This window comes from Malus sylvestris, chromosome 3 (genome assembly GCF_916048215.2).
Source record: "Malus sylvestris chromosome 3, drMalSylv7.2, whole genome shotgun sequence".
NCBI classification, from domain to species: domain Eukaryota; kingdom Viridiplantae; phylum Streptophyta; class Magnoliopsida; order Rosales; family Rosaceae; genus Malus; species Malus sylvestris.
Window position 1 is genome coordinate 25,830,796 of NC_062262.1, and position 67,490 is coordinate 25,898,285.

General features: G+C 38.0%; 6 protein-coding genes across 7 annotated transcripts; 2 read left to right on the forward strand and 4 right to left on the reverse strand.

Annotated features, from left to right (window-relative positions):
* Positions 1-14,333: 14,333 nt before the first annotated feature.
* On the reverse strand, positions 14,334-14,894 carry LOC126614945 (uncharacterized). The gene has a single exon (XM_050282653.1). The coding sequence runs from the start codon at positions 14,892-14,894 to the stop codon at positions 14,334-14,336; it is 561 nt and encodes a 186-aa protein (XP_050138610.1).
* A 7,280-nt stretch (positions 14,895-22,174) lies between these two features.
* Positions 22,175-24,055, forward strand: LOC126614533 (alpha-1,3-arabinosyltransferase XAT3-like). Of its 2 annotated transcripts, none has more exons than XM_050282196.1 (3): positions 22,175-22,348; positions 22,480-22,557; positions 22,694-24,055. In XM_050282196.1, exons 1-3 carry the CDS (start codon positions 22,231-22,233, stop codon positions 23,857-23,859), a joined length of 1,362 nt encoding a protein of 453 aa, XP_050138153.1. In that variant the 5' UTR covers positions 22,175-22,230; the 3' UTR covers positions 23,860-24,055. The 2 variants fall into 2 exon arrangements, with proteins under 2 accessions (XP_050138153.1, XP_050138154.1); XM_050282197.1 differs by lacking the exon at positions 22,175-22,348 and adding an exon at positions 22,387-22,403.
* Positions 24,056-27,762: 3,707 nt separating this feature from the next.
* Positions 27,763-31,902, reverse strand: LOC126616227 (ribonuclease 3-like protein 2). Its single transcript, XM_050284242.1, has 4 exons — positions 31,314-31,902; positions 28,932-29,090; positions 28,442-28,794; positions 27,763-28,339 (listed from the first exon to the last, which is right to left on the reverse strand). Exons 1-4 carry the CDS (start codon positions 31,683-31,685, stop codon positions 27,979-27,981), a joined length of 1,245 nt encoding a protein of 414 aa, XP_050140199.1. The 5' UTR covers positions 31,686-31,902; the 3' UTR covers positions 27,763-27,978.
* Positions 31,903-34,892: 2,990 nt separating this feature from the next.
* LOC126616228 (ribonuclease 3-like protein 2) lies at positions 34,893-36,869 on the reverse strand. Its single transcript, XM_050284243.1, has 4 exons — positions 36,390-36,869; positions 35,926-36,081; positions 35,454-35,830; positions 34,893-35,335 (listed from the first exon to the last, which is right to left on the reverse strand). Exons 1-4 carry the CDS (start codon positions 36,729-36,731, stop codon positions 35,161-35,163), a joined length of 1,050 nt encoding a protein of 349 aa, XP_050140200.1. The 5' UTR covers positions 36,732-36,869; the 3' UTR covers positions 34,893-35,160.
* Positions 36,870-50,691: 13,822 nt separating this feature from the next.
* On the reverse strand, positions 50,692-55,347 carry LOC126616684 (uncharacterized). Its single transcript, XM_050284769.1, has 9 exons — positions 55,063-55,347; positions 53,640-53,711; positions 53,263-53,352; positions 53,060-53,102; positions 52,802-52,908; positions 52,099-52,194; positions 51,771-51,961; positions 51,543-51,612; positions 50,692-51,064 (listed from the first exon to the last, which is right to left on the reverse strand). Exons 1-9 carry the CDS (start codon positions 55,213-55,215, stop codon positions 50,954-50,956), a joined length of 933 nt encoding a protein of 310 aa, XP_050140726.1. The 5' UTR covers positions 55,216-55,347; the 3' UTR covers positions 50,692-50,953.
* Positions 55,348-57,080: 1,733 nt separating this feature from the next.
* On the forward strand, positions 57,081-59,304 carry LOC126617097 (uncharacterized). The gene is made up of 3 exons (XM_050285156.1): positions 57,081-57,111; positions 58,665-58,948; positions 59,095-59,304. The coding sequence occupies exons 1-3, from the start codon at positions 57,081-57,083 to the stop codon at positions 59,302-59,304; spliced, it is 525 nt and encodes a 174-aa protein (XP_050141113.1).
* The last annotated feature ends 8,186 nt before the right edge of the window (positions 59,305-67,490 follow it).

Sequence of the window (67,490 nt, forward strand, 5' to 3'; positions counted from 1 at the left end):
ATGGGTGAGTCTCGACATGGCTCCACGTAGGCCAAAGAAGCCACGTGATTGGGTGGGTCCCTGTTTGGCCCTGCGCGATGGGTGAGCCCCGACATGGCTCCACGTGGTTACTGATGTGTGGATCTCCACGTGACCCATAAAATGGGGTCTCACGTAAGCAATTTATATAGAATTACCCCACTCTAAATAACACCGAGACATTTTGTAATAAAATCCCACACTTGACGGATTGGGCAGGTGGTAAAGTGGGGATAGTATCGGTGTTGTTGAAGTGGACCCACGGCTCGTCGACCTGAAAATTCTACAAAAATAAAATGCCCAATACCCTAAACCCACCACCACTATTTTATTTTGTGGATGATCTTGAGCATATACAAGTTCTAATTGTTTTTAAAATCTTTTTATTTATTTCAGGCCACATTTGGATTTTTTTTAAATAATTTTTTAAATTGGATGTAAAGATAAGATAAATGAGTTATTGCAATTAATTTTATTTACCATTGAATTATGACCTGCTTAATCTTTTTCATTTGTTAATTATTTTTAATTAATTTCCCATACAGTAGTTTGAAATATAACTATCTATTCATTATTCATTTCATATTTGGGATGATATTGAATTAGACATAATGATAGAAGTTGTATTCATTTAATTTAGCCTCATAAAGAATTATGAATTGTTTTTATAAGAGGACATTAATTTTTATTCCTTTTTTCTTTTTGTTTAATTTTAGTTTGTGTATCAGATTTCAATTTTTCTACCCATTCTAGGTTCAGAGTGTGATACATTCTCTCGAGAGGACTTTTTCTCCTATATACAAGCACTGTTCTAAAAATCCCCGCCTAGCGCCGCCTAGGCCCCGCCTAGGCGCTAGGCCCCAGCCCACCGCCCCGATTAATGCCTAGGCCCCAGCCCACCGCCTAGACCACCTAGGCACCCGCCTAGCCCGCCTAGCCCGCCTAGGCACCCGCCTAGACCCGCCTAGGTTGCAACTCACTTAGACAGAAAATACATAACTTTCATTTTGCATTTTGTTTTTTTCCAATAAATTGTAAGAGACTTGTTGCATACTTGAATGAACAAACATTATATCCTTATTTCACATGTTTTTATTATGTTCCAATACTTCATGATATATATGCATTCTATTTTGTAGTTTATGATGAAATTATATATATTTCAAGTAGAAGCAGACACTTATTTACCTTAAATATGATAGATTTACTTAAATCCGCCTAGTCCGCCTAGGCTCCCGCCTAGGCCCCGCCTAGCCGCCTAGGCGCTAGGCCCCAGCCCGCCGCCCGACTAGTGCCTAGCGATTTTTAGAACCTTGTATACAAGTCAGGATCTCTTCGTTCTCCTTAGTTCGGTTTTTCTGATACTTTATTTTAAATTTAAGGTTCCATCACAATAGCCCATTAACCACAGGTTGAGAAGATCACTCAAATGAAAATAGTTCAGACGAGATGACCAAGTGTTTACCAAGGGCAAGGATGAATGTTGCATAAGTTCGATAGGAATGATGGTTCCATCCACATAAGTTGGGAGAGGGAGATTGACCCCTCCTTATTTGATGAAGAGAAACAATGACGTTAAAAGAATGAGTAAAGGATAATAAAAGAAAGAGAATTAAGGTGGCTAATGCATGGCTATTGGTGATGAAGAGTAAAGTAAGGAAAGCTCATGTCATGTACCATGACATCTGAGTACTCAGTGATGGATTAGATGTATTTGGTAAATGTTTCTTGCAAATAACCCATAGCAAGAGTGATATAACCTCTAAATGAACCTTAGTCCAGTTTAGGTATGAAGACAGTTACTTTCTATATAATACACGCTTCATATGGCCAAAATACCACTTTAGATTCAATTAATTTTATGTGGCTGCATATTGCTTCCATAAATATACTCTTAAAAAATCAACAAAAAAAAAAGGTGAAAATCATTATCTTAAATAGTTAACTATTTAATGTTTCCTATTATAAGTATCTTCATGCTTAAATAAGGTTTTTTTCAAGAAATTAGTCTAACTTGGAAGTCAGGCTTGTCTAGTTGGTTAAAACTTGCCTCAAGTTTCCCTTATTAGATATCCTAGTGCATCACTGAATATCATTGAAGTAATACATATATCTTCTTACAAGTTTTTTAAAGCATGACTTTCTTGTTTTTAGCTGCTTTGTTGAGATCATAGATGTTGAATAATATATGTCTTGTAATATACCCCAGTAGCTTGTTAGTTGACACAAAATAAATAATAACCATGATACCATTCCTTTTGTTATCATCATTGTTATGTTACAAGAAAATCTACTCATAAGATATCGTTCATTTTGGACTATGTGTACTTGTTGTTTGGTCTACCAATACAAATCAACCACGTACACAGATGGTGGGGTCCTGTGATCACCAAGTTCTCGTACATGGCAGCCAATTTGAGGAATGACAGTAGGATAATATTATTGTGTAACATATGCTTTCGTATAAGCACTCTAGATGTACATTAAAAATTTATCAATCAATAAAGTATTATTTCTTAACAACTGTGTATTGTATTTTGATATGTTTATGTAGTTGTTGAGCATTAAAGTAATTATTAATTTTTTTTTATAAATTAAATGTCCTTCCCGACGAAACCAGTTTTGTCAAGACAGAGAAGACTATGCCGACGAAATATCCATGGTGACAAACATATTTTGTTGGCTTAAAAGTACTATTGGTCGGCTAAAATGCCTTTTAACGACGAAAATATTTGTTGGGACACATGGAAATGCCGACAAAAAACTATTTGTCGGTAAAATTTGAACCTTAGCCGACAAAAATACCAAAATTTGTCGGGAAAACTCTTAGGTGACATGCTTTGCGAGACAAAATGGCCGACAAATTTTTTCGTCGGAAAAGACTCTTTGCCGACAAATTTTGGCCTTTGCCGACAAAGTAGTTTTGTAGGTAAAGTCAAAATTTGTAGTAGTGTATTCTCCTTCGTTCTTGTCTATTTTCTTTCGTTCTAGTTTGTGTGTGTAACCAAAACTCAGCCAAAAACAAATATAACGACCTCACAATCTAGCCACGGAGAAGGATCATCCAAGGGGAATCAAAAGGCTAACAGAACAGGTAATTACTTGGATGATCGTTGTAACAACCCCTTCCTAATTTTACAATTTTATTAATTTTAAAACAATGAATTGACGAAAATGCCCTAGAGGCGAGATTGTTAACTTCGTTGATTGCCATTTCGTGACACGTATGAGCTATTAATTTACCGTATACTCAAACGTGTAGACGCATGCAGAATCGAAATCTGAATTACGATGGAGATTTTACGGAACTACGAATCTGAAAGGTTATTTTTGAAAAAGGACAATTACTATTTTAGTTATTAATATATTATTTTATATTATTTTAAGTAGGATTTTTATGTTGTGGGGGCCCACACCCACCACTCATCTCTGCCACATGTCACTCCTCCTAACTTTCTCGATCTCTTTTCCCTCTCTCTCTCTCTCTCTCTCTCTTTCTCTCTCTCTCTCTCGATCTCTCTCTCGATCTCTTTTCCCTCACTCCACCTCTCTCTCTCTCTCTCTCTCTCTCTCTCTCTCTCTCCAGTAAGACTCCCTTTCTTTCTCCCTTGATGAAACCCAACGACACTGGGAACCACCACCACCTTGTCGCTGCGACTCCGGTGAACTGCACCAACCAACCCAGGCTAGCGCACCATCATCCTTTTTTTTCCTCATCTTGAACCCATACATCGACGTCCACTTCTCCGGTGAGGATCGTCATTTTCCAGTGAAGGTGAGTTGAAAATGCATCGAGATAAATATCTCTCGTCGTTTAGTGTAAATCTAAATGTGATAAGTGGTTTTGGACTGGTTTTATGACAAAAAAATAGCTTAAGGTAACTATTTCCTAGATTTCGGCGAAGTCTGTCAGTTTTAGATCTTTTTCTTGCCAACTTCGACCATGACAAGAGACCACGACGGTATAATCTTACTCTTTATCTCCCTAGCTTCAATTTGACTACTTATATGCTGATAATGGTTGAGTTTTGACCCTGATTGGAGTTGGGAATTTCTGACTTTCTCTTTCGTTAATTTCGGCGACCGAACCCGCAATTGGGACCGGGTCGACTCGACCAAAAGAAAAGAAATAAAGAGGGCCCAAGCCCAAACCCGGCCCAAACTTTTGGACCATTGACCCAATCTGGCCCATTTTTGAAAATATTCCTAGAATATTCTCTAGAATATTCTTTGGATATTCTTAAATATTACTTGTGTTGACTTTTATGAAATTTTCTCGGAAACCTTCCTATACTAATTTCGATGCCCTGAGTTCTTTTTTTCATCCATTTAGTGAAATTCTAAAGTTTTAATGTAGTTGCGTCTCGGTTGACTTTTTTAGGGTTGACCGTTGACTTTTTACGAAAAATTGGCTAGGACATTTCTTAGCATATTTCGACGCCCTGATTCCAAATCTATTCTCCCAAATTTAGTCGTTTTAGTTGGGTTTTACTAATGGGTCCCAATATTATGCTTAGGTGCAATTACTATTGGAGACTCCGACTTCCTTCGTTCGAACGGCTACGACATCGCAAGTATCTGTGAGTAGGTCTTTTCTTTTATATAGTGTGTGTGTGTGTGTATATATATATTTGTTTAGTTTCCTTAATTAAATTAGCTTTTAATTAGAGTTTATAAGAAATGTCGTAATAATGAAATTAGGAAATTGTTATCATCTTACGGGATGCATAGGTAAGCATACTATACGAGGATTCCTTAATTATATTTACAGCCATGAATAATATTATATTGACTAGAATTATTGAATTATTGTGGCATGATCATATTTACGTTATCTGCTCATTGTGTGCTACACTAGTGTTAGTACTCACCAGGGTCAGGGCTAGACCAGGCTTCACGTGTATGTTCACATCACACCGCACGATCACTTTGGATCCATTGTAGGGGCTAGTCTTGTCCTAGATTTCAATAGGCAATTAGGACTCGTATATGATGCGCATAGTGTCATTCTTCACGTGATTGTAGTACTAAAGCATAAATCATTATTGCACCTAGTTCTATTCATGTTAGAATACCTTTGTATGAACTCGTGTGTCAGTATATGTTGATGAGCACTTGATACAATATGTTGTTATGTGAGATTATGTGCTTATCGGACGTTAGGTGTTTATTCACGAAATATTGTGACGTATTGAATTCTTGAGATATTGCAGGTTACAGTAAGTATTTTCATACTATGCGTAGTATGTATATTTTGAAAACTATACTTGTTTTACGACAGGGGTTATTATATTTTCGAAAAGGTTTTTACAAAGCTTTAGTTTTAGGCCTACTTACCCTTGTTTTTCGCCCCTCTAGGTTTTAGTGGCAGAGCTTTCGTGTCGACGAGAACTTTCGAGAAAAACGTTGTTATGGGGATACTCCCGATGGTATAATACTTCTTTTACATTTACTGTACTTTACTTATGCTTTGCATCACGTGTGAATTGGGTTCAATCCCGCTCACATGCGCACTTTTATATTTAGGCACTTTTAGGTTTACATTTATTCACATTTTCCATGTCACTGCACTTTATATCTTCGTCACCTTCCTAATGTCCGTCATCATAGCTCGATTCGGAGGCTAGGTGGACATCCAAGTCCGGGTGTGTCAATCGTGTCCAGAAAAATTTGCGATTCTAGACTCAATGTCTTTGGCAATCATCGCCCTGCACCTACAAAAATTAAAGGTCATGTGATGTGATGTGATGTATAACAAATGGTGCAATTGTACATTTTGCTCATATCATGTATCATACAATTCTCTCTTAAGCCAGGACATACAAGTCCAGTTGGACTGTCAAACTTCCCTGGTTCACAAACTTTGTCTACATCAGGACATTCATTCCGACTTAAATGACACATCTGTCCAAAATTTCCTCCTGTCAAAAGAAAACATGTGCATGACTCTTTAGAAGCAATTGAAAAATGAGTGATAAATGTGAAGGAGAAATTTGTAAAGTATGTTGCGTACCATGCAAAGTTTATCATCCTGTCTCTTTCTTTGAGGAAGGTGAATCCACTAGAAGCGACCTTGGTTTTGATGATGGTGTCTCATCCGATGATGGAGATATTCAAAAGTTGGAGGATGAAGGTGATAGTGATGAAGATGAATACTTCCAGGGAATGACAGAGGACGAATGAAGGGTGCATGATTGGAGGAGGAATTAAGCTTTACAAGATCTAAACAATTAAGTGGTGGTTGTTGTTGATGAGGCTTTTTATGTTGGTCGATGGAGTTTAAGTTTTTTTTTAAAGTTATTTTATTTAGTTCTATTAATCCTCGAACATCAAATTCAAGTATCATGGGATACTTGTTTTTCTTTTTAAATCATCAATTGTTTTGTTGAACATATTACTAACTAGTTTTCAATTGGGGGAGTTTCCACTTCTTTTAAGTTGAATAAGTATAAAATAGATCAACTTAAGGGGGAGTCTCCATTTCTTCTACTAATTGTCATGTGTATTTAATTGTTTTCATTTCACTGCATGTTGGCTGGTTTACTTTGCTTACTCTCTTGACATTTTGATTGTGTTTAGACTTGTCAGATATGTATGCATGATACATATTGTTTGATTTGTTTGTATTGTTTGTTATGAGTATTGACTTGTATATTATGTTGATCTATTCGCAACGTGTATGTTATTATCTATATGAGTGTTGCGTCATTCCTAGCAGCTATGTCTTACTTTTCATCTCTTTGCCTTTCCATGGCAAAATGGTGGAGAAACAATGTCCAAACAAGTCAAACAATGTCCATACTACTGTAACATTATTAACCTTGTTCATTTCTACCGTAATAGATACTGTCCTTTAAGTTTTGAGAAATATGAATTGAAATTGAACAAGGTTAACAATGTTATAGTAACATTGACATTGTTTGACTTGTTTTGACATTATTTCCACCCAATTTGGCCATGGAAAGGCAAATAGAGAAAAAGTAAGACAAAGTTGCTAGAAGGGAGGCAACACTCTTATAGATAATAGCATGAATGTGCGAACAGATTAACATAATATACAAGTCAACAATCATAATAAATAGTACAAACAAATCAAACAACATGTATGATGCACACATATCTGACAAGTATAAACACAACAAAATGTCAATAAAGTAAGCAAAGTATACTCGCCAATAAGCAGTTAAATGAACATAATTAAATACACACTGCAATCAGTAGAACAAGAGGAGACTCTCCATAACTTTATACTTATTCTACTTAAAAGAAGTGGAGACTCCTCCAAAATTAAAAGGCCGTTAGTAATATGTTCAACAAAATAATAAACGATTTAAAAAGAAAATCAAGTATCCCATAGTACATGGATAAGATGTTATAGAATTAATAGAACTAAATAAAATGACTTGAAAAACCTAAACACCACCAACAAACATAAAAAGTCTCATTAGTAATGATCACCACTTGATTGTTTGGATCTTGTAAAGCTTAATTCCTCTTCCAGTCCTGCACCCTTCTCTCGTCCTCTGTCATTCCCTAAAAGTATTCATCTTTGCCATTATCACTATTAGCCTTCAACTTTTCAGTATCTTCATCCTCAGATGACACACCATCATCAGAAATAGAGTCACTTCCAATGGATTCACCTTCCACAAAGATAAAGACCATGCTCATAAACTTTACATGGTTTGTTGCATACTCTGCAAATCTCTCCTTCAAATTTCTCCTTTTTTTTCAGTTGCTTCTAGAGAATAATGCACATGCTTTCTTTTGAGAGGATGAGGAGTTTGGGCAGATACGTCATTCAAGTCAGAATAGATGTCCTAATTTAGACAAATTTTGTGAACACGACAGAGAAGTTTGATAGTCCCACTGGACCTGTATATCCTGACTTGAGAGAGAATCATATGATACATGATATGAGCAAAAGGTAAATGTGCACCATTCATGATACACAAAATCACTTGACCTTCAATTTTTGTAGGTGTGGGCAAGGGTTGTTGAAGACATTGAGTGTAAGAAAGTTCTAGGTACAACTAGGAATAGATTTCTCACTTGTTCTCACAAAAATCCAGACTAAAATATTTGGCCAACTTTAAAAAGACTGTATAATCTTCATAAGATGTGTATAGAAGTTTCAGTATCTAACTAATAATTTGGGGAGAGAACTTGATGAACTTTCCTTTGATATACACCACATGGTCGTTTTTCAAAAACGTATGTGGAAAATTGCTATAGACTCCTTGGACGATAAACAAGTTGAAGTTCTTTGGAGGAGTATTCACTGCATGTTGGAGATATTTGTGGGAACATGATTTCTACCCCATGACACATAGCACCTTAGGGGGTGAAAAGGGCTAAAGTGCTAATAACCCATAAGGCGTAGTTTGACAGTCTTAGTCCAACATGCTAGACTTAAGCCTATTGAAAATGTTACTTCTCTTACTGGACCTGTATATCCTGGTTTGAAAGATAATCATATGATACATGATGTGAGCAAAATATACATGTGCACCATTCATGATACAAAAAATCACTTGAACATGGTGCGGGGCGATGATTCTTGAAAACATTGAGTGTAAGAAAGTTCCAGGTACATCTATGAACAAGTTTCTCACAAAAATCCAAACTGAAATGTTTGGCCGACTTCAGAAAGATTGTATAATCATCATCAGATATGTAGGGAAGCTTTGGTACCTAACTAATATTTGGGTAGAGAACTTGATGAACTTTCCTCTAACATATACCACATGATCGTTTTTCAAAAATGCATGTGGAAAGTTGCTATAGAATCCTTGGACAATAAACATGTTGGAAGTTATTTGGAGGAGTATACACTGCATGTTGGAGATATTTGTTGGACCATGATTTTCTGGCCCATGACACGTGGCACCTTGGGGTGAAAAGGGCCATAATGCCAATAGCTTAGGTGTAGTCCGACAATCTTAGTCCGACATTCTAGGCTTAAGCCCATTGAAGATGTTACTTGTCTTCTAAGTAAGGAAACCCTAGTTCAAGTCAAATTAGGATATCATGGGGATTAGGCAACGTAATCATAACACTAAGAGAATTGGATTCTCTCCTAAATATCTCTCAAATTAATTGGGATTACTTTTCCTACAAGGACTCTCAAGATGTCTATAAATACCCCTCCATCTACGCTTAGACACGTCCATGGAAACCTTATCTCTTAATGCCCTTCTAAAGGTTATTCATCATCCAAGAATGCACTGGCACTCATACCTTCTCGCAACTCTAGATTGTTAGTGAAGTCTACTTTCCTTTTTGGAGCCATCATCCACTTACAAACCTTCTGATACAAGTCTGTATTTGACAGAGTCTGGAATCGCAAACTTCCCTGGACACGATCATCAATTACCTGTCCAATTAGCCTTTTGGTTGCCCTTAGATGATCTTTTCCCATGGTGTGATGGTGAGGCCATTTGGTTTGTTTTTTTGGTTACACACACAAACTAGACCAAAGGAAAATAGGAAACATGAAAGAGGAAGCTGCAACCGATTGAGAAAGCTTCATGATGGACAACCCTAATCGTTTCTTGTCAAAATGTCCAAGAATCTGTAGGAGAACTTAATGAACAGAACCCCACCGTCTTTGAAAATGGTTGATTAGTATTGGTAGATCAAATAACATATACACGGAGTCTAGAATAAACTATATCTTATGAGTATATTTTCTTGTAACCAAACAATGATGATAAAATGTCTATCCACCTCAACATGTTTCGTACGATCATGCTGAACTGGATTATTAGCTATTTCTCTCGCAACTTGATTATCATAATACAACAGCATAGCTCCATGTGGTTTGAACCCAATCTCAGTCAGGAGGATTCTTAGCCACAACAATTCACAAATCCCATGTGCCATACCACGGTATTTGGCCTCTGCAGTGGATCTAGCAACCACATTTTGCTTCTTGCTCCTCCAAGTTACAAGATTACCTCCAATAAATGTAAAGTACCCTGATGTAGAGCGTTTATCAGTAATGTTTCCAGCCCAACCAGCATCTGTGTATCCTTTTACCTCCAAATGCCCATGTTTCCTGAGAATCAACCCTTTTCCAGGTACACCTTTCAAATTACTCAAAATCCGCATTACTGCAGCCATGTGATCTTCACGAGGGGAATGAATGAATTGACTTACCACACTTACAGCATACGCAATATATGGCCTTGTGAGAGACAAGTAAATCAATCTTCCTACTAGCCTCTAGTACCTTTCTCTATTTGCTGGGACTTAGTCAGGATAAATTGCTAGATGATGATTCTGAACTATAGGCGTTTCTGCTGGTTTACACGCCAACATCCCTGTCTCAGACAAAATATCCAAAACATACTTCTGTTGTCATAAGTAAATACCCTCACAAGAATGAGCAACTTCAATTCCCAAGAAGTACTTCAAGCCTCCTAAGTCTTTCATCTCAGACTCCGAAGAGAGATACCCCTGTAGTCTCTTTATCTCTTCAACATCATCACCAGTAACTACCATATCATCCACATAAATTATTAACAAGGTAACCTTACCTTCTCTACGTTTAATAAACAAAGTGTGATTCGTATTTCCTTGTCAGTAACCATATTTCTTCATTGCGATCGTGAATTTCCCAAACCACGCCTTAGGTGACTGTTTGAGTCTATAAAGAGCTTTTCGCAACCTACACACTTTGCCCACTCTGTTCGGCACTTCATACTCTAGTAGAAGCTCCATGTAAACTTCTTCTTCTAGGTCTTCATCCATCACAACAACCTTTTCTCTTCTTTTGTTTGATTTCATAGCTTTGAAGTTTACAAAGACTGCGGTTTGTTTTTTCTGTTTCTAACGCAGTCTATGGTTTAGACTGTGAGGGGGTGTTTGTTTGACCTTCTTAGATGGGACTAGACTGGACTACACTAATTGGTAGTGTAGTCTGATGTTTGGTATGGATAAGGATTAAGTTTAATGGGATTAGATCCGACTCGCACAGATTAAAGCCCTCGCTAGGAGTTCTTAGCGGAGCACCCAAAAAACGCCCGGATTCGTAAGACCGCATGCGCTCCTGCGAGGGAGAACCTCGCTCATCCTGCGAGATAGTGTCATCGATGGCCTCCTCCCTCATCGTCGTCCTTCTCATCCTCATCTCTGCGTCCTGCTCGCCCTTATCTGCTCCTCTTGTCTGGTAAACTTCGAATCTGAATTATTTCTTTGATTTGTTTTGCAAATTGTGATATTACTAAGCTTTATTTGATTTAGGTGTTTTGGGTTTGAGAAATTTTCAATAATAGACCTCTGCACTGAACAAGTTAAGGTTTTGATTTTTAGGGTCAAATTGAGATTAGAATTTGGGGTTTTCTGATTTTATGCCATTTTCAATCCCAAAATGATGATAATCATCATGAAATTGATGTTGTAAGGGCGGATGCAAAACCTTCTATTTGTAATTTAGGTCTAATTTCAACAGATTTTTGGCATCAGGTTTAACTAAAGTTTTTGGATTTTGGTATTGGGTTTGAGAAATGAGTTGAGTTGAATCCTATACATTATATAGTTTTCATTCTTTCTTTGATAGTGAGAGGAATCGCATCCTACATGGTCATGCACCAGTGTTTTCACTTTATGGCAAACTAAGTATACAACAAGCCAACGGTTGTGCAAACATTGACTGCTTCTTATAATACTTATTCATGATTTGAATAATCAGCTGCCAAATCTAGCCAAAACTTACTGCAACGGTGTGTATGTATATTTTTTTTAATATATACGTATTCATGTTTTTGAACACCACAAACAGCTACTTTCAATTCACCCAACCCCAACTTTCTTCTTTATCTCCATGTTATATTTTAGGTTTTTAAAATGGTTTATCAGCGATGGCCTACTCATAATGTTTGATATGCCTAATTCTGTTCTCTACATAAGGTAACTTGTTGCCTTACATGATGTGTGATGTCTTCTTCCTTTTGCCTTCTGAGTTCTAGTCATAATGTTTGAGATGCCTAATTTTGTGGTGCACTTGTACACAATGCATGAGTTTTATGGGAATTAGATTTTCATATGTTGGCTAGGAAGGCATACATGGTAGTTTGAAAGGTAATGTACCAAACAATATATAAGCAAGGATGAAGATGTCAGGATTGGTTGAAATCAGTTTTGACCATTAAATATAGGTTGGACAGCTCGGAATCAACATTTGAAGGTTGAGTTGGTTGAATCTGAACATTTGACAGCCTTGCACTTGTAATTATTATGAGTAATGATAACATAGAGTGAGACGTATGTGATTAATGAAAGATAAGATTCTGAACCTTGCATGCAGTGGTAATTACTTCTTCCATGGCTTTAGAATAGAGAGTACGATGATCAATGCAATAATCATGAGCAAGATTATGGAAATCATCATGCATTTTCTTGACTTCTTTTGCAAGCTCTTTGCATCTTGTAGGGCAACATTCTATAAGAGGAATCCCATTTAGTAATTACTTATTCCTAACTTTTGTTCTTGTGTAATGTCTCATAAACTTTTGTTCTTATGTAATGTAGGGCAACATTCTGATATCTTGAGTGATTCAACACTCCCTTTGGAGCGCCGTTCCTTCGTGCATAGCGATTCAACACACACTTTCCGACGTCGTTTTATCCTCTTCTCCAAGCTCTTTCTTTTGCATATTGTTAATAGAGGATGTTGTATAATTACTAGTATATATATGTATAAATGCACATAATTAGACAAAACAAAATTTCCATACACATGATTATTGTTATTACTAGCCTAGGAATGCATAAATTGTTCATGATCTCTTCCTTTTGTATATTGTTACTAGTTTTCTTCAAACTAGGTGGAGCAAGCCAATTTACGTGCTAGGAATCCAAATGTATCAATGATCAATGCGCAGCTATCCATTTGTCATTGTGCCTCGTATCATTGTGGTCTTGGGATTGAGTGCAATTGTCATGGTATGGACTGAAATTGGCTTATACATATAAGAGCAATTCCAAGTAATTATTTCACAATTGAGTAAAAAACTGAACTTGTCAGACATAATTTTCATTCTACTCAAATACAAGTATAAACCAACACCTTTAACTTCAATCTACAACTTTAAACCAAAGGTGAATAATTAAGAAAAGCATCCTACACCCTGTCGATTGTTGGGAGAACACTTTGTTATATTCATGTTTGGAACAATGCTACTCTTGAATCATGTATGTTTCTTTCATTGGTAGGAAAATTTGGTTTTATATTTTTATTGAGTCTCACTCTAATCCAATATTATTAATTTTAATAATTTTAATAATATCTTTAATAATAAAAAAAAGAAATTAAAATAGAACAATAATGTAGTCCTAGTCTGAGCAAACAACAAACTGGTGACAATACTATTTTCATTATCCTGCTTGTTAGTCTGACACTGCACCAAACGCTTCGCTAATCTAGTCCAGCTTAGTCTAGTCGAGGCCAGTCCAGCTTAGTCCATGCAGCTAGTCTAGTCCGAAACAGTCCGATGAAACAAACGCACCCTGAGAGAGTTTGCTGGGAGTTTGCTGACTGTTGAAGGCAGGCCGAACCTGCTCTTGATACCAAGATAGAATTCTAGGGTTTTCATGAATATTGATCTAATTTATTCTTCTCACATAGAGGAATATATATAAGCTTACACAATCTCCTACAAACTAGGAAACAAGTATCCTAAATATACTAGGATATCTATTACATAATCTCATACCTAAAATATCCCTGCATTCCTTATTTCCCAAAGGTTGACTCACGGCAACATGAGATACTCTCATCACTGCGACAATTCAATGAGCGAGCCAACTTCGTCCATGAACTCAAGTCTTCCCCTTGACCCATGTATCCTATCAAGGGAAGGGTAATCGACGGGACTAGACTTTACATCTCTTTCTTGCCAATTGGCTTTTTCTTTGTATTATTGTGTACCCAAAACTCATTGAGAACTGAACGCAGTAGAAAAGTGGAGAAAAAAAAAATCCAAACCTTAAAACTCAAAAGTGTAATTGTATCAGTATGAATGTGACTCCTTGTTGTCCTTAATGCGTTGCGGTCATTTGAACAGCCAATAGCATATTGTGTTCTTAAGATTTTAACGTGCAGTATATCTGGGTGTATGTGTATATGGACAGCCAAAAGAGTAACACAGAAGGATTCAATATTAAAACAGCTTTCTGTTTTCTTACATTCATTTTTCTTTATGTTCTTTTCTTTAACCAATTAAATATATAGTAATCATATGTATATTATTTAGCATGTAAGTAATACACATTAAATTTAATACGTTGTTCGTGTATCTTTTCTAGATATTTCATAATTGGGAAGTAATAAGGAATGCGACATCCCTACATAACATGGTCAAAAAGTTTGTAGAAGATACTAAATCAGGAAGTTCAATTTCAGCAGAGCTCAATGCGTTTTCGCAATGAACAATTTCGTCTTGTACTTGTGTGAGTATTTGGGAGACCGATTTGTCATTATCTTTGATCCCTCGCACTGAAAAGGCAAAACCGCCTACTGCAAAATCATATGAATCTGCACATTGTTTTACTGCTTCGAAGCCCTTAGCAATACCTTTGTCGGTGGTGTTGAGCGCATTGACAAAGAAAGCTTTGCTTTGTTGTGCATTTGTTAGTGCTAATTTAACAATGGCTGTATCAAGATCTTTGAGATTAGATGCTAATCGAGTTGGATTATCTTTCCAAAGAGATTTTACACATTGATTGTAGTTGTAGCCGAATCGGTCTTGGGTTTGCTTGCAAACACTATTAATTAATGAAGACGTTGTTGCATTTGCAAATGGTGTTGGAGACGATGAGAAACATAAAAGCAAGAATGCAACGAAAGTTGCATATCCAATTGAGGAGTCCATTGCTCAAGGTTTATGTTTCTTAAATTGATGCTAAAGTGATCACAAATTATTTGTTTGATTTAAGCAATGGATGAATGGAGATCATATTTATAATTAAACAACTCAAGGAGGGGGTACGGGTCTAAATTTAGGAGCGCATAAGGTAAAGAAACCCATTTCTTTTGATGTGTTTAGTTTTCTGTTCCCTTGGTTTTTGCTCTTTCTCTTACGTACTAAATAATAATGCATTGGATGCAAACCACCTAACTTATTCTAGTTTAATTAACCAACTCCTCCTTTCTAGAAACTCCAACATAACCAAAAGCGATGCATGCTTATCAAAAGGATTTCTTTCATTACATTGCAAGGATTAATTTAAGCCGTTTCGTTTAATTTTTTTTTATTATTATTTTTTTTAACAACAAAATTCACATTGATAGTGTTAAGGGAGTCTCTTTTAGCTTATTTCGTATTGTTTGGTTAGCAGCTTGAGAGGCTCAAGCCTTATTAAGCGCAGTTACGATAGGCGACCTATGGGATTGGGGACATGGACCTAGATCTAACAATTTCTTACACAACATATTAACACGACACGTAAACGACACAAAAATAATGGGTTTCGAGTGTTAGATTTATGTCAACAATCTGTGATAAATTTATATATGCTAATAAATAAATAGTGTATGAACAATGAACTAATATTAAATAGAAATATTGAAGATCGAGACTTGTGTACCGTAATGTCCTTGAAACAGAAATTTCGCACCTACTCAGTGCTTGTAGCTCTCCGGACGTCTGTTTCACCAGAATTCAACGATCAAGTTAGAATTTCAGCACCGGAAAACTTAACTTCTGGCGAATTTCCTTGTGGTACTCTCAGTAAGAATGCTATGGATTATAGAAGGAGATTTATGTTTTATGTGTTCTAAATGTCATGCAGACGGATGTATATATAGTGGGATTATGCCTATTCGCAACAGGTATAAGAATGAGATGTGAATGTTGTGAGACATCTCTTCAGATAGGGTGCAGTGCTCTTTGCGTTTTTCATTGACTTCAGACTTCATTTGAAAAGATGAGTCTGTTCAAATAAAAATTAATTTAATTAAATTTGAAAGCCCAACCCCAAGGGTGAGCCCAATTGTATTCTCTAGGCCTATTACTCCAATCACTCTTTATAAAGGACAAAGCCTTATAAAGTGATGAAATCTTTTGGGAATGGCCAATGTGGGACAAAGAAATTTCTACTTAAACTACTCAAATTTCCAACATCAGGTCAACATGATAACTAATTGGATCGTTATTGAGTCAAACGATAAGGACCTGTTATTAACGGGTCCTTTACACATTTACACAAGAGTGACATGCAGGTAACTCGTTTCGATACGTTAAGAAAAAAATTATTGGATGATTTTAATTTTTTAACTACTAAAAACACTTACTATAAAATACAATAGCCATAGAGCATATGTATATATGTATATTAATATGTATTATTATATTGTTATTCTATATAAATTTTAAATTTTAAATTTTGTTTATTTATTTTTATAGTATACTATAGGCAAATAGTGAGATTAAAAAATTATAAAACATATTAAACATAAAAATATCAAATAATTTAAAAATACCAAAGACATTAAAAATAAAAATATTAAGTAATTTAAAAATACCAAACACATTTGAATGGTTTACGATGTTTGGTTTATGCTTAGTTTATGTGGAAGAGAGTGTTATAATGTGGAAAGCATTAATGAAAACATCGTCAATATAACTCTTGAAGACAATATCTCAAGACAAAGTTCCAATACCATTTCCTTGATGATTGATGAAAATTTTATTTTTACAAACGTGCAAGGTTTCTCAACTTTGAAATGCAACTCCCTTCATTTTGCATATCTTTAAACATTTGATATTTTGTAGTAATGTACTAATGTTTTTTCATTGGGCTCTTATTTTGGGAGTATATAATACTCGAAAGTCAAATGTTTTTTATTTATTTTATGTTTTGAAGTAATATTTATGTGACAACGTGATATGCATATACTAATTTAGTATTATGTTTTTCATTTTTTTAGTCAAATTATGTTTTTTATTTTCATTATTTATTGATTTAAAATATATTTTCTTTAACTGGTAATGGGTCAGATCATATTACTTGATAATATTAACGGGTCGATTCAGGTCGAGTCATATTACCCGTTTACTTTAACAGGTCTTACACGACATGACCTGTTAAGATATCGGGTATGTCATAAAAGCGACACGAATGCCAGGTCTAAATAATTCACTTATAGGTAGCAATTAGTAAGCAATTTACATAGACAAATATAATTAGACAGATTAAATAAAATAAAAATTAAATACTCGTCTATTTGGGACGAATAATTTGATCTTCATGGCACTTGATTTGTATAAGATTTCAGATTAAAACGTATAAATTCACTGTCCTTAAGATTATATAGCAGGGTATGCTTTCCTACCCTCTATGTAGAAAAGCATGATATCTTCATAAGCACACATTCGCAATACTTATGTCAATTGAAGAACTCAATTCTTTCCTTTGACATTGGCAACTATATGTTCAATGACAAAATAAATAGAGCTTTTTATATAGAACAATGTTGGAAAACGCAAGTTCGACAACGTTACAATAGATGGCTAGAGCATTTAACAATTTATTACAATAGAATTTATAACAAGGATTATTAATAGGAAGGAATGACGTTTCACAAGGTATAACTCCCACACTTGACTTCAATCATAAAATAAATGGAATGAATTAGCTAGCAACATATTTGGTTGTAAATGAAGATTTACTGCAGGTACACTGATGAGTCAATATTATATTATATATTTTACCCTATTTTTAGTATAATTTGGTAATTATTTTGGTAGAATTTTGATATTTTGTTTTATATTTTCAATATAGGACATTCGACTTCCTCTAGAGCAAAACATGATCAAACGGCTGAATTTGTTATTCAAATTGGAGGACGTTCGTGTGTCTCTTGAAATGTTTGTATCAAAGTTTGAGATTTTTTTACTAAGCGGTTATTGTCTGACGATTTATTAAAGAATCAGTGCGCGTTGCTGGAAAATGATGTTTCTAGGCTTAACCTGCATTTTTGGAGCCCAAAATGACCTCATATGGGTTTGTGGCCTTCTGGAGAAGTGTTTAAAATAGTCCAAGCTTTAAATCCAGCTATATTGGGCCAGTTTTGGAGCTAATTTGGGTCTAGAACGTGGCTGTGCAGATTTCTAGGCGAATTTAACAAGTCAATTTAGGATTATGTTCTAGGCGAATTTACCAAGATTTAAATCCAGCTATTTCTTTAATTTTTTTTAATTAAATTCGTTTTTAATAGTTTAGGTCATAAAATCAACCTCTTCCAATCTTTATTTTCATATAATTAACTAGGATTAGGGTTTTTCATAAATTGTTTTAAATAATCCCAGCGGAAAACGACCTTGCTTGAGCTGTTTATATTACAACAACCTTGTTCTCTTGCAAGTATTTTTAAGTGTTTTTATCCCTACTTTTGAAGGTGGTAAAAATCTTATCATACACCATCTTCTATTGATATAAATGAAAATGCAAGATAAGGCAATGATGACGAAAAGAAACGCGTGAGAAGAAAAGAAACAATAATCATAAAAAGGAGGAATTGCAATGCAGGAACCATTCGATATTAATTAGTCTGACCTTATAGTGTGTCATTCATTAGTATTTACTATCACTTTGAATCTCATGTTTTTTGGGTTACAAGACAAAGGCATGTATCTAAAGTGAGAATACTTCACAATTATGCAGCCTTATGTTCCACACTCATTCACGACCTCCTCATTTTGCTGCTTCTATATCACAACCCCAAGCACAACGTACCCAAGTTGATGCTTCTACATCACTGGTTCAGCCTTACTCAGTCAGTACAAATGACAATAGGCTTAGGTACAAGGCTCCAATCAAACGAGGAAGGCCATGGAAAGTGTAGTTGATCAGAATGTGCCATCTGTGTTTTGAACAGAACATTGATGATCTTGTTTTGTTAACTAAAACCTTATTTTGCTTGCGTTTGGTTGAGTGGAATTGCTCTTGTTCATATTATTATTTGTCAAAGAGAAAACAAATATGGTAATACCTGCTCGAAGAAAAAGAGTAATTTCGCTATTCATGAAGGCAATCACGCCATATGCTAATTCTAATACCAGGGGCTCTTGTTCATACTATTATTTGTCAAAGAGAAAAAAAATATGGTAATACCTGCTCCAAGAAAAAGAGTAATTTTGCTATTCATGAAGGCAATCACGCCATATGCTAATTCTAATACCAGGGCATGTGTGGATTGAAAAGAAGGAAAAAATAAAAGGGAGTTTTAATGAAAAGAGCTTGGGTCAACAAATATTTAACCAAAAACCATCCCAAAATGTTATTTAACCAAAATGGCTCAAAGTTTAATAAAAAATCATCCAAAATTATTGTCCACATGTCAAACTTACAAGCACAACCCGCTACAAATCTACATTTCCGTAAATACCCCTGAATGATTTAATATTGTCCTGACTCTTCACCAACCTCAACCCAGCACGAAACAGTCATAATAACTCTCTGTCTTCCTATCAAATTGAATTCCCTCATTTCAAAAACAACCAAATCAAAGTTAAAAAAGGAAGCATTCATCGGAACAAAGTTACCAGCGAAAAAGTGTCTAGAAAAAAAAAAGAACCAAAACATAAAACTGTTTCTTGAGAACCCAAAACATAACACTGTTTCTGAAAAAATAAAAAAATCAGATACAATGTTTGTTTTGTCTGTGCACAAATAACCACTGTATCTGGAAAGAAAAGAATCAAAATCCAGAAATAGCGACTTAAATTTTAGAAACAGTAACTTAGATTCCAAAAACAGTTTATGTTTTAACCTTTGATTGTTTCCTTTCATTCATGCATCAGTTGATTATATTCAAGAAACAGGGTGCTTATTTTGCTTTGAATCCAAATACAATGAATTTCACTATTTCTTTTCTAGCTTATATTTAAGAAACAATGTCTATATCTTTAAAGTTCCAAAAGCAAAAATTTTCACTCTCTCTCTCTAAAAAACCCCTCGCAGAAAACCCTTCCGCCGTCGGCCTCCAGCTCCTGCTTGGGGCTGGTGGCTGCTACCCTTTCAATTTCTGTGTTATCCTCCTCCCCTTTTTCTTCCTCGCTCGACTATGGTCCCGGTTCCCGTTGTGGTTGGAGATCTATCTCCAGGGGCTTTATCCCTCCCCGCAAATACGATCGCCCTGACCCTCTTCTTGGATCGGTGGAGCAACCAGCCATCTAGTGGTGGTATGGACGGAACTCTGTTTCCGGGTTTTGTGCCCTTGTTTCAAGGTATTATTCCGTTGATTTGGGGTTTGTGGGACCAGATTTGGGGTTCGTGGGGTCGACTTTGGGGTTCTACTCTCAATCAACTCAAATACTTCGAATCTGCTCTCAAATTCCACTCCTGTTTTGGGGGATTTCATCTCATCTCTTGTATGCTGCTTCTGGTCAGAGACAACTATATGTTGTCACCCCTACAAAGGTCTGGTATCTGTTTAGAATGGTGTTTACACCACCTGACCTTTTTGGTTACAGCTTGGTTCTGGGTACTCGTTTGTGTTTGTGTTCGTCTGAGGACCGAAGGTGTGGCGTTCGAGAAGGTTTGGGATATTTCTGATCTGCAGGTGGGGTTTCTTTTCTACATCTTTGAAGCTTTGATGGGTTTTTGTATTGCTCTATGCGGTGGTATCTCACAGGTGTTCCGTTCGCCGGGCGTCTCCATCTTTTCGGCGGCGGGTGTTTCTCAGCTTAGGGTTATCAGGTTTTGTAGAGGGGTCACTTTTGGGCCTCTTTGGGTGGACTCTGGCTTTTGGGCCGAGCCATATCTTATGTAATTTTTTGTTTATTAGGTATAATTGAGAACCTTTACTCATGCGATCAATGCATATGTGGCGTCTCTTTTGTACCTCCCTCAGTTATGAGGTTGTTGTCTTTGTACTGTGTCCGTTTGGACTTTGTTATATAAGTCCTCTTTGACCAAAAAAAAGAAACAATGTCTATTTCATTTAGATCCAGAAACAGTGATTTAGATTCCAGAAACAGTAACTTAGATTCCAAAAACAATTTATTTTTACAATCCAGAAACAGTGATCCGTCGTTATTATTGAATAGCATGCAGATCTCAAATTCATCTTCTGAAAAAACAAATGATGAACTCCACTGACGAAGAAAAATTGAAAAATTATACCCCGAATACACTATGAATAATAACGACGATCACATTTCAACGAAATAATACAAAATATAAATTAAATAGCATGAGGATCTATATTTTTGTTTCAAAGAAAAAGAAGAAGGTCTGCAAAACAACGATAAACTCCATTAGCGACAAAAATCTGGAACTCAACCCAAAAAAGTTAGGGGTAAAATCAACAAATCATAATTTATTATAATTGGACCATTTTTAGTTGGACTACTTTAATATGGGCCTTGTACTAATCATTAAACAAAACTTATAACATGGTTTTTTATTAAAACTAAAATTTTTCAAGTTTTTTTCATTAGTTTTCCTAAAATAAAATGGAGAATAGGAGTTGGTGGAAAGAAAGAGAGGGAAAGTTTTTGTTATATTTTATTTTCCAGTTTTTCAATTATTTTTAAGAGTGAAACGACTTACCTACCCTTACATATTGTGCATGTTCTGCCATTTACTCAATTGGGATGGAATATATGAAAAACTGAAATTGGCTAAAAGAATTAGTTTGAGTTCCTAGTTTTCTAATACAAAAGTTTAGGAGAAAAATTAAAAGCTAAGTGAAAGTTCAGGAATCGGCAATTTACTCAATTAAATAAACCAAAAGAACAAGAGGCAGAGGCATCAATGACAGTGTTCCCAAAGAAGATGATTGAACCATTAAGCCACATGACCGGTTGGTCTAGATCACAAAGGCGCCAGTTACTTGGAGGAGGTCTTATGCTGGACTCACGCAAATGATGTTTATCAAAATTAAAATATTCATTAAGCAATTATAAAAATAGGGGCTAACGACCATTACGTAAACAAATATTATGTTTATATGACTCCAGCAAACGTTACCAAAAACTGGTTCTGCAAATACTACAGTGCAGCTCACGTTGCGCTATCTCTGAATTAAATATATCAAATTTAATATAAACAACTAGGAATAAACAAAGTTGATGGCTGCATCATAACAAACTGAGAGGAAAAAAATATTGCCAAGTCTTTGGATACTAATTTCTAAATTGTCTTCTTGTTTTTTTTTTATACATGACTTGAAAATTTTGAGGAGTTTTGGATCATAGATCGATGATGGCGAAGGACTCAAAAACTGGGGTGGTTGGTACAACAATTTCAATGATTTTCTTGCTTACAATTGGTTTGCTTTATGCTGCATTCACCCCCAATATTAATCCCTTTGAAACATGTAAGTTTTCTTAACTTTCGATTTAGTTTAGTCACATTTCGTTAATTAAGCGAAGGTAATGGTTGTGATTAAGATTATCCTTGTTTATCAGTAGCCATGATTTCACTAATTTTTTAGTTTTGAAATTGAAGGGATGCACACCAGAAAAGATGACGAAGTCTTTGGAGTGGAAGAGCCTCTCAATTCTTTCTTCAAAAGACTAGTTAAAGGTTTCTTTTTCGTTCATTACCATTCTGATTATGTACTTATTTTTTCACGAATCAGACGCAAAACATGGGGTGCTGAATTAAAATGCTTTTAACCACTTGAGCTACCATTATGGTAATGTGAGATTATGAACTGCAGGGGTAGATCGAATTCAACTCGAAACCACAGGGTTGTCTTGCCACTCTGACGTTCACTCGGAAGTGTGTGTGGCTAATAGACCAGTTATAGTTGACAAGAGTGCTTTAACAGTTTATGTACCTTCAAATGAAGCCCAAGTTGAATACAAGGTTCAGCCATATGCAAGGAAAGAAGATGGGACTGCAATGAAGGCTGTCACACCAGTGCAAATACTACATGGAAACATTAGTACTCCTCCGGCTTGCAATTTTTCTTACGACATCCCAGCTATGATATTCTCTTCTGGTGGCTTCACCGGAAACCTATTTCACGAATTCAATGAGATCATCATCCCCTTGTTCATCATGTCACGCAGCTTTCGATCCCAGCTTCAGTTTGTCATAACTGATTTTAAGCCATGGTGGGTTAGCAAGTACGAACGAATTCTATCATCGTTGTCCAGTTATGATGTCATAAATTCAGTTGAGAAAGAAGGTGTTCGCTGCTATCCTGGAGCTGTCATAGGCCTTAAGTTTCATGACAACTTAGCGCTAAATTCTTCCGACATTCCAGGAGGGTACTCCATGTTTGACTTCAAGCAGTTCCTAAGAGAATCATACATGCTGAAAATGAAGGATGTCTCAAATCAGATGGGGAAAAAACCAGTGCTCGTTCTTATTTCTCGTCGCAAAACAAGGAAGTTTTTGAATGAAGATAAGATGGTGGAAATGATGGAAGAATTAGGCTTTCAGGTTATCGCTGCAACGCCTAACCAGACATCTAATTTGGACACATTTTCGGGCTTAGTGAACTCGTGCAGTGTCATGGTTGGAGCTCACGGTGCTGGCCTTACAAATGCACTGTTCTTGCCAGCTGGGGCAGTGTTAGTGCAAGTGGTACCGCTAGGCCTAGATTGGCCGTCAGCTAACTATTATGGTGGACCGGCGAGTGAAATGGGGCTGAATTACTTGGAATACAAGATTAAACCAGAGGAGAGTTCACTGATTGATGACTATGGTCCAGATCACCCTGTCATCACGGATCCCATGTCTATTTCCTTGAAGGGCTATCGGGCTTCCAGGGCTGTGTACGTTGATGGACAGAATCTGAAGGTTAACTTGGTGAGGTTCCGAGAAACACTCGTTGAAGCTATGAAACTTGTTGGAGGCTCCACTCCTTCAAATTAAAGAACGAAACATTGTAGTACTTGGTAGAATTCAACTGTTTGCAAATATGTATCAAATGTTGATAGCAATTCATTGTAAGTAGCTTCCAGTCAGGCTCAAGTTCTAAGCAACCATATTTGGGCATGAAAACACAACTTCCTACAACTTAATAACTGATATAACAAATATAGTTAGAAGAGTATTATTATAATTGGAATATACGGCTATATAAGGGATTATTTTTCATCTGTTTCTAGCTTAGTTTCTTTCCAATTTTCCATTAGTTTATGTTTCGAAGGAATACTGCGGAGATTTCACCACCGAGAGAGATTTCACCCCAACTCTTTGAGAGCTTCTCCTATTCAATGTTTTTCGTGGGATTCTTGGGATCAATGACGGAGGAAGACTTGAAGGTGCTGTCAAGGTGGAGCCCGGACAACCGATTCCTCACCGCCTCCAAGAACTGAAGATCTCTGCCGCCTTCCATCTTCTGGCTGTGCTAACTCGCAGGATCTCAAACACCTCTGAATTTGTGGAGCATCTTGGCAAGACCGACTTTCATCGAATATGGGTTCTGCTTGTTTTCTGGCGTCGGTTATTGCGCTGCAGTTGTAGATTGTGACTGCGCCGTCCTCTGCCGCCATCGAGGTGTTTGTGAAAATGCCTGAACGAAATTAAATGCCGCCCTCAGCAATATCTCTTGAGAACCTTCATTTGGAGGAGTGCCACAGGATCACCCAGTTAATTTGGGTTTTTTGGTGGTGGTTCAAAATTGAAGTATGTAGCTTTTGTTTCCCGCGTGGGATTGAAAGATGTAAACTTTGGATCACCAGCTGTGTCTCGATGCCAATCTCTTCGATCGTTGTCCATTCGCAGGTGCCCTGGATTTGGGAACGTTGGCCTGGCTCTTTTGGGTAAGCTTTGCCCTCCATTTCTCACTCGGGTTTTGCTCAGTCTTGAATTTCTCAGTGTGTGTGAGCGAGAAAGGAAAGCCATGGTTGCTGCTAGTTGGTAGATTGATTCGCCAAGGTTTCTGGTTTGCTTCCTCTACGTCCTTTGGCTCAAGATTGAAGTTCTTATCGGGTTCTTGATTTCTGGTTTTCACAGTGCACATGATCTGTTTGATTAAATATTTTAGTAAGAAAGTGTTCTCTATTTTGTCAATTAGTAAGGCCGATAGCCAAAGAGTGGTATATTGAATTTACACTCCGCTTGTGAGTCTTTTCGGGATATTAGTGTGATATTTGGGATATTTGGGTTCAAGATTCTTCATTGCTTCAAGATCAGTGTTTGTCATGGACTTCATTTGGTTTGCTGGATTTTCGAACCATGAACTGTGTAATTTTTATGGTGTCCAATTCTCTCTCTGCCTCACTGAAATTCTATTATCTCTTTATTGGGTTTGAATTGTTCAGAAGCTTATAATAGCCTATAATGTTGATTTCTTGGAGTGTCATTCTCCTTGGTTAATTTTGGTATATGGGAAGATTTAGGAAGCTATCAAGAGTGTCAATCTCCTTGGTTGATTTGGTTTCTTGGAGTGTTATTCTCCTTGGTTAATTTTGGTATCTGGGAAAATTTAGGAAGCTATTAGGAGTGTCACTCTCCTTGATTGATTTGGTTTCTTGGAGTATCATTCTCCTTGGTTGATTTGGGTTCTTGGAGTGTCATTCTCCTTGGTTGTAGTCTTGTGTGATGATAATGGGGTGAGCAGAGGTTTTGGTCGGTAGTTACAACAGTGTCAGTGGGTGCTTTCTTGTTTGCAGCAGGTTAATTCTTGAAGCATGGCAAATATCTTGCTCTTGCAGTTCTAGATCAGTCTCAAATACCTGGCTAGTTCAAACTTCGCTTGGATACTCCAAGTTTAGTTTGAGGGAGGAGTAATAACTGATATAACAGAAATATAGTTAGAATGATATTATTGTAGTTGGGATATATGACTATATGAGGGATTGTATAGCTATCATTTCCTTAAGTTCATTTGTATACATTTTCTCTAATCAATTAATACAATCTATTTTGTTTCTCTCTATCAATTCTTTCTCTTCCCCTGTACCAATCTTCATCTTTTGCAAGTAGTTAACACAACTGATTGAAGGAGCCTCCAGCATTCTCTGATTTCATTCCCATGAAATAAATAAATGCCTATCATCTAAAGACAAAAATTGCATATCTCATGCTAAGTTGATAAAAAAATTTGCACTAATAATAGTTGTAGGTCGAAGTTCACATAGGCAAAAAATTACTCCTCAAGAAATAAATCCACTAGCACCTTAAATTTGGAAGTGGAGCTACAATCAAGCAACATGTTTTTACTTTTTCAATCATGTTCATGCATGAATTTTCTATCTCGTCTCATAACTTCATTCATGATCACACACGAATGAAATCATGTGGTTAACGCAACTTGATGCCCTAATCACCCACTATCATGTGCTCATGACATAGGACATGAAGCGCAAGAAAGACCAATTAACAACACAAGAAAAGAGACGGATAAATTCATCACCATCATTTCTCCTCCCTTTCGCAGCTCAATCTGACTGCTTTTTAAACCATTTTTAAACCAACATGATGTCAACTATGCATTTTTGCATGGTCATCGCTCGAAATCTTTTTTCATGAAACGAGTACCTAGTCCCCCCCCCCCCCCCCCCCGGCGGCGGGAGCTTGGTAAGAGCAGCTACACGGTGCATTAAAATCACTTGGATTTATTGGTTTCCAATTTGATCACTCTACCTTTGTTAGAAAGGAACCAATATTGGTGTTTATTCTTGTTTTATCTTGATGTCACTGGCCATCTTCTCAAGCCTACAAAGAGGTAATAATTGTTCAACTCAGTGTTCTCTTTCCTACTAAAAATTTTGGTCCTTTCCTTTATTTTCTTGGGATTGAAGTTAAAAGATCTTCCTTAGACCATCTCCAACCCTTGGGCTAAAAGCCAAATTTTTTAGCCCGGAAAATTTGGCTTTTAGCCCAGAAACATCTTTTCTGCTCCAACCCTTCTGCCCTAAAATTTTAGCCCGGAATTATTAAAGAATGAACTTAGGCTAATTTTTTTCTTAAATCAATTTTTTTTAAAAAATGAATATGTAGATAATTGTAAATTAATTTTATGAACATTTTAATATAAAAAAATTTAAATTCCAATAAACATTTGGCATTTAGCTCGGGGGGAAAGCTGGGGGGTATTTGGCCCAGAAATAACATTTGGCATTTAGCCTAAATTTTAACATGGGTTGGAGAGTATTTGGGGGGGGTAATTTGGGGGGAGGTAATTTAGCTTTTAGCCCAGGTTTGGAGATGGTCTTATGTCCCAAACTAAGTACTTACTGAATTTACTAAAAAAGGCAAATATGGATGGTGCCAAGCGGGGCTAGGCTTGCTGTGAATGAGGAGGTAATTAAGCTTCGTTGAACATGACACTGGAAGCAAAACTTTTGTACTATATGAAGATGAACTTTTTAGCACATGTTTTGTCACATCCCTACCCGGGCTCCGCCTCTGCCGTAACACTATATTATCCGCTTTGGGCCCCGACCACGCCCTCACGGTTTTGTTTCTGGGAACTCATACGAGAACTTCCCAATAGATCATCCATCCTGGGATTGCTCTCACACGATCTTGCTTAACTTTAGAGTTCTTATGAAATAAGAAGCCAGTGAGCTCTCAAAAGGCCTTGTGCTATATGGAGGTGGGTATGTACATTTAAGGCAAAGGATCCACTCCCCTGGGTGATGTAGGATCTAACATGTTCAAAGAGGCAAATTTGTTAGCCGATCCAAGAGTTTGAGCACGCTACCAATGGAACTTAATTTTGGGACCTATATATATCTAGTTTTTTCTTAATTCTATGCTACCCATAAAAATTTCTCCTTATCATGGGTTGCGAAATCTGGTACTGCACATGAACATATAACATGATTAACATTCAATCCATGACCAACAATCTTATTCAGTAATGAACATCAAACGAGGCCATACAAACAAGCTCTTTAAAATTCCAAGAGGAATCAAAAGTGGCCTACAAACGTGGAAGTCAACGGAAATCAAGCGAAAGGCTACCCGATAACTAATTGAGAGCCTCTTTTATACTCTATAAAGCTATTCTTTGTTATATGAAAGTATTCCAGACAAGTTTCAACCAGAAAAAAAGTAATCCAGACAAGAACCGACCACAGCAAAGAAAATAACTAACAGAATTATTCCTGTGAAACAAAAAACAAGCAGCCTTATCACCCAACAAATCATTAACCACAGTTTGTAGAGTACTGAGGGAAAATAGCCACCCTTAATTTTAGCTGCTTCTGGAAAATAGTCACCCTTAATTTTAGCTGCTTCTATAGTGTTCATCGTAATGATCATCAAGGAAGCCGCAGAATTCTCCGCATATCGTTTTCTTGGCCTTTCATCTCCTGTCTTATATAGCACACCATCTAAAGTTTCAATTTCAACTGATGATACAAATCTCTTCTCATGCGCAGGACCAAATTCTTTCACTCTACAGTAGAAAAGGTAAATATATGCGTGGATTATTTATAAATATTATTGACAACATAATTCTAAAAACACAATTTTTTTTTTTTTCTGAATGTGTTCATACCTGTAAGTTGGTTTACGGATCCTCTTCTTCTCACAAAGCTCCTTCAAATTCTTTTTAGCTTCATTTTCAGCAACAACTTCAAACGACCCATAGTTTATGCCGAATTCGGACAACTTAGATAGGGCTTCACTTGCAGCACGACGCTTGGCAATTGTAATATTTTTTCCAGGAGCCGAGGCAAAGGGGTTACCATCAACATACACACAAGAAATACTTATATTTTTAGCATCATCTCTCGCCTCCTTGGTCTCAACGAGCTTTCCATGCTTCTGGCAAAGCTTAAACAACTTTGACACAGGGTGATCCAGCAAATCTTCGAGAGTAACTATAGGCTCCAAAAGATGCTCATATGTCTACAAATGTACCACAGCAGATAACACAAAAACCACTAGTTAAAGTTCAAACCAACTTACAAACCCTAATTACAAACTCAATAAAAGGTTTCCATAATTGTCATATAAAATGAAACAAGCTATAATGAAATACGCACCTTCCATAGTTTGTGCAGATCAAAGTTCAAGTCAATGTATATGGCAGCTGCCACTGATTCCACAATATCTGCAAGAGCATGATTGGGTTGTATAGTCCCTCCATATAAAAGATCGGTCTCATCTTCTTCATTCGAAACCGCTTTGGCAAACTCCCCAACCTAAAACTTAAATCAAAATATTGCTCATAAAACTAAGAGTAAAAGTACCATTACTTAACGACAAATGATTTATACAAATTTCAAAAAGGAAAACTTACATCAAAAGAGGCAAATATACACAAGGCTCGAGACACCAGTTTTTAAAATACTAACTAATGTGACAGCGTTTAGAAATAAGAAAGAAAGAAAGTTTCACACTAGTTAATTAATTGGTAACCAAAAGTGCATGTAATATGCTAGTGTCTCTAGCTAATTATATATGAGTATACCCTTTGGAATTCAATTTTTTTTCAACTAAAATTCACCGTGGTAAATTTTTCTAATAAAAACCGAATGATTAGGCTCTAACTAAGCAATATCCATAATTAAGTTTGATTGGCAAAAATTGTATTTTTTGGATGTTTAAATTACACCTAATATGATTGACTTTGTGTCTATTATAGGGATGGCAACGGTTCGATTTGGGGACGAAAATACTATATCTATCTCCATAACCACAGAAATTAATCATATCCATAACCGCCAATTCACCATAAGGTATTATCCATAACTATACCCACCGGGTAACGGATTCCTTATCGGTTAACTGTTATACCCATCTTTGTTAATAAAAAAAATATATTCGTTCAATTGACTCATGATAATTTAGTAAATATTAATTTTGTCATTAAATATTTGATATATAAAATGATTTAATGAGTGGATCTTATGGAGCATAAAAATTAAAGTTAAACATTGATAATGTTGGCTGATTTTTTATATCTCCCATAAGTACTATTGGTCTGGATTCTAATAGATTTTGAATCATATCAAAACTTTTTAACTTGCCAACAAAATGCAACTCACACAGTGCAACTTTTGTATTCTTAAGGTAATAGATTCGGTGAATAATAATAATAATAATAATAAATATATATATATATATATATATTTACTATTATATTATATATAATTATGTTCGGATTCGAGGACGGATATGGATAGGGAACCTCTATAACCATATCCAAAACCATAACCAAATATTATTCACAGTTTTTCCCCATATCCAAAATATACCCGAATTTTCATACTCAAATCCAATCAATTCAAACGGTTATTCACGGTTATTAGGTTTAACAGTTAAAAATTGTCATCCCTAGTTTATTACTTGTTATCTACATTTATTTTGTATTATTTCGTTCAATTAAACGTTCTCAAATGCTTATGCGGACGTTTAGTTTTATTCAAACTTATATGGAGTTGATGTAACTTTGTTTTGAGGATAGCTAACTTTCAAAGTTGTTTGTGCAGGATACTGTTTTTCCCTTTGACCGGATTGAAATTCCAGGCAAAGTTTTTTTCGAGGCCCATTTATGCACCTTATTCTCATTTTGTACAAATTCCTCTCACTTCAATGAATATCGTACTTGTTCTATAAAAAAAATTGCTTATGCGGACTTGGAAAAGAAAATTTTAAATGTCATAATTTCAATGCATATTAATAACAAAAATTACATGGTATTAGAGTTTTGATTCCTTATATGGCTGTTTTCACATTTGTGTAAAAATGAGCATTTTTTTTCCTTTTCAAATAATTGTAACAGGTACATTAGTATTTCTTACAATATAAATTTTTTTTTTGTCAAATAATAGTTTTTGTTAAATTAACCATGTAGACATGCAATAGCTCAACTCCTTTACACTACTGTGGTAAAAGACTGATTGCATAAAAATACTATTTTATTCAAACTTACCACTATTTTACATATAAATATAAATATTTTACATTTTTTTTTAGGAAAACTAATTAAAATGACTTGAAAACTTTAAGTTTTAACGATAAGGATAAAATAAAGGGTAAAGTGAATAGTACTATGATTGACTTTTTAATGTAAAAATATGTTTTTTTTTAAGTAAACAGTACCAGGAGCTTTTTTGTTAAAGTTCCATTCTTTCTTCAGGTTATATATATTAGGATATATCAGTAATTAGCCTTAAAAAAAAAAAAAAAAAAAGATGGTATTGGCATGTTAAAAAAGAAAAGAAAAAAAAAAAAAACTCACTCTGCACGATTCAATTTCCTTATATTTGGTGTACTTTTTTAGTATGTCAATAAAAGCTTAAGCTCCTGTGGAAATTAATAAAAAAACCTCCACAAATTGCAAAATGCAAATTCAATTAGCAAAGTACTAAAATAATAATATATGAAATAACTAAAAGAAACCAGATAGCTCAAACAATGACCTGAGTAGCGAGAGGAGGAGAATTGTGACGAAGGCAGTGATCAAACCCATGTTTAACAGCAGCGCGTGCGAACTTCATCGTACTAACATTGGTGGAGCGGAGCTTAGAGAAGTTGCCTTGATCCATGTCGGGGTAAAGAAGAAAGAGGTGCTTACTCATAGCCATGCCAAGGGCAGCGTCACCGAGCACTGCTAAACGCTCATACGATGGGAAGTTCGTGACGGAGGGGTGTGTGAGAGCTTCCTCTAGAAGCCTCTTGTTCTTGAAGTTGTGGCCTACAATTTTCTCCATGGCCGTCACTTTATCTTTCATTTCAGGCGATGGCGGGAGCTCGCGATCGAGGGATGCTGAGGTATTACTGAAGAGTGTCATGTTGCTGAATTGGAAGATCGTCGTTGATGTATGTTGAAGCAAAACTATCTAGTTGGATTTGGAATTGGAAATACCAGAAAATAACTCTTTAGTAGTGATGGAAAGCAATTAAGTTAAGCAACCTTAATGGTAAAAGTAAAGTAAGGAATACGAATGTTAAGGAAAAGAGAAAGAGAAAGGGTAAAACACTTTGTCCGAGGTTGTCATCTGGGCATTGGTGGATGAATCATCGGATTCTATTCCCCAAATGCGTCCAGTTCCAAAGGTCTGGCAGCCAGCTGGCTAGACCACATAAACCAGATATTACGAATCGAATCCTCTTTATGAGGATTTCAAGGATTTGTCAATTGTGTCAATTCATCGTATATTATACAGTCGGAAATTATTTTAAATATTTTTATTTAAAATAAAACACAAACATTAATTGAAAAAAACTGATCGCACAATATACGATGAACGGATACGATTCACAGATCCCTATGATTCTCATCAAAATAATCCAAAAAGGATCCTGTTGGAGATATTACAGCCTCAAATATAATTCCTAACCTAACCTTAAAAGAGATGAAACGCAACAATTTCCTAGTAGGATGGTGCTATCCTCACATTCTCACACGTTCTCCAGTAAATTCTCAAGTTTAATACGTGAACAACACAAATGAGATGATGTAGAATGCGTGTGGCCATTGATGGATCAACCTACTCTAACACTAAGATAACAGAAAGACATATTATAGAGAGAGATAGATAGAGAACTTTAGGGTGAGAAAGTGAGAGAATGAATTATTTTCTTTCTATTTTCAGAATGTGATTAATACAACGATAATAAGAGTATTTATACTCTTTGCACTCATTCTAACCGACTCTAGCATGACCAAGGAAGAAAATCCCAATAATATCGGCGAAATATCGTCGATATTATCGGTTTTTCACGGTAACGATATTTTAATAGGTATCCAATTAGGTTTCGCCTAAATATCATGATATTATCGATATTATCGCGATATTTCCGAAACTATCGCGATATTTTTGATAATATCGCCATATCAAAACCCAAAAATATTTAAAAAAATTCTGAGAAGTCTCAACAAATAACTACACTTGATCTTAGCCAAAAGGGCTGAGCAAGGCATGCTTTTCACAGCTTGGGAATGTGGCTTTTATAGGCCTGTTTGCTTGCTCACTTCCCTTGCGTGGGCGATGTGGGATTACAGAAACCAAGCTTGGGAATGTGGCTTTTATAGGCCTGTTTCCTTGCTCACTGCCCTTGCGTGGGCGATGTGGGATTACAGAAACGAGATTACAGAAACCAAGCTTGGGAATGTGGCTTTTATAGGCCTGTTTCCTTGCTCACTGCCCTTGCGTGGGTGATGTGGGATTACAGAAACCAAAACGTTTTGCTGCGACTTGCGAGGGCTGGTACATGTGAACTTGTGACTCCAACTAGGTAAGACTTAAGAGCCAGATCTAATTTGGGGCATTCTATCCTATATTTGTGGACAACGATCAAATACTAAAGATTAAACAAACATAATATGTTCTACTACTTAGCAAAAAAAGCTACAAACCCTTTGCTTATCAACAAAAAAAGACAAGTCCTTGCACTAGATATACTTTCAAATTACGTTGAGTAGCAACCTGATATATGTATTCGGACAAATTATAAAACAATTGACACACTCCTGACTTTCAAAATTCAATTCTTTTACTTTATATAAACTTGAAAAAACATAATCGGCATCCAAATTAAAGTTTAGTCTTATTCAACGTATTGATTTTCAATCGTTAATTGATATACTATAATTTGGAACTTCAACGCCTAGACGCATGCTTATGTGTAAGAAATTTAAAGTGTCAAATTCGGCACATTATTCTTCATCATTTTATTCACTTCCTTTTTTTTTTTTTTAAATATCCTAAATAAAACCTCCCAATATTGTACTAATTAATTATATATAAATGATTATGGTATGTTTAAACTTCTTTCATTAATTACTACATATTTTCTACACTCACAATGTTTGCCAGCTCGCTATATAATCAACTTAAATCAGTTAAATTCATCATGCAATGCATTTCCTTCCAATTTTTTGTGATAAACTAATAGATAATTGACTAAATAAACATCCTGCAAAGTTTCATTAAAAATTTCCAAGTTTTTCTTACAATTTCCGTGGTTTCCATGTAATTTTTATGGATATCGATATTATCCCGATATTTCCATTGATATTTCCGTGTTTTCGGACTACCGATATTTCCGATATTACCGATATTTTCTTCCTTGAGCATGACTAACATAAACCATTGGATCAATGACATCTGTCACAATCATATACAAACTAACATATCACTTTTTATACACTTATCACACATGTTTCTTAATTTTCAATTGTCCGATTGAATTAATTGAAGAATATCAAAATACATAAATTAAAAAAAGGTGTGAGAGAGGTAAAAATGACTGTGGATAGTAGCAGCACCAGCCTTTCTAGTGATCCATGGCTGTCTTTGCAGGAGCTACATCTTCATCCTAAATGTTTGATTCTTAGTTTTCGTTTTTGGTCTCTTCTCCCATGTAAACCAAAACAATCACATATTCAGAAGAGAAACAGCCACATTTCTTTATGACGAGAGCCGTCACTAGCACTATGTTTTACTTTTGTTGATAATTTTTTATTTGTAATTGAGAGGTATAAGCTTCGACTCATATATGGATGTCAAGTTCAATATCTAATCATTACGATTTACCCATTGTGTTGCTTAATCCAATTCCTCCCATAATATTACACCTATTACATTTTTAAAACCACATAGGTTCTTTACTCACGAGAGCCATCACTAGCACTATACTCGATTAACATCTAATCAGATAAACTCAAATCTTCATGAGGTAAAAATCCACATTAAATGAGTTAAAATCTGGGGGGTACATTTATTTATCACATCATGTGGTATAAAAATGTGGTATGAATAGCATTAATCTACACGCATTTCACTATCAAATTTGTTGCTTAACATTGGGGAGCCAAATTATATGATCAAATTTTATTTACCAGAAAACAAAACAATACTAATTTATCAAAGTTGAGAGTATCGCATTGTGCACCACTGGGTTTGGGTCAATATGGGAGTCTTCGTTGAGTGAAAATCAGACTGCTGGTTAAAGAGCTCAAGGTTGCTATGGAGGTAGAGAGAGAGAGAAGAAGATGGACCACCAGTAAACTCCATCCAATCAAACAATCACTTGAAACAGGGGACAAACAGTCTGAAAACTACGACGAGCGCAAACAAACGTTACAGGCTCAAATCCTAACCTAAATCTGTTGGGCATGAAACGCAACATTTTCCTATAATCCATCGTTGTTATTGCATAACTGCAAGCTCTTATGTTGCATACAGAGTTTTCCTCTAAACTATGCATTCAAATTTCAAATGCGGCAGGGGGTACAAGAAAAGAAAAAGAATTGGAGTTGCATCATATGTAACCAGATTCTTGTAAAGCACAGATCATTGACGAAGCTGCAGAGTTGTCCGCATCTTTTATTCTCGACCTTTCATCTCCCGTTATGCATAGTACACCATCCGCAGTTGCAATTTTGACTGAGGATACAAATCTCTTCTCATGTGAAGGACCTTCATCTTTCTCAATGCTGCAATAGAAAAACAGAAAATCTACGTAACTACGGAATAAACAACATTAATTCCAACAATACAGTGTTTTTCTTCAAATATGTTCAGAGGTCATGATAAGGGCAAAGAGATTCATACGTGTAAATTGGTTTAGGCCACTTCTTCTTGTCACAAAGCTCATGCAACTTCTGTTTTGCTTCTTCAATTTGAAACTTTCCATCAATTCCCGCAATAAATTCCGTCGACCTGCCACTTACCCCCAACGATTTCGACAACTTTAAAAGAGCTATCTTAGCAGCATCAAGCTTGGCAATCTCCTTCTGCTCAGAAGAACCCGAGGCAACAAACACGCCATCAACATAGACACTAGCAATACTTTTGGTCTCATCTCTCCAATGCTTGATATCAACATGTTTCCCGTGCTTCTGGCAAAGCTCAAACAACATTGTAACAGGTTGAGGTTGACCTTGCACTTCTTCAAGAGTAACTATAGGCTCCAAAAGGCGCCTAAATTTCTACAAATGTATATCAACAACAACAACAAAAACTAACAGGTTATATCCAACTTCTAAACGCTTGGAAACTTAACAGAAGGTAATCAAATACACACCATCCATAATTTTTCCAGATCAAAATTCAAGTCAACATACACTGCTGCTGCCACAGACTCCACCATATCTGCAAGAACCTTGGGAGCTCTCACAGAACCACGATATACAAGCGGCGTCTCGTCTTCTCCAGTGACAGCTTCAGTAAACTCCCTAACCTAAAATTGAGAACAAATTGCAGACAAATCCTAAAATTATACCATTGATTGACAACAACAATCCTTTCAAGAAAATTAACCTGGAAAAAAAAATGGGAAAAATATTAAAAGATAACAAAATTAATACCTATGAAACAATTAAACTTTTCCGACACAAATCCAGACAACAAGAAAATATAAACAAAAACAAAAACCCAGCTAAAATGTTCCTCCTTTTGTTCTTTCTTTCCACACATAAAACAGAGAATCAGAAAAAATGAAATTGATTGAGAACAAAGGGAATAATTAATTAATTAATAGTAACGAACCTTATCCCGGAGAGCAGGTGCATTGTGGCGGAGGTGGCAGTAAAGGCCGTGCCGGACAGCCACACGTGCGAGCTTCTCGGTGCTGACGTTGGCGGAGCGCAGCAGAGAGAGAGTGCCGGGTTCGACCCCAGGATAAGCAAGGAAGAAGTAGTTGCTGAGGGCGAGGCCGAGAGCAGCGTCGCCGACGAATTCGAGGCGCTGGTACGACGGCGATTCGGAGTAAGAGGAGTGGGTCAGAGCTTCTTCTAGAAGCCTCTTGTTCCTGAAATCGTGGCCCACGATTTGCTCCACGGCTGCCACGGATTGCTGCATTTCCGGCGATGGCTGGACCGTACGATCCATGATTTGCGGAGTAATTTATTTATTTTATTTGATGGGTTTTTGATGGGTTTGATGCAGGTTGGAAGTTGGAGTTTACTCTGAACTCGTCGTTTTGAGTTTGAAGCACCTGGTTCGTGATGGGTTCGAATGCAAGTACATCTTTAAAGTCACCAGCTTTAAACGACAAAAAAAATAAAATAAAAAACAAAGGACAGATGGACGAGGGGCAGTGTGGAAACGGGTTGCATCAAATTACATTCCAGATTCCATCTCACTTGACTTGAGTACTTGGTGTTTGAAAAGTACGTTACTCGTTCAATAAATAATTTATGTGTGGTTGAAAATACTAAAATTTAAAACGACATGATACTTATCATATTTTAACTGCACTTTCTCCATACATACAAGTCTTGTAGATTTCGTCGTTCTCTTCAAATCTATATATCATGGGCTCAAGATTAGCATGCTAAAATAGAGCTACATTAATTCAGACAGCTTAAAAAGGTTCAAAACATTGACCTTAAAGAAATAACAGCAACAATTGACCTATTAACTCATGAATTACCAATTTCCTTAGCACTTTTCTCGATTAATTGTTGCTTTCTTCTTTTAATGTTCCTTTACTTAAAAAATGATATACTTGCTACGTTTTATATATTACATTTATACCAAATCTTCAATAGAAACGGGACCTACCATATTGATAGGTCTAATCTTTATTAGAAAAGATTTTTTAACCTACGTTTTATATATTACATTTGTACGAAATAATACAATAGGTTCCGCCTCTATTAAATAGTTGGAAAATGGAATATACAAAGGGATTTTCTAGCCAGTGTAACGGTTGGGACTTTCTCGAGCACCCAGTACAACAAGTGTTTTAGATTTATGTTTAAATATACAAAAATTACGATTTAACAGTTAAAACACTCAGAATACCTGGCATTTCAGAGCATTTAAGAATTTTTGGTAGCAGTTCTATATATCATACAAAATGTACGGTCAGTTGAGCTGCAAATGTGGATTCAATCATTCAAATACTACAGGTATGAGAATGATAATTTTAGATTTTTAGTATGAAACTTTTTTAGGCATCATGTTCTAACCGTTAGATATTTGTTTCATAATACAAAAACTAAAATATATTTGTTTGTACCATACTTGACCAATCCCGAAACTATTGAGCACCGGTCAACGTTATACCGTCAAAGACCCAGAAGAGCTTCCCTTCAACCAGGAGGCCAATCACAATGCGACACGTGTCGACATCAGAAGCCAATCACAGCTCGACACGTGTCAACATCAGAAGCCAATCACAACACGACACGTGTCAATGTTAGAACAAAACTAGAAACTCTCTTCTATAAATAGGGATCATTCTCCCACAATAATCTCTAATGTCATTTTGTACTAAACTATTCACTAGAACTCACAAAATGAGAGCTTGAACCTATGTATTTGTGTAAACCCTTCACAATTAATGAGAACTCCTCTACTCCGTGGACGTAGCCGATCTGGGTGAACCACGTACATCTTGTGTTTGCTTCCCTGTCCCTATTCATTTACGTACTTACCTTCACTAGTGATCGAAGCAACCAAGCGAAGGTCGCAAACCTGACACTTTCTGTTGTACCAAAGTCCTCGCTAATTTTGTGCATCAACATTTGGCGCCGTCTGTGGGAAAGACACTTACTCCCACTATCTTCAGCTTTGTTAAGCTGGTTTCCACCGCTCGTACACTTTCTTTTGGCCAAACATCTCTCTCCAACATGGGGAGCGAAAGAAGCCATAGCACACAGAATGACACCCCCATTGGACCTAGTATGAAGCAACGAAAGCAGGAAGGAAATAGAGTTACTCTTCAAGCTAAAGTCGATGAGTTAGAAGCTCAGAACAACAAGATAGTGATGAGGAGCGAGGTCCTCCAGGAGCAGTATGAAAAACTTTTCGAGATGCTTCACGAGGCTAGGCATGCTCAAGCACACAAGCTCGTCGCCCTTGCTGAGGTCAACAATCATCTGAATGCCCCCCAACACGGAGGGTCACCGATATCCAACACGGATATCCCAGATAGGGATCGAGCTACACATCAATGTAATAATCAACATGAGATTTCTCTCAACCCAGCTGCTTCAACCCGAAGCAGAAGAAGTAGAGGAAAGCACCTCCTCACAGAAGGAGTGGAAGGATCAAAAGCCGTCTATCGCGATTGTCAAGACTTCTTAAAGCAACGTCGAGAGAATCCCATCCACATAAGCTCGAAGATCAATGACCCAAGAGTTTCTGAAAGACTCGGTCCTCTCCCACGACCCAGGCCAGCAGTTAATCTAAGGAATGGGCAACAAGTCCCAGAAGAACATGAAGGTACAGGGGACTTGGAAATGTTCCGACATACTCACTCTAGGAGTCAGTGTGACGAGTCCAAGGAAAAATCATGCTATCTTGATCAAACTTTCCTACTTCCAAGAGGCGATGGGGACTTACGGAAGAAAACTTCAGTGATGCACGACTCCACTCAGGACCCTCTCGTCCTACAGCTCCTGGAGGAAGTAAACAAGTTGAAGGCTGAACGTCAAGCCGAGATACCTGACTGGAACCAACCCAGGCCTGGCCCCCTCACAAGAAGGATCCTCAACACCCCCTCCAAGCGAAGACAAAGCAGAAGCTTGACTTACAACTCTATACTGGAAGGGAAAACCCGATTGAACACCTTAACCTCTTTAAGTCCACCATGGTATACCAGAGACACACCTATGAAGAACGGTGCGTTCTCTTCCCCTCCACCCTCTCTGGCGGAGCTTTAAATTGGTATTGCCGCCTTCCACTCGAGACGGTAGACTCATTTGAAGAGTTGAGGAAGTTGTTTGTCTCTCAACACATCTTCCAGACCGATCGCTTGCATTCCGCAGATGACTTGTACACTATTCGCCAGAAGCCGGATGAGTCATTACGAAAGTATGCTGGCCGCTTCAGCCATGAGTATTCCCGCTGCGCTGAGGCAAATGACAAGACCGCCCTCAAGGCCTTCACGGTAGGCTTACGTGACTGTTTCTTCAAGTACATGATCAATGCCAACACTTGGAAGACTTACTCTGAGGTGATGGCACAAGCTTACAACCATGCCTCTGCCGAGGCAAGGACATATCAAGGGAAACCCCCTACAGTCACCCCTTATCAGCAAGTAGGGAGTGAAGGCCAGATCCAACCGAATGAAAAGACCTCAACCTTCCAAACGATAGCAGCACACCCCCCGGCCTCATTTAATGCTTCACCAAGTCAGCAGACATGTCAATCCCAGGGCAAAAGGAAAGATTTCCATCCTCACCAATCTCATTTTAATAAAAAGAATAAGGGGCACTATCGCGATAACTCAGTATATCGTCACAATAACACCCATCCCCAGGCAGTCAACGCAGTGGGCCAATCGCGTGTCAAGACAGGCCCTACCCCGAGGTATGAGACATACACACCTTTGAACGCTACATGCGCGGCCATCTACCCCAGTATAGCTTACCTGATACCAAAGCCAAAGCCAAGACAGCCAGATTACAAGTCTACGAAGAACACGGGCGTGTTTTGCTGCTACCACGAGTATAATGGTCATGATGGCGAGAAGTGCATCATCCTCCGTGATCATATCGAAGCTTTGGCACGTGAAGGAAAAATTGATCAGTTCCTCCTTCACCCTCTAAGGGATAACCGTAACCAACGCCAGGTGAATGTGATATACTCCATAAGCGGCGGCACACCCATGTCTGAATCTTCCAATAGGGCCATGAAAAACAGTGAACGAACTTTGAGACATGGCTATCAAGTGTTTCACGTGGAAGACATCAGGGGAGGCAAGTATCAAAAACCTAATTGGGATCCAATATGTTTCTACCCTGAGGAAGAAAGAGGTATCATCTACCTTCACAACGACCCGCTGATCGTGGAGGCTCACATAGCAAATTTTGATGTGAAACGAATCCTGATAGACACAGGTGCTTCAGTCAATATCATGTTTGCTGAAGCTTTCAAGGCACTTAATGTAGCTGAACACTTGCTCGATCGCTCGATTTCTCCTCTGATAAGCTTCTCTGGCGATATCGTGCAACCTTTAGGGAGTATACACTTACCCCTCACCATTGGTACAGGCCCCTACACAGCTACTATAACCACTAACTTCCTAGTGGTCAATTGCCCGACGGCATACAATGTCATCTTTGGGCGCACATGCATCAATGATCTCAAGGCCATGGTATCCACACATATGTTGTTGATGAAGTTTCCAACCCCTTTCGGCAATGGATACATCAGGGGAGATCAACTTAGTGCTCGATCATGTTACAACACTTCAGTTAAGCAACAACACCTGCCTGTCCCCAAGGAGACCCTCTCTATACATAACCAGGTAGTAAAGACCAGTCCAGATGAAGCCAACTCGGATCTTCATGATGGCAACAGTCAACCCGACGACCCTGGGATGACTCATTCACCCAGCAAGCACAACCCGCTGAAGAGTTAGAGAATGTCTCTATCTCTAAAGACCATCCAGATCGCATGGTGAAGATTGGCACCACTTTGTCACCACCCTTTCGGTTGTCGCTGATCTCCTTTTTGCAAGAGAACACCGAGGTCTTCGCTTGGTCATATAAAGATATGCCGGGCATCTCTCCCGATATCATCTGTCACCACTTGAGTATTGATCCCAAGACCAAACCAGTAAAACAGAAGCGAAGATCTTATGATGTTGAACGATACGAGGCGATGAAAGCAGAAGTTGAAAAACTCAAGGACATAGGCTTCGTCCGTGAAGTCAATTACCCAACATGGGTAGCAAATGTTGTCCTTGTTAAGAAAAATCCGACCAAGGAAAGTCTCCTACTTCAAAAGGTCTTGTGGAGAATGTGTGTCGACTACACCGACCTAAACAAAGGATACCCGAAGGATAGTTTCCCTCTTCCTCTCATTGATAGACTTATATACTCTACGGCAGGGTGTGAGCTCTTAAGCTTCATGGACGCTTATTCAGGATACAACCAAATCCTCATGAACCCCTCATACCAAGAACACACAGCCTTCACTACTGACAGGGGACTATATTGCTACAAAGTCATGCCCTTCGGTCTAAAGAATGCAGGAGCAACTTATCAGAGACTGGTCAATTCAATGTTCGCCGAACAGATTGGGAAGAGCATGGAAGTTTACGTTGATGATATGTTAGTCAAGAGCAAACATGCTGACCAACATATCACCAACCTATCTGAAACTTTCACCATTCTAAAGAGGTATCAAATGAGGTTGAACCCCAACAAATGTGCCTTCGGCGTGGGCTCTGGCAAATTCTTAGGCTTCATGATTAGCCAACGAGGCATTGAAGCTAACCCCGAAAAAATCAAAGCAATCATCGACATGAAAGAGCCAATAACTTCAAAAGACATCCAAAGCCTTACTGGCAAGGTGGCAGCCTTAACCAGATTCATCTCTAAGGCCACAGACGGATGTGCTCCTTTCTTCAAAGCACTCAAGGGAAATAAGAAGTACATTACATGGACGGAGGAATGTGCCAAGGCATTCAGGAACCTCAAAGAGTACATGAGTAAAGCCCATCTGCTCTCCAAACCAGAAGTTGGTGACACTCTCATTATCTATCTATCGGTTTCAGCTTCAGCAGTCAGTTCAGTTCTTATTCGAAATGACAGTGGTGTCGAACGGCCCGTCTACTATGCTAGCAAGGCCCTACAAGATGCGGAGACACGATACTCCAACATTGAGAAATTAGCTCTAGCATTGGTCATGTCTGCTCAAAAACTTCGCCCTTATTTCCAAGCACACGCCATCATCGTGTTTACCAATCACCCTCTTCGACAGATACTCCAGAGTCCTGACACGTCTGGGCGAATGATCAAATGGGCAATAGCATTGGGTGAGTTTGACATCTCCTACCAACCAAAACCAGCCGAAAATGGTCAAGCAGTTGTAGATTTCATTGCCGACTTCACATATCCTGTTGACATTGCTTCTACACCTGAAGCAATAGCTTCATTACCATCGGAAGCTCAGAAGATAGAATCAACAACCCTAGGATGGAGTCTGTATGTTGATGGCTCATCCAACCAACAGGGCTGCGGAGCAGGATTAGTCCTCACTACCCCTGACAAAGTGGCGATAGAATACGTTCTTCGTTTCAAATTCAAGGCATCGAACAACGAGGCCGAATACGAAGCCCTTTTAGCAGGCTTACATTTGGCCAAGCATCTTGGAGTTAAACAAATTGATATCTTCAGTGACTCCCAATTAGTGGTCAACCAAGTCACGAACAACTTTGATGCTAAGGATAGCTCCATGGTAGCATATCTTGCGCAAACACGACTTTGCTCAAGCACTTCCACTACCAGATCACCCAAGTTCCTCGAGCGGCAAACAGTCATGCAGACGTTGGCCCGCATCGCCTCGGCAGTGGAAGACAAGATTGGGAGAAAAATTCATGTCGAATTGTTGGCAGCACCAAGCACCATAGTCGCGGAAGTGTGCAATTTATAACAAGGAGATAGTTGGATCACCCCAATTTATAAATTCCTTGCCCATGGCACCCTCCCAAATGACAAAGTCCAAGCTAAGCAGATTCGATACAAGTCTGCTCGCTACCTGATCATTAATGACCAACTCTACAAGCGCGGTTTTACCCTGCCCTACCTAAGATGCCTTACACCTGCGGAGGCGGAAATTGTCCTTCGGGAAATACATGAAGGAGTCTGCGGAGATCATGCTGGGTCTCGATCCCTAGCACACAAGACTTTTCGCCAAGGATACTATTGGCCAACACTCCACCAAGATGCCATCAGAATATCTCGCTCATGTGATAAGTGTCAACGCTACGCAACTATCCCTCACTCCCCTCCCGAGCCTCTCACTCATATGATCAGCCCTTGGCCCTTCGTCCAATAGGGACTTGATTTGATCGGCCCAATGCCTGCAGGGAAGGGCAAGGTCCGCTATGCAATCGTTGCAGTTGACTACTTCACAAAGTGGGCTGAAGTAGAACCCTTGGCAACCATTACTGAGGGAAAAATAAAAGACTTCGTATGGAATAACATCCTCTGTAGATTCGGCATTCCCAATGCGATAGTCACGGACAATGGGCGACAGTTCGACAACAAGAAGTTCAAGATGTTCTGCTCTAAGTTCAACATCAACTTATGTTTTGCCTCTCCAGCCCATCCCCAGTCTAATGGACAAGTCGAGGCCGTTAACAAAATAATCAAGCGCACTCTGAAAACTAGCTTGGATAAAGCTAAAGGTTGTTGGCCAGAATTCGTACCCCAAGTTCTTTGGTCATACCGCACTTCATATCGGACTTCCACAGGAGAAACTCCATTCTCACTTGCTTTTGGTACAGAAGCAGTTGTTCCGGTTGAGCTTGAGCAAGCAACATACCGAATCCAGAATTACATGCAGAGTGAGAACGACAAACAACTCACCCTCAACCTGGATCTAGTCGAGGAACACAGAAATCAGGCTCACCTGAGGAAAGTCGCCTACAAGCAGCGCATTTCCAACTACTACGACTCAAGGGTCAAACCTCGCTCTTTCAAAGTGGGAGACTGGGTACTGAAGAAAAGATTACTCTGTGATAGGGTCCCGAGTGAAGGAACACTCAGTCCTAACTGGGATGGACCGTTCGAGGTCGTCGGCATCAGCCGCCCTAGCTCCTACAAGCTCAGAAACTCCGACGGCAAGACCCTTGGCCATCCATGGAATGCTGACCACTTGAAGTACTATTACAAATAGACTCACATTGTACAAATGTTAAGCTACAGCCGTTCGACATCCTATGTAACAAAGATCATTTGGTATGAATTCAATAAAGAGGTGATTTAGCCAACTCGGCCCTAAACTCTTTTACATTCTGAGCAATGAAACACTCAAGTGTTGAAGCTTCAACGCAAATGTTTCCAATACAAAACAAAATCTAAGTATGTGTCAACAAGACTATACAAAGGATCTACATCATACATTCCAACACATTCATACATAAACATCATACATTCTAACACATTCATACATAAACATCATACATTCCAATACATTCATACATAAACATCATACATTCCAACACATTCATGCATAAACATCATACATTCCAACACATCCATACATAAGCCAATTGTGCTTCGAAAGGGTTCAACACACTTTGTGTCATTCGACATTTGCCACAATGTGCCTCGACACCTTGCCCTTATTCTCACCAACTAGGTGATGAAGGAACTCACCTTCGTACCACCAACTAGGTGATGAAATGTACAACCCGTACTCTAATATTATTTGGAAACTTGCCACCCTTATCACCAATCAGGTGAAGAAGGAACTCATCTTCATGCCACCAACCAGGTGATGAAATGTACAATGGGTACTTTCCTTCATGCCACCAACCAGGTGATGAAATGTACAACGCGTACTCTCCTTCATGTCACCAACCAGGTGATGAAATGTGATGAAAGGTGATTAAGGAATTCACATTCATACCACCAACCAAGTGATGAAAGCAACCCATCATTCATTCCACTAACCAGAAGACGAGTGGTACAACTTGTACATGTGAACTCCTAGCATTCACAAATAATCAAAAACCATCAAGCTTTACAACTCAACTAGGGGAGCACTTATGCCTAACAAGAGCTATAGTCACCAACACAGTCTTATTGCAAGCCAACAATGGCTTCAGTGCATGGTATACGAAGATCAAGCTCTTTAGCCCTCTTGCATCTGCTTCAGACATTTCTCCTCTATAACAATGCAAACATTACAACTCATAGAAAGCTTCACACGCTCTTGATCAAGACTGTTCGAAGCAAATTCAATTTATATGGTTCATCCAAACCTTCGACTACTACAAGATGTGGCTTGCGTCACAATCTCTCGCTTAATAGTATGGAAGCAAAATTTGTATACGTTGTCTCTCCCACATTTTCAAATTTCTAGTTTTCCCAAAAAAAAAAAAAAAAAAAAAAAAAAAAGAGGAAATTGGAAATTGGGAAATTCAACAAAGCTTCATCAATGGAACACAACTACAATCCTTAATAGCTTCGCACTATCTTCATCAAGATAGTGTGAAGCAAGATCAATTTATGATGCCAACAAAAGCTTCATCAATGGAGGACAAATATCAATCTCAAAAGCTTTGCACTATCATCATCAAGATAGTGTGAAGCAAAATTAATTTATGGTGCCAACAAAAGCTTCATCAATGGAGGACAAATATCAATCTCAAAAGCTTCGCACTATCTTCATCAAGATAGTGTGAAGCAAGATCAATTTATGGTGCCAACAAAAGCTTCATCAATGGAGGACAAATATCAATCTCAAAAGCTTCGCACTATCTTCATCAAGATAGTGTGAAGCAAAATTAATTTATGGTGCCAACAAAAGCTTCACCTATAAAGCTTCAACCCCAAAGCTTCACCTATAAAGCTTTAACACCAAAAGCTTCACCTATAAAGTTTCAACCCTTCAACACCAAAGCTTCACCTATAAAGCTTCAACACCAAAGCTTCACCTATCAAGCTTCAACCCCAAAGCTTCACCTACAATACAAAATTTCAACACCAAAACATATAAAAGCTTCACACACTCTTCATCAAGATAGTGTGAAGCAAAATCAATTCATGGTGCCCAACAAAGCTTCAACCTCAAAGCTTCACCTACAAAGCTTCAACACCAAAGCTTCACCTACAAAGCTTTTAAATATATATATATATATATATATATATATATATATATTATTTTTAATTTTTATTTTTTCGGAAATTCGAAAATTAAAAAATCCGGAAATTTGAAAATTCAAAAAAAAAATAAAATTGCCTAGGCCTCCTCTTCTTTGGGCCTAACAACTTTCATAACAAATATATATGAAGAAGGAGTTTTGGGCTACCACTTAGAAAAGAAATGCCTCATTCGTTAACTCCCTCGACCAGAGACTTGGGGGACTCCTACCATATGCTACTGCACCTTGATACTCGGAAGTCTCACGACCACTTAGTGACTTGGATTTTTCAAGTCTCCAAACGAGAAGTTTTCCTCACTCGGGAAATTAAGGGAGCACTACCTCAACCTACATGCTTCACTCACAAAGTTTCAACATACAAGCTTCAACAAAAGGAAAAATTCAAAGAACTTAGTGAAGAAGGCATTGGTGTATTTAACACAATACGTTGAAATGAAGCAAATCTTGTTTATTGATATTTCCGATAAGTTACAAATATGTACATATACATGAATCAAAATAAACAAACAAGAGGGAGCCTTCACAAAGGTTGCTCAGGGGAAGTCTCAGCAGTCGGTAGAGCCCCAGAAAGAGAAAGCACCGGAGGGTGGTTATCCGGAGCCTCAGTACTGGACAAAACCCCAGAAGGATGAGGCATCGGAGGTTGATCATTTGGAGCTTCATTACGCGGTACAACCCTAGAAGACGACGGCAATAAATGCCTTTGGAACAAACCCACGAACCGCTGATGATCAAGTAAAACCTGACCATCAGATTCCTTCATCTGGTCAAGCTTCCTCTTCATGTTTGTAGCATAGTCATGTGCGAGCCGGTGCAACTGTTTATTCTCATGCTTGAGCCCTCTAATATCCTGTTTGAGACTCATCACTTCAGCAGCCCATGATTCAACTTGGCGGGTTCTAGCAAATAGGCGTTGGGCCATATTAGACACAGAACCTGCACACTGAACACTAAGAGCCAGATAATCCTTAACAGCCAACTCATCAGACCGTTTGGAAAGTAGTCTGTTATCTTTGGGAGTGAGAAGGTTCCTGGCCACCACCGCAGCGGTCATATCATTCTTCATCACAGAATCCCCAACGGTAAGAGGATCAGTAGGGGATATGAAGGATGGGCGCCATATGTTGTCTGGAGAAGGCGTGGCTGTCTCTTCTCTAAGGTTCAAGTCAAAACGACGGTCGGAGGGGCCAGACATTTTCAAAGGTGTTGAAGAGGGAAGAGGTCAGACAAATCAAGATCTTAGAAGTGCAAGAAGGGAGCTTCTACTGGTGGAGATTCAAGTGTGTTGTGGAACTTAATGCCAACCTCTATAAAAATCTGCACTTGACGGAGCTTCAGGAATCGAAGAGGCGTTTGCTTTCTCGAAAGCTGAGCTGTTCAGAGACCACGAGGGCCGATCTCAGAAATCGAAGAAGCACCTGCTTTTTCAGCCTCGTCAGCACCTGTCACATGCACACTCAGCTTTGCGGAAATTACGGGCAATCTGTCGAAGATTTCTGGTGAAGTAGAAAGCACGTGAATCTTACTGTTCAATTACCACTCTCCACACGCACCATCAACTCCTCGGGTACCACATATAACGTTGCCAAAGATCTCTGACAAAGTTTAGGCACGAGAATTTCGAAGTTCCAGCTACCCTACTATTACCCACAAGGGTAAAGGAACAACACCACTGCTTGACAACTGGAAAGTACCTATGTGTGTCGACCTCCGTGTTCCGTGGCAAGACAGGCTAGCAAGAACGTCCAACCTTTACTCACATTCGAGAAAAGACTCTCAACATAATTACTTTCTCCAAAACCGAAGCGGCACCGCTTTCCAAATCTTGAGAGCCAGATCCCCGACGGGATTGCTTGTTCGAAAACCGAAGAGGCACAGCTCTCAGAACTTCGAGAGCCAGATTTCCTTAGATAAAGCTTGTCTGTAATCTTCACACGCAACATCAGCTTTCCAGATACCACATACCATTTTTTCAAAGTGCTCTGACAAAGTTAAAACACGTGAAGCTGGCAGCTCCCACTACATTGTTGTGACCAAGAAGGGTAAAGGAATAGCATTACTACTTGTTATTGGGAAATCCCTATATATATCGACCTCTCTCCTCAACGGACAGGCAAACCTGCAAAAATGCTCAACCCTTTCTCGCATTCGAGAATGCACCCTCAACATAACCTCTCGAAATACTCAGCTTTATTTCCCCCCGATAATACCTCAACAAATAAGCCACACCAAGAACAAGAGTATCTCATCTCATGCGGGTCGAAAGCAAGAGTATCCCATATCATGCTTTCTCCCTGTCCTTGTCTTCGTCCTTGTCCACACCTGCAGGACAAAGAGAAAGAGAGCAGTCAGTCGGAACCTGAAATCAAACCTTCAATCTGGAACTGACTGCCTGAGACCTTTGCCTGGTTACTTACTTAGCATTGCTCTCGAGAACTCATCCTCAACTGCTGTCAAGGTCATGAATTCCACCGGCACATACCTCATGACAGTTGATCAGATATTGGCTCTTTACACTGAAGCTGCCAAGCGTGGATGAGTCACTATGAAGGAATGTTCTGAAGGACCATTTAAATGCAAAGGTTGCACACCACTTCTGCCATGCAAAAGATTGAAGCAGAAGGTTCAATGGTGAGCTGAAACAGATCACTACAACACGACACCTTTCCATACCACATTCATTATTCCGTCAACAGCAAAAGTATCCCATATCATCAAGGTCGAACGTACTCTAGATTTGACGGACTTGTTTTGACCCTCAAATTCTTGAGTCGGCCTTATACTCTGAAGAGAACCAGAAAACCCTCCAGCACAGTTCAAGAATAAGCCTGTGGAAAGTTACTTCTTCAAAAGCAAAAGTATCTCATATCATCTCTTCTCCATTTGCTTCTCCTTATCCTGGCAGCTGAATGAGAGACAAGGAGAAGGAGAACAATCAACCGGAAGCCGAAGTTGAACCTCCGATCCTGGGTTGCTTGCTTGGAAGTTTGACTGCTTACCTTGTCTGTCACCTCTTTCGGCAGATCTCCTAGCTCGGCGACTTGGGGGACTTCTACTATAGAGTTTGTATCGCACTTGACCAAGCCCGAAACTACAAGTAAGCTTCAAGTGAAATTGATACATTACCTTGTGCATCTTCATCGGTTAAAGATACCACCCATGGATGGAGGAAAAGTACTTCCAGAGAAGATGCCACATCTACATATGAGACAGATAAGACACGTGAAAATGATACCACACTTCAGTACTTAGAAGTTTCGTGATTACTCAATGGCTTGGATCTTGCAAGTCCCCAACCAAGGAGTTTCCCTCACTCGGGAACTTAGGGGAGCACTGTTTGTACCATACTTGACCAATCCCGAAACTACTGAGCACCGGTCAACGTTATACCGTCAAAGACCCAGAAGAGCTTCCCTTCAACCAGGAGGCCAATCACAATGCGACACGTGTCGACATCAGAAGTCAATCACAGCTCGACACGTGTCAACATCAGAAGCCAATCACAACACGACACGTGTCAATGTTAGAACAAAACTAGAAACTCTCTTCTATAAATAGGGATCATTCTCCCACAATAATCTCTAATGTCATTTTGTACTAAACTATTCACTAGAACTCACAAAATGAGAGCTTGAACCTATGTATTTATGTAAACCCTTCACAATTAATGAGAACTCCTCTACTCCGTGGACGTAGCCGATCTGGGTGAACCACGTACATCTTGTGTTTGCTTCCCTGTCCCTATTCATTTACGTACTTACCTTCACTAGTGATCGAAGCAACCAAGCGAAGGTCGCAAACCTGACACTTTCTGTTGTACCAAAGTCCTCGCTGATTTTGTGCATCAACAATATTGATTAAAACACCTAGAATATCAAATATTCCAAAGCACTCAAGAATTTTTGTTTCACCATTGTACTTTTAGATAAGTACGGTCAGACAGGTGTGAGTACAAAATGCTCCACCACCACCGACACTACCACAATTACTTACCAACTAATAGGTTTCAAAACAAAAGAATGGCAGAACAAGATTCTCGTTATCTTGGAAATCATGATCATCCACCTTTGAATTGAAAATCAACAGTTAGATTAAAACAACAAAAGAACGTCAATCAATCTATTCTCCACAATCAATATCAAATCCAAAGATATGTAACTATACATCCCGTCGTCACCAAATGATCATGAGAACATTTCTATTCAAAACAAAATGTTTATGAAAAAAAGTTCACTTTATTTATAATTTTGCCAAAATAAGACGACCATTTGTTTCTTTAGCGAACAATTGACTTCAAGCGACGTCAATAGTTTAAACTTGGCCTGAACAGGCCAAGTCACAGAAGAAACATTTTGTAAATTACAGACAGATGAAGAGTGCCAATTAGCATCGAGACAGATAAATTAAAAAGCATCCAGCCCTCTCTGATGCATTAAGCAACAGACGGCAGCCCAAAGATGACACCGAATTATTTGTATTAGTTCACCATCATATGATCGAATCCTCCTCCAGCCTGAAGCGCAGGAACCCGACTAACCCCAACGTTGTGAAGTAGCTGCTGCAACCATCTCCTTGTAGTTGGATCTTCCTGAAATCGTGACGCAAATAATTAACTTTGAAAGCAGACCACACAACTGTGTCCAAATAAAACAGTAGGGGATACCGAAAAGAAACAGTAAATCAAACTCAAGGTATATTTTTCCAATATCTCACAAACTATGTCTGGTAACTATATGTACCCTTGAAGATGGGAGCAAGAAAAAAAAATACAGGACTAACTCAGTAACTCCCATGAGCAACCACCAAAACATGCATTCGACAGAGTTATCACACCCTATTTTCAGACACGTTAATATGACTTCACAAACACCTCAATGCCAATCATGCAAGTACAAGGAGATGCAGCAGGAAAATTCAAGGACACTACCACAAAGAACATCTGCATACCAATATGTCCTCATCTGAAGATGAAACGCATTAGTTTTTTACTTTTTTTTTTTATTTCCAAACTACTCGTTAAGATCAATTATGAATTAAACAGCATAGGCATCCAGAAAGGAGCTTACACGAAGGGAAACACTGAAGGTAGCATCTCTCAACATATCGGGAAGACAGCTCCTCAAAGCATCACAAGCCCTGATGATAAAAAAATTAAAAAAATTAAAAAAAATAAAATAATAATAATAATAATAATAAAACAAAAAAAAAAACAGATCAAATCAAATGATTAACACGAGATATTGAAGAAACGAAAAAACAAAAAAGAATTAATAAATCTACTTCATTCGACCAACCTTGGGTTATCTGACAATCGAAGATAACATCGAATAATGTGTTTTAGTAAGCGAGACGAATGCTGGTCAGCAAGTGATGCAACCATGGTTCCCAAGACTCGACCCACTGCGAAAAACCGCTCAGCTGTAGTACAGATATAATCCAAGCCCACATCATCCAACAAAATCTTTTGAACAATAAATGTAGCCACCTGCGAAGATAACAACTTTTGTCAGGCAACCTCGGGGAAACTCGGGCAATCTGGGAAAGGCCTTGCATAAATGCTAATGAAACATACAATGATGGGAAGAAAAAAGAAGAAATGAAGAACAGAAACGAACACTCAACTGTTTTTGACAGTTCACTACCCATTTCCATAGTTCGCAGGCACAACGGGATTATTTCAGTTGATAGAAGAAAACTAATCACTTCTGTATCATCGACCTGGTAAAACGGAGTACAAAGAATTAATGTTCCAAATTCCAAATATTTTTTAATTACAAATATGTCTGGCATAAAAATGCTACATACTTCAGGTTCACATGTGAAAAAGAGTGAGAAGACCAGCTGCACATAATGGTGCACGTGCAGGATAATATTACAAGTTGAATCTAAAACCCATGCAAATAAAGCAATGTTAACTATTTTCTCATCCAAGTTCACGCTCCAGTTAAATCCTTCACTAAATGATGGAGCTAGTAAAGCCACCTATTTCAATCAACGTTATAAAAAAATAAAAATAAAAATAAAATAAAAAGGGATAAAAACTAAGCGTTCTTTTTATCCCCTCATTTATCTCACGTTAGATTCTGCTAGTCCTTTTATTTCTCAGATCAGCTACACAAGCAAGAATGGAAAGGGTGCTTTTAGTTACGGCATGCAAGAAGTTTTCACATTTAAACTCTTATAAATATCAATTCTCAAAACGTGTAGCCATATACCTATCCAGTTATACTTGTATATCAGCTGGTAATTTACTCTTGTACATTTTATCACACAAACAAATAAAAAGAAAATATACCCATCAGTTTGTCAAATAAGAATAACAAACCTTCACTAAGGCACCAATGACTCCTAAGCTAGTAAGCCTCAAGTACTCGAAAGGCCTTGACTTGCTTGTTGTATTAAGGAAAGGGTACAAATATAAAGGTATATGAGCTGCCAACGACAAGAGAAATGAAAAAATCATTGGTTAAATTTTATATGAAAACATCTCACTGGAGCTGCATGAAAAAATTATGCTTCTATGTACAAGCACATTATAAAGGACATTTCAAGATTTGAATGTAAACAAGATAAAGGTTATTACCATTAAGGAATAACATCCTTGTGTCTGGGTGCGATGCCACACACTACAAGAAGATACAAAAGGAATATGAAGCATACAATAATAATGAGAAGTGTAAAATATACGCCAAGCCTCTTTCATAGGGAAGGTAACTGTCGTTTAGGAAAAAAATGAAGTGCATCAATAAAGATTAGATATATAATTTAAAGGCAACAACAATGAACCTGAAGAAGCGCTAGAGCATTGCAAACTCGATTTGATTGGACAGGAGTTAAATTTGGTGGTGATAGAACAGGGTATATTGAAACTATCTCCTGCACAAAGGATAAAAAGTAGAATGAGAATCCATCATCAGGGAATAAGAAAAAAGACAGTATCCAGTATTGTTGATTATCAAACAGACAGTCAAATGATGGTACGTCAACGATGCATGGACATATGTATAACACATAGGTCCTACTCCTACATACAGAAGGAAACTTGCTACCCTTGTAGATGAAGGAATTTACAAAACAAGTGAACAGCAACTGACCAACAACCGCCAAAAAAAAAAAAAAAGAACAATAAGAATGACATGAATATAAAATAAAAAAACGCATACCTGTAACAGAGCAGCAATAGTACCAAAAGAATTCCACAACAATGGAGCCAAATCTTGAAATAATTCTCTCTTCTGAAAATTGGAACATGAAAGGAAACAGGGGTTTAACTAGGACTATGTGTATATGTACATATATAGTACCAAAAGGATTCGATACGAAAAAAAAAAAATAAATCTATTACAAATGAAAACTAAAACCAAGAAAGGCAAATCCAAGTCCACTTTCAGCTCAAAAATGTTTAACAGTAAGAACTAAGAACTTATTTTTTCGGTGAAGAACACATGAGCATAACAAACAAAGGGGTGGAAACTTTATCGTCGTATTGCAGGTATAATCTAGCCATTTTTTTCTTTTCTTATCCCTTTAAAAATAAAAGAGAAAATAAGGTCAAAATAACATTTTGGCTACGTGCTTTAAGGCACCGTCAGGCTCTTCACAATAGGTGGGAACAATAATCCTTTGGCCAACGTGCTATTATGGATGGAAACTAACTTCTTTCCAGATCTGATATGCAACTGTCAACAAAGTAGTCAATGAAAACTTCAAACTAATAAAGCAAAATTAACAAATTATGAAGCCTATTTAGCATGTTATAATGGCATTTATATCACTTTCATTCCCATACCACCGATAGAATTATAGCACCCAACCCAGGACCAATTGGTAATGTGTGGAGAGGCCCAAGATCGTATTCTTATGTGAGACTTCACATTCCAATTGTGTAAACATACTCAACACACCCCTCATCTCTAGTGGAGGGTAACTTGAGCTAAACACATGGAGCTAAACACGCGGACAACACATACATGGGATGACATGGGAGCACGTGTAGCCATTGGGGCGTGACACATAGATTGCGTGCAGGTTCCGTGATATCTAGTGATCCCTAAACCCTTTCAACAACCACTACACCATTCCAATCCTAGACACACAAAAGAGATTGCAGCTATGCACCTTCTCCATATCCACCTAACCAACCAATACGTACCCAGAAACGTAAAACAAATGGCAACAAAATCCAATTTTGATCCTGCCCTAGGAACAACTATATTAAGGTGCGACCCACATGCATGCTGTGATTACAATGAAGCTAACTTGAAGTCTCAACTCTAACCAGAAAAAAGAGCAAGCAAACCCTCTTCGCACGAACACGTCATGCAAAACTAAGTATCTCATTACCCCAATTGCCTTGGTTTTCTCAGCAAAACTAACATGATTACAGAGCAAAGAAATGAAGCTAAAACAAAACAAAACTCAATAGAATCCAAATTACAAAACCCTAAATCCAAATTTTAAACCTTATCATCATATCATCAAGCTACATAAACCCTAAAACAAAAATTAAACAAAAACCCTAACAGGGACCAATCAAACACAGAGGATTTCAATTGTCCAGAACCAATGAAAGCAAAAAGATTAGACCTTAGAGAGTTCAAGGAGCGCGTTTTCACGAAGTTGAGGGTTGCTGAGTTCGAGCACCAACTGCTCCGCCGACGCCATGTTAGGGTCCCTGTTCGGCTGGGCTCCGGCAGCACTGGGGTTGGAACCGATCGGACCTCCAAACGGTGCGCTCATCTCCACAAACTAGCATAGATTCTCCATTTCATAGCAGGAAGTTGTCCAAGCTCTAAAATTTTGCCATTGCTTTCTCACAGTTTACTCTCAGTTTTCTGTAGAGAGGGGGGGAGGGGGGGGGGGGAGAGAGAGAGTGGGGAGGAGAGCAGTAGTTGGCTTTATATTTGAAGACACGTACTCGACATGCGCGTGGTAATCGCCCTTGATGTTGACACCTCACTTTGGATTGAACTGATTTAGTATGTCCGCTTGGAAAGGGAAGTGTGTCTACGCTCCTCCACTGTCGGATGGATGCTATTTTAAATGCTTCCCAGAGCAAGTCCACGGGGGACCATTACGCGGGCACCAGCCAATCCACTCCAGCCCAGTAGATTAGGAGCCCAAGCCGGCCCATAGGTCGGTTCAGAATGAGCAGAGCTAAAGCCCGGTCTATTTGACAATATGCTTATAACAGCGTGACGTCACAAGTCCTTTTAATTTTTTTTGTTTTTTGCACCAGGTGCATAGGAAACACGCGCACGTGATCGCAAGTGGCTGACAATGTCGCAAATGCGAGGCCCAATGTGCAGGCGCAATATGGGTTTCTAGCGTGGGGACATGTGATTTCCAACGGTAAAAAAAATTTGAAATTTAAAATTAATGGCTACTGACATGGCACAATGAGGACCGTTTGATTTTCAAATCAACAATCTAGATTTTTTCCGCCAAAAAAGCTTTTAAAAAATAAATAAAATGTCATAAATAAATAATATTTTTTTATAAAGTCAGAAATTAAAAATATTATTATTTTAATAAAATTGACTGGGCTATTTTTTTTAGGAATGGAGATGCATTTGGCCTATTACTATTCATTTGGGTTTATTATTGTTCACTGAGTGGATTAAATAGGTTGGGTGCTGGCGCATTTTTTTTAAGGGTGGACTTGCTCTTTATTGCATGACTCATGTATGACAAAACTTACTAGCTCGTTATCATAGGACATGACTAGATTCAACATGATGGTTAACAAATTGGATCAATCGTATACGATAAGACCCGCTGGCTTATTATAATAGAGCACGATTCAAATCCAACAATAAGCTTAATAAATTGGGATTAACCATTAATTGCACAAGCTCATGTACAAGGCTTTTTGAATTACACATGATAAGAGTTTTGAATTTGTTCACCATCGTAATTACTTTTAAATTATATAGAAATAATTGCAAGAGAACATGGGTACCGTAGTTTAAACGAGTCAAGCAAGATCGATTTCCACAAGACCTAGTGTGAATAACTTGTGCTTAAGAACAATTCTTAGTTAACTTTCAAATACAAGATTTATAAGCTTGAAATTTGAATTGAAATAACAAGTGCAAATTAATAAAAGGATTAAAATCAACACAATAATAATTATGAATTAACACATGCAAACTTTGAAGGTTAGGTTTTCCTAATGCATATTCTACTTGGGGCATTCAACCTAGAACATATATCTAACATGTAATTCGTATGTGACATTTGTAAGATTGTGAGTATGAAATATATGATAGAACCAGTCATAGTGGTTAAGATTGATACGAAAAAGTCTTGATTAAAGCTATTAGGTTGTCCTAAATATTTTAGGATGATATAATTGAGAGAAGTTCTGATTGGTTCTGGAAAAGGATTTAGTGTTGGAACTTTGTAAGGTCTCATAATTCTTTATGGTTTGTATAGTTTGAATCCTAGTCCAATTCTGATAGGGAATGGACAAAGGATTACTATATATATGTGTCACAAACCACTACTCTTGCGTTCGTTGGCTTATTTTTTTCTAAGACCTATTGATTAGAAGAGTTGTTATCACCGCAAAAGAGGAGAAGCTTTTGAGCACAGAGGCTGCAATGGCTTCTTCATCAGGATCGAATAATGCAGGTATGTTTTAAGGCCTTGGTTCTTAAGTGCGTTCAATAAAAGGTTTATGAGTTGTGATTCAATTGGATGAATTCTTGTTCCTTGGATAAGAAGTTATAATCTTGTTCTTACCCGTAGTATTAGAGCCATTAGGTTTCAACCATTGAATTCAACTAAAATTAAAATTGAAGGCATGAAAACATACTAGCTGGGTTTCAGATTGAGTTCTTAGGGTTCTTAAAATCTTTAGTTTGAAACGGCATCATTTTCGTTATAGAGCCATTGGAAGGTTAATGTAAGATCTCATATCACCCAGGGGAGTGATCCTTATATGTATATTCTCATCCCTACCTAGCATGAGGCATTTTAGGAGCTCACTGGCTTCAGGTTCCATCGAAACTCTGAAGTTAAGCGAGTAGCGCGCGAGAGCAATCCCATGATGGGTGGCCCACTGGGAAGTTCTCGTGTGAGTTTCCAGAAACAAAACCGTGAGGGCATAGTCAGGGCCAAAAGCGGACAATATCGTGCTACGGTGGTGGAACGGGCCAGGGATGTGGTGGACCTCGGGCCGGGATGTGAAAGTTAAGTTACAAAAATGGTGTCGTTTTGTGAGATGTTTAAATAACTAAAAATTTGACCGTTGGGAAATCTGGGTTTATGTTTTCGTTATGTTCTTCGAATAGGGTTTCTTCTCCATCGTCTTCAATGGACCTATTTCTTCCTTGTTGTTCTCTAAAACATAATTTTGAGTCAAGATAGATGCTGAAATTGACAAATTTTAGAAGCTAACGACGAAAATGTATGTATTTTGAAATTCGATTTTTTTTTCAGATTATGCAGAATGTTTGGATTGAGTTTATATGAATTTAATGTTGGAAATTGGTTACTTGATCATGTTTATACCATACTTAGGGCCTCTGTATTTAGATCTCGTACAAATACTCGGGGGACTTAAATGTAATTATGTAATAAAGGAAGGGGAAAATATGTAATAAGTGATGAGTCCTTATTCTATAAAAGAACCTCTCACCCTCACAATGAGATGAGGCCAATTCCTAGGCCTTCTCACCCCCTCTCAAAGCTCTCACTCTCAGAGCTCTCTCTCTCTCTCAGATAAATACATAATCAGTGTGGACGTAGCCTAAACCTTGAGGTGAACCACGATATCTCTTGTGTTATTTACATTTTATGCAAATTCACGGTCGGATTTACGTTGTTTCAAGACCTCCGGTTTTGTGCATCAACATTTGGCGTCGTCTGTGGGAAATGACACGAAAAACTATGTCGATTCTCTTTCATTTTTTCACCTCCACCGTGAATCTGCAAAATCACAAAAAAAAAAAAAAAACACCAGAAGTTAGAAAGTTCGGATCGGTCATATTATTGGGTTTTGGGAACTTCAACTTGGGATAAGATCAGTTTCCATATTCCATGCTTCCCAAATTCCCAGCAAAGCTTTCACATCATCAGTACCATCCCAGTTTCAAAGTCTGTTAAGAGAGGCAAAGCAGGGGAGAGAAAGAACGCACTCAAAGACTCTCGTTTTGCTCTGATTGCTTTGACTGCCTGCGAAGGTCCAATGGCAGCAGATCTGGTGCTTGACACAGCCATCAGCGATTGGGTTCTCATCCCTCTCTCGATGGTCATGGTTCTTATCGGCGTCCTCCGATATTTCGTCTTCAAGCTCATGCGCTCAAACCAAGTCCCCGATGCCAAAATCGTCAAAGAAGGGCAATTGATTATTAGGGTTCGAAATTTACGTGTTGCTGCTAATTTCATACCTCCAAGGTCGTCTCGTGCTCGCCGATTGTATTACAACAACGAGGAAAATGGGCTGTTAATTGTTCCTAAGGGTCAGGCACAGAATCCACAAGCACAAATGTTCTCTGATCCCAACATGGCCATGGAAAACCCTTTTCAAAATTCACCCCAAAAATGGCTCTGGCCACCCCTACCAGTTTTAGGTTTAGCAGTCTACTCGAGATGTTCACGGTGAACGTGCAGAGAGCAGAGAATCGGCCTCTGAATGTGCATTTGACTGCGCCGTTCACGATTGCGACTTCGCGGTTGGAGATGGTGGAGAATGTGGCGGTCCGGGTTGAGTTGAGTAACGGGTGCATGGGGTGGGGTGAAACTCTGATTTTGCCCTTTATGACTGCAGAGGATCAGCATACTACCATGGTTAAGGCTAAGGAAGCTTGCGAGTTCTTGTGAGTTCTCTAGCAATGACGTTGGGTTCAGTTTTGGGGGAGATTGGTAGGATTCTGCACATGCATGACAGACAAAAAGAGATGAAAAGGAAAAGAAAAAGCAAAAGCAAATATGCTTCTGCTGTCCCTTAGCCTTACAAAGCATCCTTGTTTCAGTTTTTGGAGATGCGCAGGGGAAAGATAAAAGAAGAAAGCATCAAGCAAAGCAGAAAGTAAACAAAAGCAAAAGCAGATAATATTAATGGGGTGCATAGTGGGGTGGTGCAGTCCACAAGCATGATGACGATGGGCCAACAAGCCAGCTCATTCGAATTCAGATCTGACAGCAGTTGTTACTCCCAGTGTCTCAAAAAAAAAAGGCAAAGCCCAAAATAAATGGGCCGAAATGATGTATGGAAGACGAAGGCCCATGAGCCCAAAATAGCTCCAACCAGGCAACCAAAAGTACGCCCAGTACTACAAAAAATTATTCGGCACCTCGCCGCTATTACCACCAACCAGGTGATCAAAAGTAACCCCAATACTCCAAAATTATTCAGCAACCTGCTGCTATTACCACTAACCAGGTGATGAAATGTACAACCCGTACTTTAATATCATTCGGCAACTAGCCATTCATGCCACCAACAAGGTGATGAAATGTACAACCCGTACTCTCCTTCATGCCACCAACCAGGTGATCAAAAGTACGCCCAGTACTCTAAATTATACATGAGCATTACTCATGTCATTCATACATAAACATTCATGAGCATCACTCATGATAACCATACATAAACATTTATGACCATCATTCATGTCAACATTCATGAGCATCACTCATGTTAACATTCATGAGCATCACTCATGTTAACATTCATGAGCATCACTCATGACAACATCCATAAGCATCCCTCATGTCAATCAACATAAACATTCATGAGCATCACTCATGTCAATCAGCTTCAAAAGTTTCATTTACAGAGCTCTAGCTTCAAAAGCTTCATTTATAGAGCTCCAGCTTCAAAAGCTTCATTTACAAAAGCTCCAGCTTCGAAAGCTTCATTTACAGAGCTCTAGCTTCAAAGTTTCACTTGCAAAGCTTCACCTACAAAGCTTCACCTCTAGCTTCAAAAGCTTCATTTACAAAAGCTCCAGCTTCTAAAGCTTCATTTACAGAGCTCTAGCTTCAAAGATTCACTTGCAAAGCTTCACCTACAAAGCTTCAGTGCAGGGTATACAAATACCGCATCCGAACAACCGCTACTTCGGCCCATACATGGATTCAATTTGAAGTCTCCAGCCAACAGACTTTATTGACCGAAGACTTAAGGGACTACATTATGTACCATATATTGGGCCTCAACTGGGCCTCATGAAAAATACTTGGGGGACATAACCCATTATTTATGTATTAAGGAGCGAGCCCTTATTCTATAAAAGGGACTCCCTCACTTTCATTAGAGAACACCCATTATTCATGTACTGAGGAGCGAGCCCTTATTCTATAAAAGGGACTCCCTCACCTTCATTAGAGAGCAACGCCGCCAGCTGAGCAATCGCCTCGCCGCGAGCATCACTCCTAGCCCATTACTTATGTATTGAGGAGCGAGCCTTTATTCTATAAAAGGGACTCCCTCACCTTTATTAGAGAGCAATGCCACCAGCTGAGCAACCGCCTCGCCGCGAGCATCACTCCTAACCCATCACTTATGTATTGAGGAGCAAGCCCTTATTCTATAAAAGGGACTCCCTTACCATCATTAGAGAGCATCGCCGCCTACTGCACAACCGCCTCACCACGAGCATCAACTCTAGTCCATCATTTATGTATTGAGGAACGAGCCCTTATTCTATAAAAATGACTCCCTCACCTTCAAACGCCACAAGCCGAGCCAACCAAGGCAACATAAGCCACAAGCCGAGCAGCCTCGCAACATGTGCTACTTATAGTTGAGTATCATTTCACTTTAAGCACCGCCTCATATCAAGTACCAGTTCAAAAAGACATCTAGTTACTTCGGCCCACACATGGACTGAATTTCAAGTCTCCAGCCAAAAGACTCTCTTGACTAAAGACTTGAGGGACTACTGTTTATACCATACTTAGGGCCTCTGTATTTAGATCTCGTACAAATACTCGGGGGACTTAAAGGTAATTATGTAATAAAGGAAGGGGCAAATATGTAATAAGTGAGGAGTCCTTATTCTATAAAAGGACACTTCACCCTCACAATGAGAGAAGGCCAATTCCTAGACCCTCTCACCCTCTCTCAAAACTCTCACTCTCAGAGCTCTCTCTCCCTCAGATAAATACATAATCAGTGTGGACGTAACCCAAACCTTGGGGTGAACCACGATACCTCTTGTGTTATTTACATTTCATGCAGATTCACGGTCGGATTTACGTTGTTCCAAGACCTCCGGTTTTGTGCATCAACAGATCATAATAAAGGTTTAAAACATTAACAAGATTCATATTAATGCTGAATAATTTGAATTGCACAAATTGTCTTTATAAACTGCTTCTGCTAACATATCTGATATAAGAGGTTTGAAATTCTTCAATAGTTGCCTTGTTGATTCATGTATGTGTGTGTGTGTGTACATGTGTGTGTACATATATATATATATATATATATATATATATATATATATAGACACACACATATGTATATTGTGCAATCTGTGTTGATCTAATGCAGAAATTAGAGAATTTCATTGGATTGTTTACTCTATATACATGTCTTCAAAAAATAAGATCATATATATGAATAAGTTAATTTAGTGGACAAATTTGGTAGTGAAAATATTGAAATCAAGAATCATTGAGATTCATAGTGCTGATTTCATTGTTGTCTAATGCAGTTTCACTAAAATCGCTTAACTTAGCAGCAGTGCCAATACTCACTGGTGGAAGCAATTACAAAAAGTGGAGAAGATAGATTGAATTGGTTTTGATATTGAATGAGTATGACATTGCCCTTGACAATCCGCAACCTGAGGCCTTGACAGACAAAAGCACCAAGGCTGAGAAGATTGATTTTGAGAGATGGACTAGGGCCAACAAAGTAACTTTATCCATACTAGAAAGTGGTATGACAGACACTATGCATGGAGGAATAAAGAAGTCAGCTTTTGCAGAAGATTACCTCCAAGCCATTGAGAATAAATTTAAAGCATCAGAGAAGGCTGAGATTGCTTAATATATGTCCCTCTTAACTTCCTACAAGTTTAAAGGTGGAAGTTTGATCATAGATCACATTATGAAAATGACTGATGCAGCTGAGAAACTTAACTCTATGGAAGTTAACATTGGAGAAAAACTTGTGTTCATGATACTCCAAGCACTGAAGCATAAATTCAGTCAACTCAAGGTGTCCTACAACACTCAAGACAAGACTTGGACTGTGGATGAACTCATTGCTCAATGTGTGCAAGAATAGAACAGATAGAAACAAGAGAAGGGGAAGGAGCTTGAAACTGTCAAATTTGTCTAACTTGCCAAAGGGAAAAGGAAGTCAAATGTTGGTAAAACTTCTAAATCCCAACCTTATGATAAATTTGTTGTGCATGCTAAAAGTTTCAATTCCTCTAAGTCTAACAAATTTAAGGTGAAAACTAAAAGTGTTGAAATACTTAGATGTCATCATTGCAAAACTAAGAGTCACTATAGAAAAGACTGTGAAATATTCAAAGATTGGCTGAGATCTAAGGGTATAACTGATATTTATGTTTGTGAGGAGACAAATCTTGTTGACATTCCCACAAACTCTTGGTGGTTTGATACTGGTGCATTTGTGCATGTCACTAATTCTTTACATGGTTGTATAGAACAAAAGAAGGCAAACAATTTTAATGTTTTCGTTGAAGAAGGAACCAAAGTGTCTGTTGAGTCCATAGGTACTATCAAATTGAAAATTGACACTTGATTTACAATGTAACTAAATGATGTGTTATATGTGCCCAAAATGAGGAGGAATTTGGTTTATGCATCAAAGCTAGTTAAATAAGGCTATGTTTTTATAGGAGATGATGAGTGTGTCAAGTTTTTTAAAAGGGGATCCTTGCATAGAAAAGCATTTTTGCATGACCATCTTTGGAAAATACAATTGAATGTAGATTTTGAAAACCTGCATGTTTTGAATACTACAACTAAAAGTATGCATGCTTCTGATCATTCCTTCATACTTTGGCACAAGAGGTTAGGACACATTTCAAAAGAAAGAGTTTTTCAGTTATCGAAATTGAATTTAATCCTTGCAGTAGACATTAAAACTACTATAGAATGTGTTGATTGCATCAAGGGCAAGATGACTAATGTTAGAAAGTTAGATTTCAAAAGAAGTAGAGGCTTGCTCGAAGTCATTCACACAGATATTTGTGGACCTTTTCCTGTCAAAACCATTTGTGGGAATACTTATTTTGTGAACTTTATAGATGACTTCTCAAGATTTGGTTATATTTACCTTATAAGTAAAAAGTCTATAGTCCTTGAATGTTTCAAAGTTTTTAAAAGTGAAGTTGAAAAACAGTTAAACCATGTGATTAAAATTGTTAGATCAAATAGAGAAGGTGAATACTTTGGCAAGCATACAAAAGCAGGGCAACAAAAAGGTCAATTTGCTCACTTTCTTGAAAGTCAAGGGATTTTGACTCAATTTACCATTCCTGGTACCTCACAACAGAATGGAGTGGCCGAGCTCTAGCTTCAAAGCTTCATTTACAAAGCTTCACCTACAAAGCTTCAGTGCAGGGTATACAAATACCACCTCCGAACAACCGTTACTTCAGCCCATACATGGATTCAATTTGAAGTCTCCAGCCAACAGATTCTATTGACCGAAGACTTGGGGGACTACATTATGTACCACATATTGGGCCTCATGAAAAATACTTGGGGGACTTAGTCCATTATTTATGTATTAAGGAGCGAGCCCTTATTCTATAAAATGGACTCCCTCACTTTCATTAGAGAGCACCCATTATTCATGTACTGAGGAGCGAGCCCTTATTCTATAAAAGGGACTCCCTCACCTTCATTAGAGAGCAACGCTGCTAGCTGAGTAACCGCCTCGCCGCGAGCATCACTCCTAGCCCATCACTTATATATTGAGGAGCGAACCCTTATTCTATAAAATAGACTCCCTCACCTTCACTAGAGAGCAACGCCGCCAGCTGAGCAACTGTCTCGCCGCGAGCATCACTCTTAACCCATCACTTATGTATTGAGGAGCGAGCCCTTATTCTATAAAAGGGACTCCCTCACCACCATTAGAGAGCATCGCTGCCTACTGAGCAACCGACTCACCGCGAACATCAACTCTAGCCCATCATTTATGTATTGAGGAGCGAGCCCTTATTCTATAAAAGGGACCCCCTCATCTTCAAGCGCCACAATCCGAGCCAACCAAAGCAACATAAACCACAAGCCGAGCAGCCTCGCAACATGTGTTACTTATAGTTTAGCATCATTTCACTTTGAGCACCACCTCATATCAAGTATCAGTCCAAGACGACATCTAATTACTTCGGCCCACACATGGACTGAATTTCAAGTCTCCAGCTAAAAGACTCTCTTGATTGAAGACTTGGGGGACTACTGTTTATACCATACTTAGGGCCTCTGTATTTAGATCTCGTATAAATACTCGGGGGACTTAAATATAATTATGTAATAAAGGAAGGGGAAAATATGTAATAAGTGAGGAGCCCTTATTCTAGAAAAGGACTCCTCACCCTCACAATTGGGGGATGCCAATTCCTAGGCCCTCTCACCCTCAAAAGCCTCCTCACATCCCCTATCACATTACAGAGGTTCTCTCCCTCACCTCTCAGATAAATACATATATCAGTGTGGACGTAGCCCAAACATTGAGGTGAACCACGATACATCTTGTGTTATTTACATTTATTGCAGATTCACGGTCGGATTTACGTTGTTCCAAGACCTCCGGTTTTGTGCATCAACAAAATGCATGATTATGTTGTATACTAGTATGAATATGGCTTAAATAAGACTTAGTGATCACTACTATAAATCTTAAAGATTGGTTGTTGTGTTTCATACTCAAGTGGGAGAATGTAAGATTGTGAGTATGAAATATATGATAAAACCAGTCATAGTGGTTAAGATATAAGTCTTGATTAGAGCTATTAGGTTGATGACAAAATTGAGAGAAGTTATGATTAATTCTGGAAAAGGATTTAGTGTTAGAACTTTGTAAGGACTCATAATTCTTTATGGTTTGTATAGTTTGAATCTTAGTCCAATTCTGATAGGGAATTGACAGATGAGTCCTCTATATATGTGTCTCAAACCACTGCTTTTGTGTTTGTTGGCTTATTTTGTTTTAAGACCTATTGATTAGAAGAGATGTTATCACCGCAAAATAGGATAAGGTTTTTAGCACAGATGTTGCAATGGCTTCTTCATCAGGATCAAATAATGCAGGTATGTTTTAAGGCTTTGGTTTTTATGTGTGTTCAATAAAAGGTTTATGAGTTGTGATTCAATTGGATGAATTCTTGTTCCTTGGATAAGAAGTTATAATCTTGTTCTTACAACATTCAGATCAAATATAAATGTGCAAGACTCATTCAATTTTGTGAAAACCTTTTGAAAAACCGTTCAACTCTTAAAAGTGTGACATCCGCCTTAATTTATAATTTCCAACCACAAAAAGCATTAACAAGTTTCAGAGTGACATTCCAACAGAAATTGCATCTAATTACCTGTCTAAAGAATTTCGGTGACAAAATTCTCTCAAGAGAAAGAATGTACTTCTCGGTTCTTGCTTATTGTATGAATTATTTTGGTTAGTTGTGTTGATAGTTGATTATCTTATAGAGCAAATTGGGATTTAAACCAAAAGTTTGAAGGTTTTAAATAAATAAATAAAAATAGTGTTGAGTGATGGTTAAGAAACTATAGTAAGGGAAAAGGGGAGATACCTTATTACGGTTTAGAAAATTATGACTAAAGTAGTTATGCTATTAGAAGTTGTGAAATTTTAGAGCTTTAAAGTATTTTTTTTATTGTTAAAAAAAAGTATTTTTTTAATATGTCGAGTTACAATGGCGCTTTAAATTACATTTCTAAAGGTGACAAGGATTATCCCATAATATTGAAAGAGTAGAGAACAAGGATAAGCCCTACAATGCACTACCATGTTAAACAGATCAAAACAATAGTAAGTGCAAAAGAAAGTTTTATGCTTTCCGCAATAAGACTAATCTAAAGAACACATACTAGTTTTCAAGAGGGAAGAAAGATTGGAAATAAATGGTTATTCAAATTCCGTTTTGATAGATTATATACTTCTAAAGTCTATTTCTAGTTTTGTGTTTGTATAAGAAGGAGGTGCAATAACATGGACAAATGGCAGTCAACAATTATTTTTCTCTACTATGTATGCTTCATTAGTGGGATGTTATGGAACTTTAATGCATGCATATTAGGGAAGGATATACAAGTGTTGATTACATTAACACTACAGATATGACTGCATACATGTTAAATAAAGTTTTTCCTCATTTAGTGTGATACTCACCCTTAAGCTCATTTATCATATTTATATGTTGTCCATGACTTGTTAGTACGTTATGTGAATACCGTTTCATGTATGTGATTATAGAGGTATATGTATCCGCTGTATATGACATCATTGTCTATAGTCCTACGAGCTAATGACATTTAACACTTATAGATATTCTTATCAAGTAGTCTTTCAAAGTTGCACGCATAAGGATATAAATTCTTGAAAGAGAGCTTCTTGAATAGATGTCACACCCCAAATAGGAGAATGTAAGACTTTTATTGCTCTTACATATATTTAAGAGTCCTAATTAATTGATTAAGAACACAAAATAGGAAGCAATATTTGATTATCCCAGATTACTTGACAATGAAATAAAGTAATAATAATGCGAATATTTTTCATTAGGTCATGGATTCTGAAGGTGCTAAAGATATGTATTAGGGTTTTCTTTATGGGCAAAAAACCTAAAACTTTCACCTATAACTATAAGGCTTAGGTCCTCACTCTCAACATGTTATTCTAGCACAAAACCCTACATCCATATAAGAGTGCATAAGGCGTGTAAAGAGAGGAAGACTTTGCTTGTTCGTTGTTGCTCGTGGTTCAGTCTTGTTCATATCAATTGCTCTCAAATTAGTATTGTTATTGTCATATTATAGATCAGCTTACA

Bases quoted from the DNA above. Each gene is read 5' to 3' on its own strand.
- LOC126616227 (XM_050284242.1), bottom strand. From the start codon at position 31,685: ATGACACTCTTCAGTAATACCTCAGCATCCCTCGATCGCGAGCTCCCG. The intron at 29,091-31,313 runs GTCATTGTTTGA...TTTAAGTTTTAG, and splicing joins CTCCTCCTCTCGCTACTCAG to GTTGGGGAGTTTGCCAAAGC. The intron at 28,795-28,931 runs GTGCGTATTTCA...GTACATTTGTAG, and splicing joins ATCTGCACAAACTATGGAAG to ACATATGAGCATCTTTTGGA.
- LOC126616684 (XM_050284769.1), bottom strand. From the start codon at position 55,215: ATGAGCGCACCGTTTGGAGGTCCGATCGGTTCCAACCCCAGTGCTGCC. The intron at 53,353-53,639 runs GTATGCGTTTTT...TCCTTTGTGCAG, and splicing joins CTATTGCTGCTCTGTTACAG to GAGATAGTTTCAATATACCC. The intron at 51,613-51,770 runs GTTGGTCGAATG...TTTTATCATCAG, and splicing joins CGATTGTCAGATAACCCAAG to GGCTTGTGATGCTTTGAGGA.
- LOC126617097 (XM_050285156.1), top strand. From the start codon at position 57,081: ATGGCTTCTTCATCAGGATCGAATAATGCAG. The intron at 57,112-58,664 runs GTATGTTTTAAG...CTGCCTGCGAAG, and splicing joins ATCAGGATCGAATAATGCAG to GTCCAATGGCAGCAGATCTG. The intron at 58,949-59,094 runs GCACAGAATCCA...GTGAACGTGCAG, and splicing joins TAATTGTTCCTAAGGGTCAG to AGAGCAGAGAATCGGCCTCT.
- LOC126616228 (XM_050284243.1), bottom strand. From the start codon at position 36,731: ATGGATCGTACGGTCCAGCCATCGCCGGAAATGCAGCAATCCGTGGCA. The intron at 36,082-36,389 runs GTTCGTTACTAT...TCTCAATTTTAG, and splicing joins CACCTGCTCTCCGGGATAAG to GTTAGGGAGTTTACTGAAGC. The intron at 35,336-35,453 runs GTATGAATCTCT...TTTCTATTGCAG, and splicing joins TGGCCTAAACCAATTTACAC to CATTGAGAAAGATGAAGGTC.
- LOC126614533 (XM_050282196.1), top strand. From the start codon at position 22,231: ATGATGGCGAAGGACTCAAAAACTGGGGTGGTTGGTACAACAATTTCA. The intron at 22,349-22,479 runs GTAAGTTTTCTT...TTGAAATTGAAG, and splicing joins TATTAATCCCTTTGAAACAT to GGATGCACACCAGAAAAGAT. The intron at 22,558-22,693 runs GTTTCTTTTTCG...TATGAACTGCAG, and splicing joins CTTCAAAAGACTAGTTAAAG to GGGTAGATCGAATTCAACTC.
- LOC126614945 (XM_050282653.1), bottom strand. From the start codon at position 14,894: ATGGACTCCTCAATTGGATATGCAACTTTCGTTGCATTCTTGCTTTTA.